General features: G+C 38.0%; 1 protein-coding gene across 1 annotated transcript; it reads right to left on the reverse strand.

The window, feature by feature from the left end:
- Positions 1-333: 333 nt before the first annotated feature.
- On the reverse strand, positions 334-38,787 carry LOC106072827 (glutamate decarboxylase 1-like). Its single transcript, XM_056005000.1, has 16 exons — positions 38,639-38,787; positions 33,973-34,223; positions 33,019-33,149; positions 28,689-28,794; positions 26,785-26,875; positions 21,328-21,434; positions 20,702-20,817; positions 18,923-19,002; positions 17,654-17,825; positions 13,846-13,910; positions 12,325-12,403; positions 8,139-8,288; positions 6,716-6,765; positions 5,094-5,148; positions 4,684-4,773; positions 334-3,729 (listed from the first exon to the last, which is right to left on the reverse strand). Exons 2-16 carry the CDS (start codon positions 34,187-34,189, stop codon positions 3,523-3,525), a joined length of 1,716 nt encoding a protein of 571 aa, XP_055860975.1. The 5' UTR covers positions 34,190-34,223; positions 38,639-38,787; the 3' UTR covers positions 334-3,522.
- Positions 38,788-51,816: the final 13,029 nt, after the last annotated feature.

Genomic DNA, 51,816 nt, shown 5'->3' on the forward strand with positions numbered 1-51,816 from the left:
AACAATTTGTTTGTAGCATTTTGTTGTTGTTGTATTGCCTGTTTGTCCCAGCAAATGGGTAATGAGTTCCAAACCTCGCTTCATGCTCTGAAAAGGCCCTCATTCCGTAACGTTTGAGCAAAAAAACATGGTACAATTAGAGTCCATGAAGCACAGTGCTCCCTGAAGGACATAGGGCGTGATTAATTTACTAAACCACCCTTACGACACAGGCACCACTTAAAGGAAAGATGATGATGACAATTTTGGAATATTTTTTAAAAAATGCTGCCAAAAACAAAATAAAGAAATACGGACAAAATTATATATTTTTAAAATCCAGTTTATCTTAATACAGTTATGGATTTAAAAGAAAGAAAAAATCTCTCTATCTCTGAGATTCATTTCCTTACCTTTGTTTTAAAATCCAATGTGTTAGTACTGAGCTACAAGCAACATACAGTTTAATGAATGTCGAGGTCTACCATAGATAAACTATTTTACAACCAATCGCTGGGCTCCCATAGTGAATTACATCTACGAGAGATCAAGCAAAACGTAGGGAAAAACTAAAGCAAATTACAATTACCAAATTTCAGGTTTCAAGGACGAGGTTCAGTGTAGCCAAGGGGGCTGTTTTTAGGTTACAAACCCCCTTCCAATAAAAAAATACAGCAAAACTGCTGTCCCCAAATTCAATGACCGTAGCTAAAAAGGACGGGAGGGGGTGAGGTTCAATATGAAATATGCCCCGATTTAAATCCGCCCAAATTAATTACGTATGGAAAATGACTAGAGAAATACCAAAACTTAGAAACAAAAAGTTTTAATAACTCTTATTATTTTTTTTTAGTTAACAACAAAACTAGTATCGAAATGTTCAATTATGTATTCAAACGTAATTAGAATGTCATGAAAAAGTATTATCAACAAAAATATTTCACATAATCAGTAAGGAAGCTGAAATCTTTCTACACTACACTCACTCAAGGGAGAGAATAATAAATGAAACAGAGTGCCATTTTGTCATAAAACATATGTAAATTTTGTTTGAATCAATCCCAACTTTAAAATAACAGCTCTCGTCTAACACACTGTGTTACTGTTGAAGTAAGTATTAATATATACATGCATGTTCCTAACATTTGATGTTATGCTTAGTTTGTAAACTTTTTTGTTTAAAAAATGTTGTGCTTGTAAAATAGATTCACATGTTTCGGGGGATGGCAGAGAATACTATTCGAACCCAGGAGAATCGAGACTACCGAACGACAGTCCAGAGCGCATACCACTCGTCGACCAGGCAGCCAAATAGTCTCATAGTTTTTAGTTGTCTGTGATGTAAAACAACGAAATGTCAGCTGTTGAACACAGTTATGGTGATGTCTTGAGAACGACGCAATTAAAGGTCACATTCTCAATAGTAACAGCATTTTCATTGCAACTGGAGAGCTCTCTGACAGTCACAGAGCAGAAAGGGAAGCACTAGTTGCTACCATGCTAGCAAATCATCCAAGTTCCCACACAGTCAGATTGTCTTTCTAACCGATGCGAAAACAACCCTCCAAAGCTTGCAAAACTCTGATTCCTCTTATATTAAAAACCTCAGAACAGCACTTACAAAGCTCAACAACAACAGCAAAAAAAAAACAAAAAAAATGTTATTCAATGGCTACCAGCTCATATACAACTAGAAGGAAATGAAAAGGCTGACACACTCACCAAGAATGGGAGAACAAACTCACAAGTAGATGGTAGAACCCCTAAAGAAATCATATACGCTAAGCTTGCAGAGGGAGCCAGACCCAAGGGCCGCCCAAGACTAGCCTACTACTAGTTGAAAAAAGGCTGAGAAGAAAGCACTATGCGCCTAATATCGCGGAAGGATCTAAGTCTGCAAGCGAGACATGAGAACCACGGGCATCAACCAAAGTATGTAGGAGGAGATAGCCCAAGACCGGACAGCATGGAGACAGACTGTACTTGCTGGTACGAACTACGTCAAGGTCAAAAGAAGCCAAGATGCATCAGTCAAGAGCAAGAAAAAAAAAGCTGCAATGCTGCAATGTCAGCCAGCCCTAGGATAAATGCATAAATAAGCATGAACTGTGTCAAACTCTGCCATTCCAGAATTGGCTTGATCAGTCACACCAGATTCTGCCCCGTCTCAAGACGAAAGCAAAGCCGTTGACTCACCTGGGTTCACCAATTGTCTTCCGAGACAGAAGGAGCCATATATATATCATGAAAGTCTTCCATAAAGAATAGTCTCTGAAATATTTTCATTTTAACTCTTCACATATGTTTGGATCTTATCTTATAAAATGCAGACGTTACTTAAAAAAAAGAAGAGGATGACGTCCTACGCGTCATGCATTTAGTCATGCATATTAACCAATGACTTAAATTCTGCCAAGTCACTGGTTTTCCTGGCTAGCTCTAGCATGCTCTAATGGCACTAGGGAAGAAGGAGCATTTGTACAAATTTGTCCTAGAGTTGGAACGAGGAATGTGCTTTTATCTTTGTGTCTTTCTGAGTATTTTATTAGATTTTGTATTTATTAGAATTTGTATTTGAAGATTATGGTTCAGTGTTTTATGTATAATTGTTACTATACTTTTGAGTCTTGTATCCTGTAGGCTTTCTAAATTTAGTGATTTTAATAAAGATGTTACTCTAGTCAAATGCGAATATTCCTTTGTTATCAATCTCACTGCTCTTTTTTCTGTCTGCATCTCATGATCTAAACATAAACAATGGACCAGCATCTTATGATCTAAACAATGGAACCGCAACTCATGATCTAAACAATGGAACCGAATCTCATGATCGAGTTTTTTCTGCTGCCTAAATTTCTCAAATTACCTACGTTCTTAAGATCTTCTCCCACAGTTTACTATAGATCATGCTGCCAAAGTTCCATTTTTTAAAAAAAAACGTAAATTGCGATCACACTTTTGGACTGAACAATAATGCGAATAAACTTAAATAAAGTATTAAATATTGCTAGGTTTTCGTTTAGGCTGCCGCCTCCTGGCGTCCTTCTTTCTTTAGGGAACACAAAGTAATTTGTATTAATAATCAAATTATTTTCATTACATTTAAATTCTTACAATAAATGTATGTTATGTTTTTTTTTTCATGGATCTCTTGGAATCATAAGCCCCGGCGCAATGAACCTCTTTATTACACACTGCCTAGGGCTTAAAGCTAACCATTAAAAATTAACATTAAAATTGTTTCCAAATATGCCACCATACTACAAGATAGATGTGCATGTGTGTGTTTTTTACTTTTGAAGTTGGCACATATTTCAACATTTAACGTTGGCAATTACCCAACATCCCCAGTTTTCATTGCATTAGCGTCAAGGGCTAAGTCTAGAAGACTTGACTCTAAGGTGATTTATGACCGTTCACTAGTTCCTCTAGAATCTAGCACATAACAGATAAAATACTCTCACAGTTTCTATGTGTACATTTTAAATAGGCTACACTCTAATGTAACTTGAAAAGTATATACAGATACTTATAAAATACAGATTATTTCGCATCTAGAGTCCAGTTTTCAGGGACATTGATCTCTTGACCCAGGTGATCTATTTCATCCAGAAGAAAGTCTATGTCCCGTCTGGTTAGTACTGGGTTAGAGATAGCGACTCGGAAAAGGTTTGGCCAATCCCCAAGTGGCTGATACTGGACCATTAAGCTGCCTGCTTCCATCATTTTAGATTTAATGAGCGGAGCAATCTGGAATTCAAACAAATGTTTAAAACACAGTCATGGTATCAGATATGGCATAGTATCATTTTATAGAAAGAATCAAACCATCTTAGCATAGCACAAAAAAAAGTGTAATTTATTGAGAGCTCTGCCGATGTGGCGACCGAGTGGTAAAGCGCTTGGCTTCCGAATGGGAGGGTCCGGAGTTCGAATCCCAGTGAAGACTGGGATTTTAAATTTCAGGATCTTAAGGGCACCTCTGAGTCCACCCAGCTCTAATGGGTAGCCTACCTTACATAAGTTGGGGGAAATTAAAGGATGTTGGTCATTTTGCTGGCCATATGACACCCTTGATAACCGTGGGCCACAGAAACAGGTGACCTTTACATCATCTGCACTACAGACCGGATAGTCTGAAAGGGAAACTTTACTTTTACTACCAGCATACTTCATTTTTGGTACACTTCTTTTTTTCTTCGTTCTCTTTTTTATGAAGGGTTTAGACAGGTAATCTGTGTCTGAGATGAACTGCGCGGTGGTTTGTAGATTAGGCAGTTATCCGTATAGTTTTACTTCTATAGGAGGGTGTCGGTGCCAGAGTCTTGTCCGGGCCTCTTGAAAGAGTATGCAGCTTTGAAGTACATTGGTACACTGATAGAGATGGTTTTGTAGGTACTAGTTGAAAAAAGGCTGAGAAGAAAGCACTATGCGCCTAATATCGCGGAAGGATCTAAGTCAAAGTAAGTAAGATTGAGGTGATGAGTAGGACTATTTAACAAATCAGTTGAAAGTGCCGAATTGCACAAACAAGAATTTAGATCTATGTATCTCCAGGCAAAAGCTGGATGGATGTAGGAGCCTTATTATGTCCAGATTCAGCTTTGGCATTAGATTTGCAACGCCTCTCTCAAAATGGCAAAATATAAGAAGCTAATAAAAAAACATTAAATTTAGTTTAAAAATAAATACTTGTTTCGTTACCTTTGCTACTTGCTCTTTTGGAATGACCTGAAAAGAACATGTTCTCCAATATGGCGGGAGGTACCAGAAGCAGACGTTTGGAGCTTCTATCTGTTTGTAGCAAAAAAAGAGTCCCATTTAAAATTTACTGGGGAAAAAATCAACTATAAAAACAAGGATGCAACATAAGACTAAAAAAAACTGGACACTAGTAGGCCCAATTATCCTTCAAAAAGAAGACAGCCAACCTAGTCTTAGTGATTAGTCTTTGTATTGTCCACGCAACATAAAAATAAAAATTGTGTAAACTTATTTTTGAAAAAGCATTGTCAGATAGATTCTCTTAACACACTTAGTGTAACATAAGGAACAAACTCAAGTGGTAAAATAATCGATTGAAAACAAAGCCACAATGAGATCTAGGTACTCACCTGTTCAACTACCAGGTAAAATCCTTCCCGTTTTTTAATTTGATCTCGAAGATACCTTGAAGTGAAAACATAAATTAGATTTGTTACAAAGCTTTTATCAACTCTGTCGTCTGCCTGTATTGTAAAAAGTTTCACACGTTATTTCTCCGATACGCAATCTTGGGTCAAGCTGAAATTTTGTCACAATTATTTTATTGTGCACAAGTAGCAGTTTAAATAAATTAACCAATTCGTTAATTAACTATTGGTAATTAATTATTTTGTTTGGTATCTCGAACAAGGGAAAGAAATTGTACTTGACTGAAGTGGTGGTATAAACTAAATTAGTCTCGTTTATAAGTCACCGCTTTGAATTAAAACAAACAACATGCAACTATACTAATACAATCTTCTCTAGACATAAAGTACCTTACTAGCAGAGTCGTTAGCTCGTCGGGCCCAGGAGGAGTGAGCCACGAGTTCGAATCTAGGACATTCCCCCTTTTGGACTCACTAGTAATAATCTTCATTTCTGAACGAACGTATGAAAAGTATACAACTAAAATATATATATAAACTACGCACACACACACATACACACTTACAAACGTAGAAAACAAAAATAAGTAAAGCAAACACACACACACACACATATGTGACAGAACGTCACCAGCTCACATTCTAGATGTCATACAAGTTATCAGCATGGATCTACTACATCTCTTGTTTCCCTCTTTACATTGGCAAAAAACTTTCTAATCCTTTTGAATGAGCCCCTCTGCTTTACCTACATGTATATCTTAGTGCACACTACAAAAAGCTCCGCTGTAGAGCCCGTTGTAGTGCCCTCTACTGACTGTCAAGGTGCAGTGTCTGGTTTCTACTGCCCAGTGCTCAGGGCCTACTGGGTGGCTGCCTGGTCGCGCTGTGTGCGCGCTGGACTATTGTTCAGTCGTCTGGATGGTCCCGGGTTCAAACCCTGCCCACTGCCATTTCCCGAGTATGGACTAGGAAGTAGATTATCTGAAGCAACATCCGAAACAGGTCAAACTTTTTTACTGCCCAGTCTCCTTCTTAAGATGCCCGCTGCCCAGAGTCTACTGCCCACTGTCGACTGCCAGAACTTATCCTTCTGAATCTAGAGCCAGCCTCATCCCTTTACTCGCTAGAGACTCCCAGCTGAGAGCCCGTCAACTACGACGAAGACAATCCCATCAACCAACCTACCGGAAGTGATAAAATAAGCAATAGAGACAATAGGGATATCTCCCCAAAGTAGCACAAACCAATCGATGATAATCAATACTTTTGCTAGTTCAATCATGATTCAATATAATTCACGGTCTATTATTACAAAACAACAACAACACACCTTTTCGTTGGATTTTATTTTTGTAAATAAATACAATTTCAATCTGTAAACTATAAGCGCAATATTTGTCAGTTGCCTGCATCCTAGCATTGTGCCTGTATGTGTTTATCTCCAATTGTGCATGTGTAAATGTACACTTAGACTTCATACAGCAACTAACACACATTAAAACACAACATTTGTCATAATATACAAATATACACACATAAACACATACGTAGAAAACAAAATACAACTGCACACACACACACATACAGACGTAAACACTTACGTTGCTAGAAGAAAATTTCTGTTAATCTGTTCCTCAAAGCCTAAATCTCCCTGACAAGAAAACAGTACGAAACAATTAAATTCAAACAATGGTAAGCTAACAGTAGTAGTAGGTCCTGTTTGTGAGGCGAATGTTTATAGATAGTACTAGTAGGTCCTGTTTGTGAGGCGAATGTTTGTAGACAGTAGTAGCAGGTCCTGTTTGTGAGGCAAATGTTTGTAGACAGTAGTAGTAGGTCCTGTTTGTGAGGCAAATATTTGTAGATATTTCTGCTCTTAGAAGTCACAGGATGAGAAATGTCTTGAAACAATGTGACCATTTGGAGATTTTCATGTTAACCTAAACAATATCAAGGACGCTCAATTGAACGTCATTGTTTAGTTGTTGCCAACTAAAAAACAAAACAAAACAATTTTAACACTATCTCCAAGCTTGGCAGCTGATCGTCGTATCAAATCTCCTTTATTGCTGCTAGTTAATTACCCATTTGGTTTGAAAGTCCTAGAGTAAAAGTGTAAAGCTTCCTCCATAATTAAACTAGTTGGTGCCACAAACAGAAGCGCCTACAAAATTTGATTCTGCTAGGGGCTAGAAGTGAACACAATCTCCATAAATAAATGTTTAAAAAAAGCCCTAGCTTGTCAACATCTTATTTACCTTGCACACCGGAGACACCAAAAAATGTGCTATTTTAAGATTTTTTTTCACCTTGTGTGTAAACTTCCCCTTTCAGACCTTGCGATCTATAGGGCAGATGATGTTAAGGCGCGGTGGTTGAGCGGTAAAGCGCTGGAGGTCTCAGGTTCGATTCCTCGCGAAGATTGTGATTTTTAATCTCGAGATCTTTGGTCGCATCTGAGTCCACCAAGCTCTAATAAGTACCTGACATTAGTAAAGGCGGATGGTAGTTGTGGTGGTCACATAACACCCTCGTTAACCTTGGGCCACAGAAACAGATGACCTTCGCCATGTATGAAAGTCACCAATACAGAGATATTGCTGAGAATGTCTCAATGTTGTTAGATCGAATGATAGTCTGTCACGGTCCTAGGTACTATTACCAAACTTGCTTCGGGTTTACTTACAATGATACGATTGTACTCAATCATAATGCTGAAATCTCGGTTGAGGCATTCTAAATTCAACATTTCTACACTTTTTGCGAAAACTGGCTGCTTTTAATATTTCATTTTCTTGCAGCGTCATAGCCATATTTGGAGTAAATCACTTTCTCTGCGTTTTCTCCGCCAATATATATCTTCTATCTTACTGTCTACTAAGATTACAACGAAATCAAGATTGCGACAATCTCAAGATTACGACAATCTCAAGATTGCGACAATCTCAAGATTACGACAATCTCAAGATTACGACAGTCTCGAGATTACGACAAGAAAGAAGTATACATAAATTTGAATCTGACCTTTGACCTCCACATGAGCCAGAGTTTGAAGATGTCGTTATGTCTGCCACATTGGATGCTCATGTCGCCTGTGTCATAAGATATGTCGTAGTGTTTGTCCTTTTGGAACAAATAGCTGGCCCCCATTCCGTTACAACTTTTGAGTAAACCCTGTGGAGGTCGACAACATTGTCAATATTTGATAAATATTTAAATTACGGGGTCATGAGCTTCTAATGTAAATATCTTAAAATCCTCCTCTTTCCAATTTGACTGAATGGGAAACAACCGAGAACATCAGTACAATAAAGAAATTATTCCTTCTGATCGGTAAAAATACGAATACTGAATTTATTTTACTTTTAAGAGTTATAAAAATCTGAAGCGTAAAGGGCTATTTTTTTTACCAGGAATTTTCGCTGACACATGAGCATAAATGTTTTAATCATATTTTAATGTTTCTTACAATACTTTAATGACACGGGCTTGTAATATATATTGCTAATGTATATATATGGCTCCTTTTGTCTCGAAAGGCAATGGATGCGCCCAAATGAGTCACTGGTTTTGGCTTAATCTTGAGACGGGGCAGAATCTGGTGTGGCTAATCAAGCCAATTCTAGAACGGCAGACTTTGCCACAATTCGTACATGTGTATGCCTCTGATTTAGGGCTAGCAGACAGGGCAGCTTTCTTTTTATCCCTCTTGATTAAAGCCGCTTCAATTCTTTTGTTCTCAGCAAGGGTTGTCCCAGCACGCACAGTCTGTCTCCATGCACTCCGGTCTTTGGCTATGTTTTCCCACATACTTTCGCTGATGCCTGAGGCTCTCATGTCTCGCTTGCAGACATCTCTATATGTTAGTCTTGGGCGGCCCTTGGGTCTGACTCCTTCCACAAGCTCAGCATATAAGATATCTTTCGGGATTCTGCCATCTGGCATGCGGGTGACATGTCCGAGCCAGCGTAATCTTCTTTGTGTCAGGAGAGCATACATGCTGTTCATATTGGCCAATCTTAAAACTTCCTGATTGGAGACATGGTCCCTCCAAGAGATGCCCATTATGCGTCTCAGGCAGCGCAAGTGGAAACTTTTCAATCTGTGCTCTTGGTACATGTATGTTGACCAGCTCTCATTGCCATAAAGGAGAGTGCTCACAACACAGGCGTTGTAGACTAGGATTTTGGTCGCTGTGGTCAATTTACCATTTTCCCAGACGCGCTTGGAGAGTTTTGCCAATGCTGTGGTAGCTTTTCCTATCCTTTTTGTCAGCTCGATGTCTTAGTCTAGGTTACTGACAATTGTTGAACCCAAGTAGGTAAATTCCTGCACCACTGAAAGGGTGTGGTTCCCAATTTGTATTATAGGTATTTCTGCGACGTCTTGTGCCAGGATTTCGGTCTTGGAGAGACTTATAGTAAGGCTAAACTCTTGACAAGCAGCTGCTAAGGCGTTCACTAGCTTCTGTAGACCTCCTTGTGAGTGAGATACGAGTGCCGCGTCATCGGCAAACAGCAGCTCCCTTATCAAGATACGACGCCTTTTCGTTTTGGCTTTAAGACGTGCCAGGTTAAAGAGCCTTCCATCGGATCTGCTATGGATGTATATTCCGTCTTCCAGGGATTTAAAAGCACTGGATAGTACGACTGAGAAGAAGATGCCAAATAGTGTAGGGGCCAGTACACATCCTTGTTTGACACCGCTCTTAATGGAGAATGGCCTGGAGGAAGAACTTTCAAACTGAACGGTGCCCTGCATATTTTCGTGAAAAGCTGACACTAGTTTTCTTAACTTATTTGGGCAGCCGATTCTCTCTAGTACAGCAAACAGACCGCTTCTGCTAACAAGGTCAAAGGCCTTGGTCAAATCAATAAATGCTATGAAGAGGGGCTGCTTTTGTTCTCTGCTCTTCTCCTGTAGCTGCCGAAGAGAGAAAATCATATCTGTTGTAGATATACCTGCCCTAAAGCCACACTGCGACTCTGGATAAACACGATCTGCCAGGATCTGTAATCGCTTTAGTAATACTCTAGCAAAAGCCTTTCCGACTATGCTAAGCAGTGAGATGCCTCTGTAATTGTTACAATCAGAGCGGTCGCCTTTATTTTTATAAATTGTAACAATGTTGGAGTCTTTCAATTCCTGGGGGACCATTCCTTGTTCACAGCACAAGCTTAGCAGTTCATGGAGTGGTTTGATTAGGGCATGTTTTCCAGCCTGAATTACTTCAGCAGGAATGCCATCTCCTCCGGGTGTTTTCCCATGTGCAAGCATGTCAATGGCAATGCTCAGCTCCTTTACTGAGGGCATTTCGTCTAATTCCGTCAAAACTGGAAGTGATGGGAAGTTGGAAACAGCATTTGGTGAGATGGCGTTTTCAATCTGGTAGAGTTCTGCATAGTGTTCAACCCATCGTTCCATTTGCAGCGCACGATCGCTGATGATTGAGCCATCTTTTGACTTGAGCGGAGCACACTTGCTGGTGTGAGGTCCAAAGGCTTTTCTCATGCCCTCATATAGTCCTCTTATGTTACCACAGTCGGCACAAGATTGAATATCTTCGCATAGCTCCTGCCAGTATTTGTTAGCACATTGTCTCGCTACTCTTTGGGCATTGTTACGTGCAGCTCTGAGCCTTTTTAAGTTGCATGGGGTGGGATCCTTCTTGTAGATTAGCATGGCTGCTCTCTTGTTCGTAGTGGCAGTTTCCATTTCTGGTAGACTAGCTTCAAACCAGTCTTCGCTTTTCTTGGTTTTGTTTCCAAAGACCAGTGATGATGTTTGGTAGATTGTATCACGCATAAACGTCCAACTTTTTTCTACCTCAGTCACAGAGAAGTTTTTAAAAGCTTCCTCTAATTTGTTCTCAAATTCGGTGCAAAGATCAGGATTTTTTGTGCTAGTAGTATTCAGGCGTGATTTTCTTTTTCCCTGTGATGTGTGGATCTTAGTTGGCAGCAGTCTTGTCCGGCAGGACACTAAAGTATGATCAGTATCACAATCCGCGCTTTGGTAGCTACGTGTCAGCAGTATATTTCCAATGTCCTTTTTTCGTGTCAGTATCATATCCAGCTGGTGCCAGTGCCCAGACCTAGGGTGCCTCTATGAGACACAGTGCTGTGGTTTTGTTCTGAAGTATGTGTAGGTAATGCAGAGCTTATGGTATGTGCAGAATTCAAGCAGTCTTTGTCCGTTCTCATTCATCTTTCCAATTCCAAAAAGCCCAAGACAGTCTGGCCAGGTAGTGTGATCTGATCCTACTCTGGCATTGAAGTCACCTAGAAGGATCATATGTTCTTTTTGAGGAATGTTTGCAATGGCTTCTTTGAGGTCTTCATAGAACTTGTCTTTGTCCTCCTGAAGCGAGCTTAGTGTGGGGGCATAGGCACTAATTAGAGTGACTTTTCCAGATGCTGTCATCATACTTATGCTTAGTAGCCGTTCCGAGCCACCAACTGGAGGGACTATCATGGGAAGAAGACTGTTCTTGACAGCAAAGCCCACACCATGTATTCGAGTCTCATCCTGTGCTTTCCCTTTCCAAAAGAAAGTGTAGTCAGTCTCGCGGAGCATGCCGTTTTCGGCCAGTCGGGTTTCTTGCAGGGCTGCAATGTCGATATGTAGCCTTTTTAGCTCGTTGTTTATAACTGCCGTCTTCCTTGCATCGTCGATCGGCCTTAGATCATCAGTGAGACCAGGACACATTGTCCTGACATTCCAAGTGGCTAGTCGCATGACAGGGATTTTCTTTTTCAGTTTAATTTTTCTCTATTGCTAATGTGAATATATACAAAATGGGTAGCCACTAGTCGATGTTTAGACCTCACACTTTTAAACGTGCTTAATATTGAGAATATTGTGTAGAAATATAGTTCTTATGAAGACGGCTACTATTTTTACAAAGCCTATATCAACTCAGTCTGTCTGGTACACTCTTTTAATTCGTTATTTCTCCCACTCCCTAACAAGACATGAATCTAAAAAAAAAAAAAAGATTAAATAATAAGTTAATAAAATAGTGGTAATAAATTAATTTTGTTTGACATCGAATAGGGGAATAGATCATAAAGTATTGAGATCTATGGTTGATCTATGAGTTCTTCCTCTAAGATAAACTTTTTTTGAGTATTTGTTTTAATTCGATTGTTTATACCAATTAAAACATATCGCAAAAAAAGTAAATTAAAAAAACAAAACAAAACTAAACCATGTGCTTGGTAAGGAATGCGGAGCATTGTAGTGGCACTCCCATCATTTTGTGAGGATTCCAGGTCACGGAGTCAGCTCTGGTAGTAAGGGGAGAGAAAAAAAAAAGATATTCAGCTGGTGAGAAAAAAACATTAGAGTTCTCTACCTTAATGTATTCCACATTGAATCAAGTTAATAAATGACATTATTAGTTCACTAGTATGCCAATGTATCTGATATTGCCAATTTTATACAGATGTCATTATATTTTGGTGTCATTACGTTGTACGTTTTTTTTTTATAACGGACATCTGAAGTTTGATTTGAGCAAGGATTGGGTTGCCTGAGCCAGCCAGGAAAACCAGTGACTTGGCAGAATGTACGTCATTGGTTAACATGCATGACTAGATGCATGACGCGTAGGACGTTATCAGCTTCTTTTTTTGAAGTAACGTCTGTATTTTACAAAATAAGATAAAATAAGACACATTTTATTCTAATTATAGTGCTAACATTTCACACCTGCAAATGGGAATTAGGATTAGGCAAAATTTGCCGAAAGGGTGTCAGCACTGGCCTGATCATGGTCATGATATGATGGTCATGTATCTTCCATGAGTCCTGAATATTTTCTGACCATAAAGAATTTGATATTACAGCTTTAAAAAAAAGAGAGGCTAACAGTAGGGCCGGCCATAGGTAATTGACTGATCCCAAATAAAATAGAAAAATTTAAAAAATTAAGATAGAGAAATACGTAATGAAATAAAAACCTTACTGTATCTACCTCTATATCAACAAATAAGTTAAATTGATATAGCGCTATTTCCATAACCTTCAATAAGCGTTCCTTAAGCTTCATATTCGTACATATGTCACAAACCGATTTTTCAGCTTAATCCAAGCGCCGATTGTACGAATGTGTTTCATGGAAAATTTATGATCACCAGACTAGATATAAGTTTCAACAAGAAATAAAATAATGGACATATGTATTATAACTATTAGAGTTGCACTCTCTTAAATAAACCTTCAATCATAGTAGAGACTTTGAGCTAGGCTAGTAGACATAGAATTCTGCTAGTAGACATAGAGTTCTGCTAGTAGACATAGAGTTCTGCTAGTAGACATAGAGTTCTGCTAGTAGACTTAGAGTTCTGCTAGTAGACCTGTTCCATGTTTTGCTACCTTATTCTCTAACAAAATTCTTTGAGTCCAATACGAGGCGACCACTAATCAATCGGAGGCCCTAGTTTACCTATGCCTAAGTCAGGCACTGAATAGCCAGTGAAGGATAATGTTGCAACAAAATTTAGGGAAAGAGATCAATGAGACAGATAAAGATTAAAAAGAAAGAAAAAAAATTAAAGAGATACAGCAATGTTCCAGCGACATTTTTACTTTCAATATTGCAGCAGAGTTATCTTTCCTTGCGTGTCGTCTGAAGAATCAGCAGACGACACGAAAATGAGCGCAACATATTTATTTACCATCGCTGTTAAAGGATACATGAACAGTTCTAATGTAGAATACACATTACCTCTCTATTCCTTCCAACAAATACTTGTGGTCTCGACTCAACAAGGCGCCTCCTCCCCAGGCTGCCTGTAATACACACAACAGATCAACACCAGACAATATCTAATCACGTCCGAGAAGTAATGCTGCTATATTCTCGCTAGAATCGGTAAAATTGTCGATGTATAACAGTTCTATAACATGTACTACAACTTTTTTGTTTACTTTTAAACTTCGGTGGGTTAGGGTTCAAATCATTCTAACTATTATTATTTTAGTAAAGTTCCCCCATTTTCAGACCATAAGGTCTATAGGTCAGTTGATGTTAAGGTCATCAGGTTCTTTTGCTAATGGTTAACGAGGGTGTCATGTGGCCAGCACAACTAAAGACAGGTACCATTAGAGTTGGGTGGACTCAGGGGCGCCCTAAAACCCCGAAATTCAAAATCCCCAGTCTACACCGAGATTCGAACTCAGGACCCCAGGTTCGGAAGCCAAGCGCTATTATTATAACTTTTGTATAAATGCCTTGCATGCGCGTATGCTATTCTTAGTGTCCTTTGGTCCTATGTCTGTTGTGTCTGTATGGTTTCTGGGAGCAGTGGCGTAGCATGATACACGTGGGCTCGGGTTCAAGAATATATTGGTGGGCCCCCTCCCCCAATAAGACGAATACAATGTAGGCTATGACAAAACAATTGAGCAATCTGACTGTATCGGTACATTGGCCAAAAAACATTCCAATGCAAGTAGAGAAGCTTGTAATAATCTGATTACGTTTGACTCTGTTAGAACTCCAACACGAATTAAAAGTCAATGTTTGTACAATTTTTGAACAGAATGAAACGAGTTAACGAAGTTTCAGATAAATAAAGAAATGTTTTATGAGTCCAAGTTCCCATTATACATATTTACATTCCTAAAACACTTCTAGGTGTCACGGTTTGAAACATTGATACAAACTAGTATCTATTTCTACGTCCATTATTTAACAGTAAATAGATGGAATATTTATTTACTGAACATTTCTCTGGCCTTCTAAGTAGTAAAGTAAGAAACCAGTGCATCTATTTTTAAAAGCGCGAGCGGCTTCTTCTGATGAAACATTACCCAAAGGCAATTCTAGTATCCAGTCATATTGGAAGCACCTTCATAGCTTTAGTCTCGTAGTTTATTTAAGGATAAATGTTGTTTCATTACTTGAAGCATTGGTGCAGCTAATTCTGCTGACGTCTGATTCTCACATATATATATATATATATAAAACAACCTATAAATAACTCTCTAATTTCTATTTCTTTGGATGTCCGTCATGGGAGATCACTGAACAGTATCAAAAGAAAAATACGAATTTGATATCAACTTTTTATTTGTCTTGAGCGCTGCCACCAATGAAATAGACGAATGGTGTAGAACGGATGTCCTAAAGTACCTTTTTTTTTTCCAGAACTGCATTGCCCAACAGATCTATTATCTCGTTTTGAATCTGTTGGGCTTTGTTTGGTGTCCTGTCAGATTTGATTATTCATAGCAATTTTCTGAGTTTTTTTGTATAAATATGTGGCGTTAAATTTCTTTAAGAGCAATGAACCAAATTTCAACCAAATACTAGGCATTTGTCAGAGAATGGCACTAATCCATGATCAATTTAGTTAGCTGTCTATCTTCTAGATCTTGTTATACACCAGCTCCCCAATTCGATTACCTCCTTAATTGCAATAGCACAAGCATGTTCAACTTGAACTATTCCTATGTTAACACTCGGATGTTTCTTTGGCTTGCTAAATATTTAATGATTTTTTTTTGTTAGATTTCATCCCCTTTTTATTCTGATATAATGATTACATTAACATTGTGTATACTATACAGAAGACAACAAAAAAATGCAATTAAGACTTTCCAGGATGCATCGTCTTGATTAAATATCTTACACTATTTCACAATGTAAACTTCTTCGGATTCGATAGTTTTTTTTTCATGATTTATTCAGATTATACCTTCATGTACACTAACACACAAGGAGGATCCTAGCAATGGAATTGAGATGCTACAGAAAGATCGTAGATATCACATTCAAAGACCGCATCACAAACCAAGAGAATAGAGACAGGGTTACTGCGATCGGGCCCCATGATGGCCTTCTAACTATATTTAAAAAAACGCAAGGTCAAAATCTATGGCCATATTACAAGATCTTCGGGGCACGCAAGGACCTTCCTTCAGGGAACAGTACCAGGAATAAGAAGAAGAGGCAGACATAGAAAGCGATGGGAGGACCACATTAAAGAATGGACGGCATGCCATTGAGAGAGGGAGAGGGAGGAATGGAGAAAGATGGTCGACAAGTCTTGCTTGGTGCCCCAACGGTCCAACAGACTAAAAGATAGGTCAAGGTAAAAAACACACAAGACAAACAGGTTAACGCGTCCACGTCCAGACCATAGAATACTGTGGTTTTTTTTTTCCTTTTTTTTAAAGGAAACCTCAGCATTTGCGCTATTCAATTTTAGCTTTGTCATCATAGGAATCCTTGGGCCTCTTTTCTGGGCTTTTTATTATTATTTCGATTTATAAGTTCTCACATTTCGTAAATAGTTTAGTATAAAGAAATGAACAGAAATTATGAAATGTGATTAACCTGTACTTAAAATATTGTTTAAAGTATTGAATCTACATCTTAGGTGGATAGAAAGCACAAACTTCTACAGATGAGCAACAGACAGGTTAATATTACATATTTTAAATACAAAACAAAATAAAAACATATCAAGCTTTGAGAAAATTGAATAATTTGCAGCTGCATCGAAATTTTAATTAGTGACAATCAGGACTATCCCTATTTCTTAACCAAACTCTCCCCCCCCCTCCTTTTTCCCATTTCTGTACTGAACAGACAAGGAAAAAAAGAATGGGACGATATGGAAACGATTGTCACCCTAAACGCACTGTTAGGGTTAGCTTACCATTACAATTTGCAAAAACCTGATGCAAAGCAAATTCCTACATTAAAGCTTAAAACATTGGTTTGAAATTGATATTAACTTCGGTACAACGATCAGGACATTTTGACGGAGCTTTTTACATTCTATTTTTTATCGGTTTTTACAAAAGTGAATTTATGTTTTCACTTTGGTGTCACTCCCAAGTTCTCAACAAATCAAGAGTCATGGGTCCAAGTGCAGTGGGCCCCTAATGATCGTGGGTCCGGGTTCATTGAACCCCCATTCACGCCATGGATGCTACGCCACTGCCTGGGAGAAGTTTTAATTGCTGGCTTTGGGCGCTGTGCAAACACAAGTCATCGCGAGTCAAACTTAAACTTAAAGTTCCTTGTCTACATGGGGACTTGATCTCGAGCCCCTCCAGGTACGTAGCCAGGTGGTTAAGGCCACTCAGCCCCACAACCCATCTTGCATTTCTTCTATTTTTAATGTCGATTCTTGTCCTCTGTGATAAAGTAACGTAGCCCTATCTGACCCAACGATCTGTAGGGCAGACAATGTAAACGTGATCTGTTTCTGTGGCCAACGGTTAACGAGAGTGTCATGTGGCCAGCACAACGACCAACTGCCTTTACTTCCCACAACTAATGTCAGGTACCCATTAGAGTTGGGTAGACTCAGGGCGTCTTAAAAATCCCGAAATTCAAAATTTAGATCTTCACCGAGATTCGAACCCAACACTCCTTGGTTCGGAAGTGATTCTCCAATTTTTAATACAAAAGTCTTTTATTTTCTCCCAGTGCAACGAATTTAGCCATGGGAATGTATGGGGGCATCTACCACCCAATCATCACTTCATATGACTAAGAGGAAACGCCTATGACTTACATCCACATGCAGCCAGACGTGATGGTCCTCACAGAGGTCAGCTATCTCAGCCACAGGGTCAAAGGCTCCCAGGACCGTCGTGCCACAGGTCGCGTTGACCATGATTATTTTCCTGCCCTCCCTCAGTGACTGCGACATTCTCTCTCTCAAATCTTCCACGTCCATTTTACCGCTACACGAATAAAGGAAAGAACATCAACATCACTGCAATGATATTTGGAGAACATGACGGTAGTTAAACTAGTGTTTATACTAGGAGTGCACCGGTTAGTACTTTTTGATATTCGGCCGGAGCTAGAGCCGGAGCTACTATCCGGTGCACCCCTAGTTTATATATGTCATTATCATTGCAATGATATTTGGAGAACATGACGGTAGTTAAACTAGTGTTTATACTAGGAGTGCACCGGTTAGTACTTTTTGATATTCGGCCGGAGCTAGAGCCGGAGCTACTATCCGGTGCACCCCTAGTTTATATATGTCATTATCATTGCAATGATATTTGGAGAACATGACGGTAGTTAAACTAGTGTTTATACTAGGAGTGCACCGGTTAGTACTTTTTGATATTCGGCCGGAGCTAGAGCCGGAGCTACTATCCGGTGCACCCCTAGTTTATATATGTCATTATCATTGCAATGATATTTGGAGAACATGACGGTAGTTAAACTAGTGTTTATACTAGGAGTGCACCGGTTAGTACTTTTTGATATTCGGCCGGAGCTAGAGCCGGAGCTACTATCCGGTGCACCCCTAGTTTATATATGTCATTATCATTGCAATGATGTTACTGTAGAAGTCATCTATTACAAAAGAACAGAATACAAGAAAAGTAAGCATGCAAAATAAAAATCCTCCTTTCAGACTTAGCGATACATGAGGCAGATGATGTTAATGTCATCTGTTTCTATGACCGACGTTAACGAGGGTGTCATCATGTCAGGTGGTAAGCACAACGACCAACCGAATTTACTTTCCCAAACTAATGTCAACTAACCATTACCCAGAGGCATGGCGTCCTAAAAATCCGCAAATTCAAAATCTTAATCTTCAGCGGGCTTTGAACGGATGCATGGAAAAAATAACACATCAGTCTTAGAAATCCAGTCTTGTAATTGAAAAAACATAGGTTAATGTATGTCTAACATAACAAACACCGACTTAATTTTCACCACAGTGCACTTACTTGGCTAGACACCGTACAAATAACCGCAATGTATGTATTACATAACAGACACAGACTACAAGTTTATGCCACAGTGCACTTACTTGGCTAGACACCGTACAAAAATGACGTTGTTAGTTCCTATACCTAGTATAGCAGCTGCCCGTTTGATGGAGAAATGACTCTGAAGAGAATGAGGTATAACTAGTGAGTGTTATAGGACTAACAAGAGACAACATTGATAATCACCTTGACAAATAGTAGATCTATTGAATGGAAGACATGGGGAATTTAGATTTACAACTAATAATAACGCTTGTCTTCGAGTCCTCCGAAGATTAGTGAGGAGTACAGTATTTCCAGTGGCTGCGCAGTCCAGCTGTGACCTAGAAATGTGAAGTGGTCTACCACGCTAAGGGGTTGTCCGTTTACGGTGATCCTTGGGGATGAATATGTTTTATTGGGTGACTTCTGGAACATGGCTTCTGTTTTACTGAGGTTTATAGATAGACCCAAAGAGGCGGCAGCGTATGCAAATTCGTTTACCGCGTTCTGGAGATCATGCTCATTGTGAGCTACAACTAAATTATGTCATTAATGCCAAAGACACGAATCTTTTTAGAATCTTGTTGTGTCGTACATATTTCTTTAAATATTGAAAGTTCAAAATAGTTTGTATGCAGGGCATTGTTATATTAAGAAAGAAAAATTGAAAGAGGAAAATACAAACATTGTTAAATATTTCTTCTTGACTAATGAATAGGAGGATAAACCTGTCTCAGTGTATTGGCAACTCTTTAGTAACGAATGAGGTGTTCAGAATGAACTCCGTAGAGATCATTTGAGTCCCTGAACATTCCTAATAAGATTCTTGTTGCCAGTTAGAGGTAGCGACTGCTACAGACATTCCGCAGTGCTACATGGTGTACACTATTAAGTGAACCAAAACTGAATTGTGTCCCTTTTAAGAATTTCGATCATGACACTGCCTGAGAATGACCGTTAACTCGTGTTTCAGAGGATATATTGAGAAAGCAGGCTAGATCTAAACTACAGACATCAAGGCCACTCTTCCTAGTAGGGAAACTCGTACTCTTGTAACTGAGGCTTGCTGGTATATCAATTCTAACAGACGACTAGAGGAACTTGAACACCTCGCCCTATCCTGCCAGAAAGTTAAAATCAGTGTTATTTGTTGAACAGTTGAAGTGATGTTTCGCAGATGTCTCTTAATTTTATCCAGGCACAAAATTCATCAATGTAGGTAATAAATTTATCCTTGTACTCCAATTGACTTCCTTTATAACTGTAACTTATTGTGTGAACTGCGCTCTGGACTGTCGTCTCGATGGTTCAAAGTTCGAAACAAACCATGCCCGATCGGGTTAGGATTTGTTAAATTCTGAAGGCACATCCGAAACTTGTAAAACAAACGAAACAAACAACCAATTATATAGTTACAGTTGTACATGACTTTTTAGTCAGGCCAGAAGTTTTACATGACGTTTTAGTCAGGTCAGAAGTTGTACATGACTTTTTAGTCAGGCCAGAAGTTGTACATGACTTTTTAGTCATGTAAGAAGTCATACATGACTTTTTAGTCAGGTCAGAAGTTATACATGACTTTTTAGTCAGGTCAGAAGTTATACATGACTTTTTAGTCAGGACAGAAGTTATACATGACTTTTTAGTCAGGTCAGAAGTTATACATGACTTTTTAGTCAGGCCAGAAGTTGTACATGAGTTTTTAGTCAGGTCAGAAGTTATACATGAGTTTTTTGTCAGGACAGAAGTTATACCTGAGTTTTTAGTCAGATCAGATTCATTTCCGCACTAACAATATCGTAACTTCTAGACACGAAAAATTCACATTTTTAACTTACCTGTTCAGATGTAAATATCACAGGATTGGCACCGTGACCTATTCCTTCAGTTTTGACCTCTGGCATGGCGTAATGTCTGGCAGACAAAACACCGTAAAGATTTGATATAGCGCCACCTGGTGGTAACGATTGTCAGCATGAAACAAACCCGTTAATTATTGTATGCTTGTTTTTTTTTTAACTCTATTCCTCTATAAACAATCATTTAAATTTAATAAAACTTTGATAATTAACAAAATTTAAACGAAAAAACAACAACAACAAAGCATTTATTGAATTGTGTATAGAAATTAAATCCAACAAAAGTAAAATTTATATTCGTAGTTACATTTTAATTTTTAATTTAACTCTTTCTCTCCTAATTGACGATGCCAACACTTATCTGACCCCCCATAAAACTAAATTGATTTGGATTAATAAACTTTAATTTGTGTTGTGTAAAAAGTTACTAAAAAAGAGCATACATTCTCATACAATTTGATACCAAATGTAACGTGTTCTGATAACAAACAAACAAAAAAGTTATTAAAGTTTAATCAGAACAAGATAGTGAAATACAATTAAGCAAAATGAGTACCACTATCGGAAAGAGGAAAATAATTACGGAAAGTGTTTAAAAAATTCACCGGGTGCAAATATAGCTTCTCCATCTTTCCATCCAATAAAATGCTTCATTCTTGTCAATATGACTTCCTCCATTAGAGTGAACACAGGGGCAGCTTCATAGGTGAAACTAAATCACGAAAGAAAATAAAAAACAAGAAAAACATTTTAAAAAAATACTTTGAAAAAAAAAAGACAATTCCACCTTATAATAAAAGAAAAATTATTTTGCCCTTAGTAACCAATGAATGTTTGATTTTAACAATAGCAAACATTTTAAAAATGCAAAATGCTTTTTTTAAAAGACTATATCTCCTTTAAGCAACTTATAGAGCGATTGTTTTTCTCTTAACAATGAATGAATGTTAGATTGAAAAACAAAACAATGGAACATTTTTAACCCCTTCCCCCTGCTCCCCGAGAAATAATCATGGTAAAGTGATTGTATAGATCTAGTGAACTTTTAAATATTCCAATTATAAGCATTTAGATCTATAGACATATATATATATATATATATATATATATATATATATATATATATATATATATATATATATATATATATATATATATATATATATTATAGACTAGAGGTCATAGTCATTTCAAAACCGATGTTGGACCTAGACCCTGGACCTATATCTAAATCTCTAGCCAAATTCAAATTAATTATATTTTTTAACTTGAAAAATGATAATGGTCAGACTAGAGTTATCCCCGTGTGGCCAACGAGCTAGTTATTCTTTTCTCAGCGATATACATCAAATGTTAAATGTTAAGAAAATCGTTAGAGCCGTTTTTGAGATCAGCTGTCCAAGCAGGTTCCTGGCTGGTTCCAGGTTCCATGAAGTTCTGACTTGAATAGATGTATTGTAAAAAAAGAGAATTTAATATCGAACTAGTTAATATAGCCTACTCTATGCTGCCCTACTGACGACCCTTTTTTTTTGCATCCTTCAATCAGAAGGCAACGGTAATACTTTGTTAATGATAGACGCCACACATCACCAATTTCAGTGCAAAAGGGGGAAAAATGCATTTTCTGAAAGCCTCAATTGAATGCCCCCCCCCCCAGTCACCCATACTACATTTATTTTGTAGTGTGTTCTAAAGAAAAAACAAATCAAAACAGTAGGCCTACTACAGAGTCTAGTAGTCTTGTCTACACACGAACACATACGTTGCTCTTTCTCTCGAAACAAAAGACAAAAATAAAAGGAAATATTCTATCTTTCTAATGCTATTAGGTTACGTTTTAGGTTATGTTTTAGGTTATGTTTTAGGTTATGTTTTAGGTTATGTTTTAGGTTATGTTTTAGGTTATGTTTTAGGTTACGTTTTAGGTTATGTTTTAGGTTATGTTTTAGGTTACGTTTTAGGTTATGTTTTAGGTTATGTTTTAGGTTATGTTTTAGGTTATGTTTTAGGTTATGTTTTAGGTTACGTTTTAGGTTATGTTTTAGGTTACGTTTTAGGTTATGTTTTAGGTTATGTTTTAGGTTATGTTTTAGGTTATGTTTTAGGTTATGTTCTTTACACAAAGAAAATATGACTTGAGGCAAATTAAAAATAAGTTGACTTAGGGAAAAAGAAAGAAAATATGCTTTAAAAATACACTATGTCCTATTTTTTTTGGTGCTATTTCAGTTAATGCTTTATATATAGTCTGAGGCAGTGGCGTAGCAAGGTACCTGTGGGCCCGGGTTCAGGAATGCGAAGTGTGGCCCCCTCTTATAGTGTGGCTGAACCCAAACTGGGCTCTACTGTATCAAATGAGAGAGTACAAGGCAATGAAAACCAACTTCTACGCCAGACAGTACACAAGGTACACCTGTTCCTAAATGAGAACAATTTCCTCAAACTTTGGCCTGTCTTGGCCTGTCTTGTATTATGTGTGCTGTCTTACACTACTTCACTTATACTAAACACGAGTCTGAACACATCCAAGGGACACAACAATTTAACTCTAACATACTTCATAAGACTTGTGAAGACTTCAGCTGATGTTTATTTACAGACGGGGATGTTTTAGATTATGTTTTAGGTTACGTTTTAGGTTATGTTTTATCGTTTTAATAAGCAGTCTGTTCAATATCCATCTTTCTACAAGCCCTAGACATATTCTTCTCCAATCATGTACCCGTACAACGTCATTCGTCAGTCTGACTACGTCACTACTTTTACCGTCTCTAAAAACGATGCACAATAGATTTATTTACAAAACTAACATAATCTCTAAACTAAACTGGGTCACTGCAGATCATTTGAAGGATCAGTGTCATTGGTCAACCATGTTACATGTCGGGACTCCGAGTCAGGTGCTGAATCTTCAGATATTCTGAATGTGTATTGGTCGTCAGGAGTATAGGAACCTGAGGACTTCCCACAGCACTATTGTCCTGTTTTACATCAGGAGACGATGGTTTTTAAAGCCCCTTTATAAGGAAATGTATGTTCGACCTAATGAGCAGAAACTAAAAAGTCGATTGTGATCGCTTTCCATGCACAAATGTTTGTTACTTCTAATAATTGGAGACATATCGTCTATATGTGGGAGATTTGTGCATTACTAGATTAACTCTTTCTCTCCGTAATTATTTTCCTCATGTCTATAGAATTATTCATTTTGCTAAAATGTGTATTCTCACTACCCTGTTATGATTAAACTTCAATAACTTTTTTTTTTGTTTATCAGAAAATGATATATTTGTATCGAATTTTAGGAGAATGCATGCTCTTTTTACACAACACAACTTAAAGTTTATAAATTCAAAATTCAATTTGGTTTAATGGGGTCAAATCATCGTTGACATCGTCAATTAGGAGAGAAAGAGTTACGATAAGATATATATCATGTCATTTTAACGTTATGTGCATACACATTGCTTAAAAAATTACGACAACAAAAATGATTTTAATCTATTGTTTACTCATACAATTAATTCAAGTATTTAAACTAGTCAAAATGCATTGTAATATTAAAGAATTTAATAACACTCGGACCAAAACAAAAGCAAATATTATACATCATATAGAACACTTTTACAATAAGTTGACTTACAAGTAGTTATTGTTGTTATTATTATTAAATAAAAAAAAAACGAACACGTTAGATTTAAATGAAACGCTGTACTAACAATTTAAGAGTTACGTTCCTTTAATAGATTGGTTGTTACGCCACTGGTCTGAGGCCTTTTGGGGGAAATACCGAAAATAAAACAAAATTTTGATAGAAAGCTTGCGGCTTTTCGCGAACATCGGTACGGAATACAAATTCTCAAAAACCGACTCTTAGTAAGCCCCTGAGAGAGAAAAAAAACGTGAACGAAATTTCATGCGAATCTGTTTGATACTTTTTAGAGATATCTTGATAGATATGTAGGTACATAAATCATTCACTGAGTGGTATTATGTGCTTTTAAAATACATTCACCCTGACCTATTCCTTCGTTTTTGACCCTTGACATGGAGTAAGATTTGGCAGACAACACACATTAAAGATTTGATATAGCGCCACCATTTGTAAGCCTCCATGCACTAAGGCTCTGAGCGCCACCATTTGTAAGCCTCCATGCACTAAGGCTCTGTTATAGAACGGTCCAGGTATCTGGCAGTAGGGCTTGCCTTTCTCCGTACAGGACAAGACCACCAGTTCTATCTGTTTCAAGACTTGTTGCATCTTCGAATGTGTTTCTGAGCACCCTGGAGTCGTCTTCCGTGTGACAGTGTCGACATCTGGGATCGTGATTCTCTCAAGTCCTAGTGAAGTAGGCTCCTATCGGACAGTGTTCCGCGCGAAACCGTGCCAAAATTGTCTGATCCTTATAGTCTAGCCGCCACCATTCGCCCTTCCTGTTTGGTAGTTTTAGAACCTTCCAGTCTTCCCGTCCCGTGCTACAATGATCCCAGCTGTCGTACCACTTGGACTTGATCCATTTGCACTCTCGTATGTTAGCGGCTCCTCTGGTGGGTCTAGAAGCCTTCCTAGCTTCGTCAAACTGTCTGCCTTCTCATTTCCTCTGATTCCACAGTGTGAGAGAATCCATTGCATCACCTGGTTTTAACGATTGTCAGCATTAAGCAAATCTGATAATTATTGTGTGTTTGTTTAGTTTAAATTTTAAAACTATCATTTAAATTTTAATAATAATAAATTAATAATAATAAGGCGTGTCTTTAAGAATTTAAGTCGCCCAAGCCCGTCTAGTTGTACTAGCTGACTGGAGCTACAAACAACGACCGTATATGTTCACCATCATTCACATTTAATACACGAGGTATTGCTTGTCGCCTGCCTGAATACGACCAACATGAACATGAGTAACAATATGTAGACTTAAAATAAACACTTGAATGGACCTCATTCACCAATCGTAAACAAACAACATTTAGCCACGTACGATCTTTTAAGAAACAGTCTACAGTGCAAGCCTGCTGAGAGCCAGACTCGTGGACCGGTAATTAATAGTTTTAAATACGGAAGACCCAGAAGTCCAGTAAAACTATATCTCATAATCAAAGCAATGAGATAGATCTAGTAGGTTAGGTAAAGATGGACTGCTAATTACTTAGCTTACTTTCATTGCAATGAAACTTTAATAAATAACATCCCTAACACATTTCACACATCAGTAAAATTTACGTGTGAGCAAATGAAATTTAAAGACAAAAGGAGTCACTATTATCTAAAAACTAATTACTATTTAATACGTATAAATAACTTGAATTAAATGTTGTTTATTTGGTGAAAAAATGTTAGCATTTTTACGTACCGTAATTGGAATATTTACAATGTCTTGCTGTATGGGACTTTCTCTCTCTCTCTCTCTCTCTCTCTCTGAGATTTTAATTTTATTATCCCGAATGTAAAAAATATTTACAAGAATCATTTAATTTTTTTTCCCACTGAGGGTCATTGTGATCTAAAAACGGCTGACAGTATAAAGTCATGGAAATAATGACACACATCACGGAAAAAATGTATTGCTTTAACTTTTGGAAGCCCCTGCGTTCAAACGCTTCTCGTAGTTGTATGGCTTTTGAAGTGTCATAACGTAGACTTCGTTTTAGGTATCTTATAAGACAATAATCTGATCTTGTGAGCTTGGGTGAACGGAGAGGATATTCAGCGAAACCCAAACTAAAAACTATTTAAACTGTGCATACATTTTTGTTTGGAGGGGGGGGGGGGTCAAATGGTATATAGGTCAGTGCCCTAGCAGTCTAGCTGGCCAGGACCAGTCGTTATTGTAGGCCTAAACACTGGCTGCTACGTCACAACCTGTGGGCAGTGGAGACCAATAGCTTGATGCCAAGCCGTACAGAACTGTAGAATATTTGTGTTACACTAATAACAAACTAGTATTTTAGAATTACTTATAGATTTTTTTATTGGCTGTGGAGGCTGTCCTTGCTCCGGCCACGCCTACAGCATTCTATCTCAGTAGTTATTTATCCATAATTTTAAAGTTACTTACAGGTTTGTATTGGCTGCAGAGGCGGTCCAGGCTCCGGCCACTCCTACAACATCTATCCCAGTAGACAACTGGTTGAGGAAATGAGGGTGACCTGATAGAACAGAAACCAAGAAGCTAATTAAATATGTGGAATGTGTTTGCTGAGCTGCTAAAGGCAGCACGGAAACCTTCTCCCTGATACCCCCATCCCCATACATGTTTACAAAAAGAGATTGGATCATATGGCACTGAGCATGCTATAAGCTATACCAGTGATGGGCAAACTACAGCACGTGTGCCAACACCGACCCTCAACATGTTTTCAAATAATAATTTTTAAAGTACAAAGTTCATTCACAGTGTACGAATTTAAGTTTACAATAGCACCTGAACCATGGGAGTAATATTACAAATTTAATTTTTATTCTTCAATCAAAGTTGATGTTCCATCATTAGAATTTCAGGTGTTGTCAAAACTAAATTATAGTGTACGATTTAGGACGCCATTAAGTCCACCCAACATTAGTTAGGAAAAGTAAAGGCAGTTGGTCATTGTGTTGAACACATGACACCCTCGTTATTATCGAATCAATCATAGCTTCTTACAGCGTTAGTTTTAATTCAATAGTGATATCCTTAATTCTGATACTACATATCTGTATATGTTCTCTAATAAAATAATCATGGCCCGCCAAATTTATTCCTTTCATTTTTTTTGGCCCGCTCTTCGATATATTTGCCCATCACTGCGGTATTGAAAAGTAATTTTTTTTAAATTTCACACTGTTGTAAGAATACTTTTAAACGGCGTGCATTAATATAATTTACTTGTATCTGCTCTAACTCAAAAACAAGTCAATATTGCAATTGTACATACATTCACACGTAAGCCTAGGATAGATTTTAACACAGTGGCAGTATGCAGTGGCGTCGCTAGCGGTGACAATGATAAGAGGGGTGCGGACCGGACAAAATACCAAAGTGCTACAATGTCAGAAACAACATTTTCTAAAAGAATGACCGGCACCCGTTCGTTAAGCACCAATAAATCAATTGAAGAAAGTCTCGTTTAAGTTTCTTGTCATCAAAAAGAATAAAAACAACAATAGTTAAGAGCGAAAGTTTGTATTTGCAAAGGGATGATGGGGGGGGGGGAGGGGTTGTAACCATTAACTAATCGCACCAGGTGACTACATTCCTGGCGACTATCTCATGCCGCAATACAAAATATTTAAAGCCGTATTTGAGCTACAGTCGCTATTGCCAACAAATATTCACGCACACATATAGAAGATTGTTAGCACCTATAAATTAGTATAAATTTTTTCCCCCAGAGATACCCATTTGGTTATAGACGTAATACAACTGCTCTGTAAAAAACAAGACACCTTCATCAAGCCAGAATTGAGATTCCCCGGGCATGTCACCCCGCCTCATAGTGGCGCGCGGGTGGAAGCGATCGTAAAAGGAAACGATGAGGCCAAATGGAAAACGAGACAAGACTCCCGTAGGAGTGCCCAAAGGGGCGCGAGAGTATCTTCATTGCATCGCGCGGGGTTGTAAAAGAGCTTCCACAACTTTGTCAACAATCCAGGCGCCGTTCTTCAAGGAGCCGTTTTATAAATGACGTGTTCTGTACAGCCAGCTTGTTATAGAATAGGGAAATGGAAGTCGCTCGACACTCGACATTCGGCCTCTAGTCCGCGAGTCCGAAGTGACCGTATCACTGGAAATGACAGCCTCAAAATAGACACTCGTAAGACACTCTGCCAGACAGAACGTACTGTTCAATCAGGCCGTTGAGAGGGGGCTCTTGTTCGCTTTTACTGGCCTAGAGTTTCAAGAACCCATGGCTTAACTCTACAGTTTCAAAGAGAATTGAGATTACAACGCATAGAGCCCCCAGCGTGGTGCCCACTACCTACCTGTCTTCACACAGTATTTCAGAGTTTCTCTGACGTCACTGAGAACCTGTTCCAGGTCCCGTGGCTCCGAGTGGACGTCCAGACAGTGGGACATCATTTCTTTCAGCTGAGATTCAAACAGATTTCGTGCAGTCGCAGAAAAAAAAAATTAGAATGAACAATGAGTTTCAGGGGCGGATGTTTGTGACTAAAAAAAAACAAGCAAAATATTAAAAACGAACTTAAAAAAACAAAACAAAACAAACAAATCTTATGTAAGGAGAATAAATCTCATTACTGTTAGCTCTAACTCTGTTTTCTTTATAAACAAAATTAATTAATTATCACTAATTAATCATAATTATAGATTTTATATAGCTCCACTTTCATGCTTATAGCATGCTCAGAGCGATATGGTCCAATCTCATTTGTGGACGAGCAGACGTACTTATTTCCGAAAGAAGGTATTTTGTGCAGCCTTTAGGCGCTCAGTAAACACAGCTCTGCTCGAGTTGGGTGTCGAACCTCTAGCCACCCTCATAGATAGCCAAGCTCAAGCGTACTTAGCCTCTCGACCACTTATTGATTAAGTAATTGATTAATTTTTGTTTTTGGTTCATGTATTGTCATCGACTATCGATCTTCACCTTCACCTATCCCTTAGTCTGCGAACTGTTGGGGCATCACACAAGATTTGTCGACCGTCTTTCTCCTTTCCTCTGTCTTTTGACTTGAAGAGAACTTCCTTTAATAGTAGGCCTGTCCATTCTTTGATGTTGTCTTCCCATCGCTTCTTCTGTCTCCCTATTCTTCTTTTTCCTGGTACTGTTCCCTGAAGGAAGGTCTTTGCGACCTTGTGATGTGGCTATAGAGTTTGAGTTTACACTTTTAACTGTAGTTAACAGGTCATCGTGGAGTCCAATCGCTACATTAATCCTGTTTTTAATATCTTCATTCGTAATAAATAATTGTGCAAGGTTTCAGCTTGATCCGAGAATGAAAAGTGGGAGAAATGAGATTGTGTACAAATTGTGTACCAGACAGACAGACAGACAGACAGACATATGGAGAGAGTTGACTTCAGCTTTGTAAAAAGTGAATAAAATGCGTAGAGTACTAAAAATGTGCATTTGTGAAAAAAAAAAGGCAATGATCATCGAAAAGTTACAAGTTGATGTGACAGGTGGGGTAATGTAACGTGTGTTTGGCACGTTTTATGTCTAGGGGATGATTATTTTTAATGCTATCACACCCCCACTTATCAGCATATGAATCGGGAGCAGACACGCAACTAGACAAAGCAATGAAAGAAAGATACAAAAGTTAAAAATGAAGAATATTTATTTACATAAATATACATATAAGGATAAAAAGGGGGAGGGTTTGCATCTGTCTCTAGTATATTCTATGTTTAATCATCACTCTTGCACCTAATAAGAGAGCATGTCACTTTGTCCTCTGATTTAGCTGGTATTCCTATTGATGTCGCAGCTGGCTGTGTCCTGGTTTGAGGTTCTGCAGCTGGAGGTGGCGCTCTAGCGGATAGAGGGACGCCGGTGATATAGTTCTTGTGGAGTCTCAATCCCCAAAATCTAATATCTGTAGTGGGCACAGTAGGGCGGGTGGCCGGCTACCGTGGGCACAAGGTTACTGCGGGCAGAGCTGATCTGCCGTGGGCAGCGTAGTTGACAGGATATGTCCAGTGAGTTGCAGAGGGTTGGCGTAGCTATGACGTCTCACACAGATCTGAATCTATAGGGACGTCGCACCTAATAGCTTGACAGATGGGCTGTCGAATAGGCGGGCAATGCCGATAGCGCCAAGTGGTAGAGTTGAGTAGATCTCAGTAGGCAAGTGCAGCGCTGAATAGCACTAAGCACAGATGCAGGTAAATAGATCGTTGATCCAATGAATAAATAGGCAAGTCAGTGAGCTAGTGCTGTGCTGAATAGCACTAAGCACAACTGCAGGTAAATAGATCGTTGATCCAATAACTAGGCAATAGGCAGACACCTGAGGGAGGCTGCGGATAAATAAAGACAAGTTAGGACATGTCTCTCATACATCTTATCGATGCCCTCGACTGAGGTGCATTCGTCAGATTAGTAAAATTGCTTTAGAGCACAAGGGGGAGGTGATGACAAATGGGATTTGGAAAATAGATGGATGATAGTAGCAATATCAAAATGTACATAAAAGGGGAAATAATAACATAAAATGTACATAGAAGGGGAAATAATAATCTCAAATTAACAACACAGGTGGATAGAGAAGGAAAAGGGGGGGGGGTTGAATTGGGCGGTGGTCAGCGACCCAGATGATTGTTTACATATGACCGTGGGTCGAGAACAATGGAGCGCGCTTGAATGGTGTGTCCGTTCAAGCGGCGCAACTCTCATTAGGGTAAAATGAGTATAGGGGAGATAATTCAATACAGGGGAGATAACTCATATCTCCTTTCTAAGCGCAGTATTAGTGCGATAGTAAAATCATCAAGGCGATCAACCGAGATAAAGGAAATAAAATAAGGTGTACAAATATATACATGGTTGCATCAATGATCGATTGAGCAACGTAGCATTAATAGATTAATGCAATACTAAAATATATACATAGCACATGTTTAAGTTTTCTACTTACGCCAGTGAGAAATACACAATGCACTAATTAAATATAAATGAACTAAGCAAAATACACATGATGATATCCAATGGAATTAGCACAAAAGTAATTAAGATGGAACTTGTGATTAAGTTCGGCTTACCACCAGGTATTCCTCTAGGAGGGAGAATAAATGATATAGTCCAGACTCGATCGACAGCGATAGAGGAGTGAAAGGGTCTGGCTTGATTTGAATCTACTTATATACAGGCCTGGAGAATGTGGGCGGACACAGGAAATGTCCTAGGCTAAGATTTATCTTACACGTGGGTGGATTTGACTCGAGGTGGGAGCCGCACCTTGGAATATCACGCGGTGTGTTGACCAGGGTAATCTCTTAGATCAAAGAGAGACGTGAGAGAAGGTGGGGGGAATGATTAGCTTGCATTCAAACCAAGGTGGTGTCAACCGCGACCGTCAGTCAGACATCCGGCGGATAAGACAAAGGAGATAGTGTGATTATCTTTCCCCGATCAAGGGCAGATAAATGAAAGGACTGGCCTAGTTTTCTCCAAGGTGGTGGACTAAGTCTAGCCTGGAGAGAAAAAGGTGGGGCGGGTGGAGAATTTAGGGGTAGGATGGGGAAATAATTAAAATAAAATAAATAAATAATGAAAAATAATAATTAATGCTGTGATAAATTTGAGTGACTCTGACAGCGAGTTTTTGACTTGTCACAGTTGACAAACGTAAGTGGACATTTCATAATTAAATGCATATCAGTTTCACAATGGCGAATTGTGGATATAACTAGATACATAAATGTTTATACAGAGAGAATAGGGAAACAAACTGAAGATTTAGATATAATTTAGAGATATACGTCACATTAAAAGAGAAATAATTTTACTAGTTATTAATGCAAGGTATTGTTTTAGAGATTATGTTATTATGTTCTAGAGAATATTTTCTAGAGATAATGTTTGAGATAATGTTTCCAATGAGTAAATGAAGTAGAGGCAGATCTACAGCAGCTAAAGGTCTGGGCATGGAGACGCAAAGCACTGGATAGATCAGACTGGAAGGATGTGCTAAGGCAGGCCAGGGCCCTCCATGGGCTGTAGAGACAATGGGATGGATGGATGGATGGAATGTTTAGTGATAATGTTTTAGAGGTACTGTTCTAGACTCTAAAGATTATGTTAAACTAGTGTTCCACTAGGGATTGTGGTGTAGATATTATCTTTTAGATTTTAGAGATTACGTTTAGAGATTGTATTCTAGTGACCTCTAGTCTTCTTTTTTGAAGTAACGTCTGTATTATGTAAGATAAGATAAGATAAGACTATTTTTAGAGATTTTATTCTAGAGATTATATTTTAGATATTGTATTCTAGAGATTGCATTCAATATTTTAGATATTGTATTCTAGAGATTATGTTCTAGATTTTAGTGATGTAGTTCATTCTAGAGATTATATTCTAGATTTTAGATATGCATTCTAGAGATAATGTTTTTGATTTTAGCGATTGTGTTCTAGAGATTTTATTCTAGATTTTAGAGATTGTTTTCTAATGATAATGATGAAGAGATAGTCATGTAGAGACTTTTAAATGATACATGCTAGTTAAAGGGTTGCAGTTATTAGGTTGTTAAGATAGTGTTACAGATCGAGCCAGCCAGAGTTTGAGTGTTAGATATTGTGTTTTCACTGTTTCGTACTAGAGGTGGTGCTCTATTTATAACTCACCTGATGTGGGTGATGGAAGTCCAGAACTTTGGCTGATCGATCACTTTCCGATATGATGTATGACGTCAGCATTTCGCTTAGACACTGAAGAAAGTGGTACATTTTCTCGGGACCATTCTCACCACTGAAATCTGTTCAAAGTTGGCAACCCGTTACATGCAGTTTTGTATGCAATTACACAACTAAACATTCATAATAAGAGTCTGTCCCAGATCGTCAATTTAGTTGTTTTTTCACAGAGAAGAGATGAGAACTTGTAGGGTTAATATTTTCAAGCGGAGAGCTAAAAATGAAGGGGGATCGGGGGAAATAAATATTTCTTTTTTAAACGGTTATTAATGTTTACGTAGAGAGGTGAAAGGAAAGGGCAGCTTTCCAAAGATAGTTTCTTACCACAGACACACACACAATGAACGTAAAGTTTTTAGGGTTAGGGTTAATGAAGGTGTTATTTGTTGATCTGAGAGGGAGAAAGAGAAGTAGCTCGATAGATAGGGAGAGAGAGACGCAAGAGATAGGGAGCGATAAAGAGAAATTGAGAACTAATTATTATTTATTTACATTTCGAATACAGAATTTTCATATGCTTACTTAACTACAGCAAAGCGTTTTCATATGTATAATTTATCACGCTAATGAGAATATTTCCACGTCGAGGCAGGAGGCTGAGCGCCACAAGGGTGTCTTTCGTATTACAATGCTGTGCTGCCAATAAACAATGAATCACAGCATACGATCTTCAAGGGGTTACACAATGTGCAAGTCCATAGGAGGTTATAGTGTTATTCCAAATTTGCCTATCAATCTCAGCTTATACACGTTTCTACCATGGTACGACGCCGAAGTCTGGAATACACTGCAGTGATTAAAATACTCATGCGTCATATTGCTCTCACTAATAGCAACTGGCTTCCAAAAGCGAATTTTAAACAAATTTAAGAAAGACAGAATTACCTTTGTAAAAGACGCCTTCAAGCTGGGCCCAGTTGTTAGTGCACAAGTGTGATTTCTTCTCTATCAGACATTCTTGACTAGACATCTCTTTCATGGAGCCATCTTTACTGTTGAGGAGGGATCTCTTTTGTGAGGTGGGGGACATGGTGACACTGCCTTCACTTTTGTTATCTCGCCCACTTTTAGTTTTTTGAAACACTCCACAATTAAAAAACATTTTTTTCTATATAATGGAACAACAAGAACAGTCTCTGTAAGATAAAGAACAATATCTATCAGATATTGATCAATGCAAGATAGAATAATATTAATAATAATACGGTCATAACCCTGCCATGCACATCGCAGTCCAAGCGAGTGCAGTAGGTGCGCACTGTTAGAGACTAGACTGAGAAGGATGTTGACAGGAGAAAGAAGATAAAGAAGTTCCGCCTAAGTCTAAAGCTTGTGAAGAGGCTACACTCAGGCAGGCGCTGTTCTATGTAATTGTGATGTCCCCATGTAAATAAACAACTATATCTTATTAACTATATCTAATAACAATAATAATAACTAAGAATATTTTCGTTGTCTGTCAGAGGGCGGTAGGCCTACTGCTACAGACCTGCCACATCATCACAAAATTCCTCAGTGGAAACTGATAAAGGGAGACTACAATAGAATTTGTTTTTCGTTAACAAAACTCGACCCTGGCTCGTTCGTTTCTAGAATAATAATAATACTACTAATAATAATGACAGGATGCTCAGCCCTATCAGAATCTGCCTACCTAGGTTTTTATAACCAAGTTGCTAAGTTACTACACCAACACTTGGCTTTGACGCACAATTTGATCGGTAATGATACTCCTCCTTATTACAAATACTCACCACAAGAGGTTCTCGAGTCTACGGATCATCTGCTGTACTGGGATAGGCCTATTTTGACCGACAAAAACGGTAGATTTCAATTGCCCTGATCTGCTGCGCATTGATAAAAAGACATTCTCGTTGCCTATTAGAAGGCGGTACCGCTGCAGACCTGCCACATCACCAGAAAATTCCTCAGTGGAAACTGTTAAAGGAACTACGATGAATTTTGTTTCTCTTTAACGAAACTCGACCCTGGCAGCGCCAGAGAATGAATACTCGTTCATTTCTAACATAATAATAATAATAATAATAATAATTGTAATATTTTAACTGGCAATCGCCCAGGTTTACTTCTTGAAAAAAAAATCCGCAACCATCATTGACATAACCTTACCACCATGCCACAATATGAGGACAACTGAATTTGGAAAATGTAGAAGATAGAAAAATCAGAGCCTAAAGATTAAGCGACAATGGAAGCTATCTATAGTAACAATATACACTGTTCTATCAACCGAAGGGATAATGACAACTGACATCGCGGACACAACCGAAGCCCTAAGCATTCCTTAGAGGATCCACATTACCTGTCAGAGGGCAGTATTGCTGCAGACCTGCCACATCATCAGAAAATTTATGTGGATACTGTTTCCCTTTAACAAATGCTCGACCCTGGCAGCGCCAGAGAATGAAAATTATTTAATTTCCAAATAATAATAGAAATAATAGTAATAATAATAATCTTTATTATTTGTGAGATATATGACATAGAACAGTTACTATATGATATAGAACAATATTTATAAGAGGTTTTAAATACCGAAAAGCAAACAAATATACTGAAATACAATGTGACCACAAGTTGTATGCATGTAAAAAAGTCAGATCTTTAATATCACAAATGTTGGCTGAAATAAAACAAGCTGATTTAATGTGGCTCAAGTCTTTCAATTCTCTTATAGAATCTCTCCGCTTAGATTGCGTTGGTTGGCATACTATTTACTTAGATCTATGATTATCAAATCTAGGTATACAGTTCCCCGCTCTTCAGCTTGTTAAAAATACAAAATGTATTCACTCGACGATCACAGAGAGCAGAACTTGAATATAGAAATGGACATAGAATTGTAATTTTGTCACGCAATATTTAAACCATGAGGTGAAGCTCATGACATGGGCTGGCTTCGACACACCTGAGGTCAAACACCTTCATAAAGAACACCCAAACTCTGCTATATAGAAATTCACGTGACGGCCTGATTAGGTGTACATAATTTACTGGACATTTTATTGAAGCATGCACCTCAATGTTTTAACCACAGAGTCTTAACTTTTCTAACTCTTGTACTTTAAAAAAAAGCACGACACTTTGGTAAGAATATGTTAGTTATAAAAAATTGTGTGAGACTATAATGGCCCAGAAGCGAACGCGACATTTTAGCGCAGGTCGTTTTGGCGTGAGACGCCTTAGCGCGGGTCGTTTTGGCGTGAGACGTTTTAGCGCAGGTCGTTTAGGTGTGAGACGTTTTAGCGCGGGTCGTTTTGGCGTGAGACGTTTTAGCGCGGATCGTTTTGGCATGGGACGTTTTAGCGCGGGTCGTTTTGGCGTGAGAGGTTCCAACGATAATTTATAAAACACAAAACTTTAAATAAACATTTTAATTTCACTCTGTCATACTATGCTACACTATATATAGTATACATCAGGGTTGGTCTACACTATATATAGTATACATCAGGGTTGGCCTACACTATATATAGTATACATCAGGGTTGGCCTACACTATATATAGTATACATCAGGGTTGGCCTACACTATGCTTCATGTACCAATTTGTTTCCCTTCTAATTTAAGGCACGTTTAGCTTCCGAACCGGGTTTGAATCTATGTGAGGTCTAGGATTTTCAATTTCGGGATCACTGGGCACTTCTGAGTCCACCCAGCTCTAATGGGTACCTGACATTAGTTGAGGAAAAGTAAAGGCGGTTGGTATTTAAGCTGACCATATCACACCCTCGTTAACCGTTGGCCACAGAAACAAATGACCGTTACATCACCCGCCCATTGCTAGCTTCGCCTCTGTTCTGTGTAGCATATAAAACATAGTGTATTTTGCAAAGTAATATCTTATTCTTTCGAAGTGATAATTTTCCAAAATAACAAGGTTATTAAGACAGTTTGTGTGGAAACACAAACTCAAAAATCGGTCCCCGAAGTGATTCACCCAGGCAGGTAAAAAGGCAGGTTTCAATATTTTCAGAAATAATATCATAATGAAATTCTAACAAGGCAAATGACAGAGAAGAATGGAGAAAGAATGTTGACAGATCTTGTGTGGTGCACCAGCGGTCCAGCAGACCAAGGGATAGGTGAAAGTGAAGAAGTTCTATGTGAACCTGGCCTAACTAATGTCAAATAATGATTATCTAATTGATATAATTGTTCTCTTATTCAAAGCCTCAAGAAAAAACATTTTCGTTTAAAAAAAATTCCTTTTTCCTATAGTACAGTGTCTCATGCAGCTGCAGAGTGTTGCAATTTACGCGATAATATGAAAAACTACTTATTAATTGTTGATTTAAATTATGTTCCACCTATATGTATACTAAATAGATTCTTTAAAATAAAAGCAATTTTTTTTTATAAATATGTCGACAGTATGACAGAACTTATTTAATTTAGCAATACAACAGTAGAAAAAAAATTAATAGACAAAGATCCAAATATGGTAAATGGTCATCCCCCTTACTAAATAGCCTCCAGTGTTTGTTACTATTAATAGTGAATTGTTGTAAAAAATGCTTTATTTTTATAAGAAAAACTGCTTGCATAGTTGATTTTTAAAATTAAAACGAACTGACGGACGGACAGAAAAGCCACACAAAACTAATAGCGTCTATTCCCCTTTCGGGGGCCGCTAAAAATGTGTATTACTGTTTTAAAGAAATGTATCCCAACTATACGCCCAAATAGTATTGTACTAACAGTAACACCTAGTAGCCTAATACTCTACCGTGTTAAATAAATACCTGGTAGCCTAATACTCTACTTTGTTAAATAAATTATTCATCTTAATTTATCTGGATCCAGATGGAAAGCAAGCATAAAGAAGAGTTCCTGATTGCAGACGGCATACACACCAGAAGTAGAAAGAAGGGTGAAAGTGCAACAGTGCCTGGTGATTACAGATACCCAACCTGGGACACAAGGGTAATGGCACATTTCTTATTCCATATACCAGGACTAATCCTTACAAGCGCTTCATCTTTGTTCCTAATGCCATTAGAGCATGGAATGGGTTGCCTGAATCAACCACGAAAACCAATGACTAAGCAAATTTTAAGTCACTGATTAACAAGCACGATAAGATTAACACTCGAATACACCTATGACGTAGTTGTCTTCTCTTTTGAAAGATCGTCTGTTATTTATAAGATAAGACAGTGTTTCCCAGGAGGAACCGTGGTGTTCAGCAAGGCCTGAATATGTGTTCCACAGCTACTGGAATAATTAACTAGTAGGCCACCACGTGAATTAACCTCTCTTAAAATAAGCCAAGTGTTCCTATAAACACTCAAAATATGCGAAATGTTCCGTTCAGGAAAACGTTTAGGAAACATTGAAATAAGATAAATATACAATATACAATAAGATAATATACACAGTAGCCTATTATAGATATTTGAGCTAGATTAAGAGACTTACAGGTGAATGAACGGACATTCATGCGGAAAGAAAAACAGACAGACAGCCTAAGTTACAGATCTATGAATGGACAGAAAGACAATCAGAAACAGATAAAACAAATACTTACATTCAAAAGATCAAGTGTCAATCAAAATCAAGAAATCAACACACGATAAAAAAAAAAGCAATTAATAGTTCGCAGTGTCGTCTGTCAACAGAACTAATCAAACACTAAAGAACGCGCTTGACTGTCGCGCGCGCATTTGTTTTGACAGATCCCAGAGGGCAAGGGGCAACACATTCGGCCAGGTCTTAGACTTCTGACCAGTAGAGACGCAAGTGCGGCCAAAAGATCAGGTATTAAGGGATTTTTTTCTTTGATGGGCGGGGCTTACCAGACACTTTCACAATATGCTTTTTGGCCAGTAGGTTTCTTAAAATAAACTGGTGCTAGAAATCGGTATAAAAATATGGGGGGGGGGGGGGGGGGGTATGAGAGCAGAGGGGGAAGGAGTGGCGGTAGATTTACTTACTGAATCGTTCAAACTAACTGATTACAGACCTAATCAAAAGTTTGAATTTTTTTTTTTAAATTGGTATTTAAGTCGTGAATTTAATCAAATGTCGTTAAACGTAGCCAAGCATTTCCACTTCTATACATTGTCTTATTTTACAATAGTGTCACTAGAGTAAGAAAATGGGCAATTCAACATACACAATTAGGATAAACAGTAAGAGATTGTGCATACATAAATACCAAGGCGCACCCCCCCCCCCCCCATTTTTTTTTTCGGTCCGCAGTTTGTTAGGCAAGGTAATTCAAAAGCTGGTGGTTCTTTTTTTAAACTTATTTCTGGCTTATTGAATTTATTTAAAAAAAATAATAAAAAGACATTTCAACAACAACCAAAAGAAGAAAAAGAGACAAGATTACAAGCATATGTTATCAGTACCTTTGTCAATAATACATATCAAATAATGGCCTGCCCTACAATGGATTATTAAATTTTTAAACAAGGTCAATAATATATATAAGTGAGTTTGTGATGTGTTGCAATTTTAACTTAGGCAACAGTAGATTGTTGAAAGATGACAACAACACTAAAATGTACAAAAAATACAACATGGCACAAAAATTTTGTTTAAAAAATAAAATATTTTGATCTAAAATTCTCTTTGATATAACGTCCCTGCCTCTATGTTTTTGTTTATTAAAATCAGCACGATTGAGTGTTCAGGAAATATTCACTCTTTCTCTCCTAATCGACGATACCATCGTTGAATTGACCTCATTAAATTAAATTAATGTTTAATTTTTTAAACTTGACTTTGTGTTATATAAAAAGAGCATTCATCCTTCTTTAATTCCTCCTCTACTCTCTAGCCTCTATTTTCTTGCTCTATTATAATTTCTTTCAATTTGACTATCATATATTTTCCTACTTTTTTTCTTTGCTGTCATACTAGCCTCTCAATTTAAGGCTTCAGTCATTTCTTTCTGATTTTATTGTTGCCAATTTTTGCTATAAAAGCAAGAGTCTTCTAACTTCCTATCTGAATCTAATAATCTGATCATTATTTCAATTTGTATTTTTCTGTCTTGATCATTTACTTGCCTAGTTAGTCTTTCTAATCTATTGTATAACTAAAAATATTCTGCAAAATTAGGATTGATTTTATTTTCTTATTGTATGTATAATAGAACACTATAACTATTCTTAAGGTAGTAATTTAAGGTAAAAGAAATACTAGGACTGTTATTTTAAAATTTTCTGTAAAACTTAGTGTAGCAAACGTACTGAGTGCTGTGTAGTATAAGGAATAGAAAGTAAAACATGGAAAAGGAGAGTGAGGCAGATTGTTTCAAGATGTCAGCGCCCATCGCTTCCATGTAATAACAATGTCAATGATTAGATGAATACTATTTAAATGAAATAACATTTAAACGTATTAACTGCCCAAGATGGCTTATACAGAGCATGACTTTAGTCTAGATCGGAACAATGTCGTAAAGTGTGTGACGAAGGTCAAGGAAGAGACAGATTCGCTAACACAACCATGCTAAGAACAAGACTTCAAAATGCCAGAGATAAAAAGTGAAAAAGATATTTTGCCAGAGAAATGCTCCTTGTGCTTAGCAGACGGACAAGTATTTATATACAAAACCGCAAAGGCAATGCTTGACACACCTTACCTGAAAGGAGAATTCATCGTTGTGCTATTTCCTGAGCCGGTCGCTGATGTGTTAATAGGCAATGTGAAAGGTCTGTTTGTGTCAGCCGTAGAGACGAGAGGAATGAAGGACAGAGAAAGGGAAGAAACTCAAGTAAAGTCTCCGGTCATAGGAACAATTATAGAAGGGAGTCTAGAGAAGGAACAAGAAGAAGATGAAACTCTGGCACCACTATGGAGAAAATGTACCGAGCAAACAACACAAGTGACTAAAGAAGCATGTATTACGTTTGTCAATAAGAAGAGTTTGCTTTACAAGAGAGTTACGTCCCTTACAGAACCTCAAGTTGTTAAAGATCTTTTAGTTGTTCCTAAGGGCAGGCGTAAGTTAATACTGTAAAACGCCCACAGCTCACCACTGGCAGGGCATATGTCTGTAAAGAAAACAAAACTTCGTATCTACTCTGAATTTTATTGGCCAGGGGTCGACAAAGATGTAAAGCAGTTAGTAAGGTGCTGTGACCCATGTCAGAGAGCAAAAGTTCCAGGGAGAGCTGGTAAAACAGTACATTGTAATCTAACGTCACAAGGGAAGGAACTGGACAAGTGGAACAGATGAAGATTAGTTTAGTTATATTATTAGTTTAATTAGTTCATATGCATTATTATTGATGAACTTGTTTTTTTGGTAATGGAAAGATAATTCATGTATTTTATTAATGTTGATGCATAGCTGTATCGTATTCATTATTTCATACTTAAACTCATGGATGTAGTTTGTTGAATTGAAACAAATTACTGGTGCAAACATAGTAAGAGGTACTGTGTAATTTTAAGTAGTATCTTTTTACCATGTTGTGATTCAACAATCAATATCATTAATTATTTTTTTTTAGTGTACATAATATAGACTTAGGGGAAGTAAGGGGGAGATGTCAAGAGCGTGGGCGTGTAAGATGTGAGATTTTGTGTGTGTTTGTTTATTTTATTAGTTGGTGTGTGAATTGTTTTTATCACGGGATTTTCAAGGGGGGACAATTAGGTTTCTAGCGGTCAGTCAAGCAGTTGGAGAGCTGACCTGGTCTGAGTAGGGTGCTGGTGTTTTGTGTATTTCATAAGAGTGATATAATTGTGTGCTTTATTAAGTATTAAAGTATTATCGATATTCATGAATATAAGGAGTTAGAGTTGATGTATACTAAGTGTTCGTATTTGAGTTAAGCAAGTATTGACAAGTGTAATTGAGAATCATACCCTAGATTATCGAGCCATATGTAAGTGTAGTAAAGGACTCACCCGAGTTCCCTTACATAGACCAAATCCAACATTTTATGATAACAAACAACAAAACAATTGAAGCTAATCATAACAGGGGAGTGAAATAGTAATAAAAATAATGAAGAATTTCTTCAAAACGTGGAAAAATAATTAAGGAGAGAAAGAGTTAAAACTAGCAGATGCACTATTTTTTTTTTTACTTTAATTCTAGTGACTTTTGACTTGTTCAGCATTGTGCAAGCCGGACAACGCAATGTATTCCATCTATAAAAAGGTGTGAAATGTTTAAAAACATGCAGTAAAAACACCGCGAAACAACTAATACAATACTCTGGCTGGCGAAAACACCGCGAAACAACTAATACAATACTGGCTGGCAAAAACACCGCGAAGCAACTAATACAATACTCTGGCTGGCAAAAACACCACTAAACAACTAATACTATACTCTGGCTGGCAAAAACGCAGGGAAACAACTAATACAATACTCTGGCTGGCAAAAACACCTCGAAACAATTAATACTATACTCTGGCTAGCAAAAACGCCTCGAAAAAGAAGTTTTAAAACTTTAATATTTTTCTTCTTCTTCTTCTTCGTTCTCATTGTTATGTTGGAGTGTTCAGATGACTAGACCAATACATGAGATGAACTGCGCAGTGGTTTCCAAATCAAGGAGCTCTCCATATAGTTTTCTTTCTATTGGGGTGTTTTGGGGCCAGTGTCTTGTACGGGCCTCTTGGTAAAGAGAGAAGTTTTGGAGGACGTGGTCGGCATTCTCTGGTGATACTCCACATGGGCAGATTTCACTGGTTCCAAATTTGAGCTTCCGGTACATGTGTTGTCGCATTCTGTTGTGTCCGGTCCTGAGTCGAAAGATTAGACGTTGATCTTGTCGGGATAGCTTATAGTAAGCGTCATCTTTCTTGTGATTTGGATGAGAGCTCGTCCATTTCTTTAATATAAAGTTGAACTTTTTAAATGAATGGGGGATACGACACAAGAGACTGCTTGGTTGAGTGGTATGCCCTCTGCATTATTGTCTCGATGGGATGGTCGTGGGTTCGAACCCTGCCCGCCGTCATCCCCGGCCGTCGTGATGGAGGATTGGGCTAAGGTGTAATAATCATCCATCTGAAGAAACACACGTAGCAAGTAAAATAAAGCAATTAAAGAATAACTTTGGGAAATGGACAATTAAAGGAAAGAAGACACATGGGAGATTGCTTGCAATATAACGAAGTAAAAAAACAACAAGCAATAGACAAAAGTAAACGTTTTAAAAACAAAGCTTATCTAAGGGAGAGAACCGCTAATTACTGTTATTATCTGAAAATTACAGAGTTTATCTCCCTTTCTGTTGTATAAAACAAAATTAATTAATTAGTACTAAATAATTAACTAATTGGTTAATTTTTTGGATTGATTCGTGCATTGTCATCGACTAACCATGCAAAGTTTCGACTTGATCCGAGAACGTAGTAAGGAGATAAAATCTATGTATACATTCACATCTCTCATTAAGTAGCATTTATTTCCCTTGTTTCAATATCAAACAAAATAATTAATTAAATAATTGTTTAATTGTTTTTAATGATTCACGTCTTGTCAGGTTCAATTAATAATTGTGCAAAGTTTTAATTTGATCTGAGAATGGGAAATAGGAGGAAAAAAAACATGTTGAAACTTTTTACCAGACAGACAGACATGCGGATATACAGATAGCTAGAAGAGAAAGTGAGCTGATATAAGCTTTGTAAAAACCTCTCTTAACATTAGCACTTGTTCGTACATTGATCTGATGTCCATACCGAGCGGTCTCCAGACTCCAGTCTTATCCCCCTCCTCCGATCTTGTCCCTCTTCTAACCCTGGGAGCCTCCAAATTTGCATTCCGGGACCTCTGAGTAGAACATACAATTCGATTTCTTATTGAATTGGGTAAATATGTCCGTAACGTGTAGGATTTTCATGAATTTGTCCGAAATGGGTGACGGTCTGATGAATATGTCCGCAATAGGTAACATTCTGAATATTACGTCCGCAATTGGTAACTTTCAAATGACTTATTTATTTATTTTCACATTGTATTAAATTCGGTAGGTTTAACTAAAGTTATATTTGGATTGGCCGAGAGTTAAGTAATGTAGACCAACAAGGCTTTCAGCTCTGTAGACTTAAGTTGACCGAATATTATATAGGGCTTTTATTATGTATAAGTCTGTGTTTCAATCGATGCCCAATTCATTTAAACAAAAAAATCTGAACAACTAAGTGGCAGTGGATTTCCAGTTCTTTGAATGGCTAATGGTTAACTAGAAAGTCACGTGGTCAGTACTTTCCACCTTTTTTTTTCTTTTTTTGCAAATATTAAAGCTATCTTTTCAATCTTACATAATAGAGATTTTAATTGTAAACCATAAGCTCGACAGCCACTCGGCTGTCTCAACACAGCATTGAAACACTCATGTAACAGAGTTTTAGCACGACTTTTAGGCATATATAAAGATGCAGAGTTAACTCATGAGTATTCATGTTTCCATATTGACTTTGGAAAATCAAGATAAGTAGGTCAGTATTTCTTGTTTATTTAGTACCGGTAAACGTACTAGCAGCCCCAGTATTTGTTTGTTCAGTGGAACCCTAAAATCCTTACGTGCGTCATTCATCAAGAATTTTGAATGAAAAAGTTGTATTCTAAATCTATATGTCTGTGGCATTTTACGTCTCGAGAGAAGATCTTTTCCCTTTTCAACTTCTTGTGTGGCTAAAGAAGCCAATCCTTGATACACAGCTGCGGTCACAGGTTGGGCATATGTAATCACCAGGCGTCGTTGCATTTTCACTCTTCCTTCTACAACTGTTGTGTATGGCATACATCTGGAACCCGAGACCCTTCCTTTATGCTCTCTCTCCATGTGGATCTATCCAGTCCCACTTTTTCACCAGCTTCTAGTGTCGATTTTGAAGAGCCGTATACCTTAGAAGTCGAACGACCTGATTTCGTACTCGTGGCTCAAGCCTCCTCAAGCCGACATACTAACCACTCTGCTAATGAGGAACATATGAAAATAGAAGACTAGATAGTTATCTTTTGTTTGTTTCAAGCTTATTTTTAAGACGCGACCTTTAAAGGGGACTAATTCAGCTTATAGCACCACTTCAGTCAAGTATAAAATGTTTCCCTAGTTTGAGATACCAAACAAATTAATTTATTACCAATAGATAATTGACTAATTGGTAAATTTTTTAAATTTTTTCTTGTGTTGTTTGGTAAAAGAAATAATTGCAAAATTTCAGTTTGATCCGAGATTTGGAGTCGGAGAAATAACGTATACAAACTTGTGGTCAGACAGACAGAGTGAGTTGATATAAGCATTGTAACAACGTACACCATTAGTATATAGCGAAAGTCTTAGTCATTAACCCGTCTTTTTTTTTCTTATACAAAAGATCATACGAAAGATCTCTATCAAGAGTATAACAAAAAATTACATAAGATGCCGAAAATTTTTTTTCATGTCAAACTGTTTGATTTTTTTTGTATTTTCGCTTTTTTTTCTGTTGAGTTAATCACACACGGAATAAGAAAGTGCCCCCCCCCCCCTTTTTTTTCTCCCCCTTCCCTCCCCCGCCCCCCTCAACATCATTTTGACCACCAGATGGCGTCTCTCAGATGTCAGATCTCGCTTGGGAATTATTGAATGGCGAAATTCTCCATTGGAAAGTAATCTCTTCTACTGCTTTTGTGAACCGCGTCATCGATTCTTGTGTTCAATTAAATCTTTGTTGCTCGGCTGTTTGAACCACGGGGTTTAATATCTTCAGTAAAACCTCCCCCCCCCCTCAAAGAACAAGACCCCCCAAAAATACAAAATTTCTCCATTTCTTCCTTATTTCTTTCTTTACAATAGGGGCTCCACTTCAAATATTTTTTTTAAAATTGTCATTTGCGCAATTTTGTAAATGTTTTATGATTGGTACTATGACAACTCATGAGTAGATATTTATACAGCAAGCATGAGTAGTCTGATCACATTAGCCAGTACCTGTTGGTATGGTAATACTTCACTGGCACAAACACGTAGATTAAAAAGACTAATTAATAAGAGAAATGTAAAAAAAAATACTCTTTAAAAAACAATGACATTACCTCCCTTATTCAATATATAGAGCTGTTATTTTCCCCTTAACTAATGAATGTTACATTTAAAAAAGAAAATGGAACATTTTTTTACCCCGATCTATTCTCACCCTCCCCCAACTCCGGAGAAAAATATCCTGGGACCCCTCAAAGAAAACATTAAGAAACTGGAGCAGACACAAAATAGAGCAATGAGACTCATAACAAACGAATATTCACATTTGATTAGAGTAACACCTTTAGTAAACTCACTAAATTTAGACAGCCTTCAGGATAGAAGACTCAAAAGTAGCAATTATACATTAAACACTGAACCATAATCTTCAAATACAAAAACAAAATTTAATAAAATACTCAGAAAGACACAAAGATAAAGGCACAGTCCTCGTCCCATATGCTAGGACAAATTTGTTCAAATGCTCTTTCTTCCCTAGCGCTATTAGAGCATGGAATTGGTTGCCTGAGCCAGCCAGGAAAACCAGTGACTTGGCAGAATTTAGGTCATTGGTTAATATGCATGACTAAATGCATGACGCGTAGGACGTAATCTTCTTCTTTTTTGAAGTAACGTCTGCATTATATAAGATAAGAATGTATGAATCTACTAGACCAACGATAGGCCTTTAGATCTAGACTTAGAAGACGTTGCGCCAAATGTCCCTGAACATTAATTTATGAAACTTATGAATAAATTGGACCTACATGCGGAAATACCCGAAGCCGTAGAGTCTGTTCAAGATAGATATTTTCTAGTTCTCTGGACAAATTTTAATTATTTTATTTTTATACTTTGAAAAACCAGAGTTTTCCCAATGTGGCCAACGAGCTAGTAATTCTTTTCCCAACGATATACATCAACTGACACATTTCTATGAAAATGCTAGAGCCGTTTACGAGAACTGTGTCCACCCAAGTTCAAGGTTTTGCCCACTTCGAGTGTGCGATCTGAATAGAGGTATTGCAAAAGAGATAACATATATCACTCGAACACGGCTACCACCATGAAAGATGCTTTTCCAAAAACACACACACAATTATTGAAGACAATCTGCTCCCATTAAACCACAGTTATATCAGATCTGGACGAAGTGGTCGACTGCTCTTTCTAAAGACTAGAACAGAAAGATTTCAGAACTCATTAAGTCCACTTTCAGTCAGGGTGGTGTTTCAGGGTCACTTGCCTCTCTATAAAGACTAAAACAGAAAGATTTCAGAACTCATGAAGTCCACTTTGGGTCAGGGTGTTTCAAGGTCACTTGTTTCACTGAGAATTATATTTAAGCCTGATTCATGTAGCGCTGGTCGAATGTGTGTGCGTGTGCTTTGGTTATATGTGTGTGAATGTTTGTTTCCTGTTTGCTTCTATATTGTTATTTTTATTGTAGAAATGATGAGGTGAAAAATTGTAGTCAAACTATATTTTCAATAAAATTATCTCAACTATATCATGCAGTCTGCAGGGCAGGTGATGTAGAGTTCACTCTGTTTTTGTGGCCCACTGTTAACAAAGATGCGATGCCAGCAAAACGATCAGCCGCCTTTACATTTTCCCCAACTAATGTCAGGTACAGCTGGGTGGACTCAGAGGCACCCTAAAGATCCCGAAATTAAAAATTTCAGTCTTCACCAGGATCCGAACTAGGGACCCTCCGGTTTGGAGGCCAAGCGCTTTACCATTCAGCCACCGCGCCTCCTATTTATCTATATACGTTAATGTCAATTATTTGTATCTATTATTACAGCCTCAATGTATATGAAAAGTCTGTAGGAGAAAGCTCCAAGAGTATTAAGAGACTTGTAAGTGCAATGAAGCCAATCACTTTTCTTAGGAACTTTTTTGTGTTGAAGTTCAAAACAGTGACACACAGAGCGCATAGTTTAATTTCAATATGCTTCATAAAGAAGCCCAGATTTAACTCAATTCACGCAAATATTAGTCTTCCAACATACAGTAACAGGGACTGATTTACAGGAGGGCCGGTGGGGCTACAACCCCGAGAACTACACAAGAAAGTGGAATCCACAAAAGGGATACAAATATATCTGAATTTCGGCGGGTCAGAAACTTGTAAGCTTGTTTTCTTGTTTTGTTTTTTTTTCCGCAATTTTTTTTACGGCTGGTAACATTGTCGTAATTTAGAATTGATCGCTTGTATCTTGCTCGTTATATGTAAATACATCTCCGAATTTACGACAATGTGTGTACCAAGAGCCTTACCCTCCACAGATTAAGAGTATACACTTTTTAAAACAAAAGCATTGAGATTCATAACAAACGAATATTCACATTTGACTAGAATAAAACCTTTAGTAAAATCACTGAATTTAGAAAGCCTTCAGGATAGAAGACTCAAAAGTAAAGTAGCAATGATACATAAAACACTGAGCCATAATCTTCAAATACAAAAACAAAATTTAATAAAATACTCAGAAAGACACAAAGATAAAGGCACATTCCTCGTTCCATATGCTAGGACAAATTTGTACAAATGCTCTTTCTTCCCTAGCGCTATTAGAGCATGGAATGGGTTGCCTGAGCTAGCCAGGAAAACCAGTGACTTGGCAGAATTTAGGTTATTGGTTAATATGCATGACTAAATGCATGACGCGTAGGGCGTAATCATCTTCTTGTTTGAAGTAACGTCTGATGACGTCTGTATCATGCAAGATAAGATATTAAATAATGTTTAAAAGGAAAGTGAGGTTAAATTTACAAGAGCTCTATGTCTTTCTTCAAAAATATAGTATACTTTTAGATATAAGCATTCTCATTCGTAAGTGTCTCTTTATTAACGCTTTTGAAGTTTCAAAAAAAATCCTACCCTAGGGCCTTCACATACCTGAATCCGGCCCAGTGTAGTACTAAATTAATGTCTTATATCGACCTCTGCACCACGTCTAAACTGTTATCAATTTTGTTGATCCGTGAAAACTTTGGAACTACTGATGGTGGTGAGAGTCAGGCGCATAACCATTGAGTCAATAGTTCGAAGCGCACACAACCAAAAATACATTCACCTATCATGTGACCTACGTATCATTTGGAATTGGTATCATTGATCATTGTGTGCGGGGGGGGGGGGTCCTCGATTTTAAAACAAAGTGCTGCAAGATAACTCCTACATCTACATTACGGTCTCTTCACTTCGGCGTGAGTCGCTTACCCCCTCTCCAACCACCCCCTCCCCTTTAACAAAAAGTAATCCTCTCATCAATTGATTCCACGAGGCCTCCCTTCTGTTAGGGACTGTTTTTTTTTTGGTTTTAAACATTCGACCATGAAATTCTGTTCCACACAATTTTAGTGCTCACCATATGCGAAGTCATGTGAGCAACAGAACTCGCGTCAATACTCACGTTCAATGTGCAAACATTGAAATCCTCAGAGAGAAAGATCTTACAAATTTCTCTCTCCCTCTTTCTCTCTCTTTCTCTCTCTCTCTCTCTTTCTCTCTCTGTCTCTCTCTCTCTTTCTTTCTCTCTCTCTCTTTCTCTCTCCCTCTTTCTCTCTCCCTTTTTCTCTCTGTCCCTCTTTCTGTGTCCCTCTTTCTTTCCCCGATTTCTCTCCCTACTTTTCACCCTCCCTGTTCCGCTTGCCGTTTTCTCTCGTCCCTACTGGCTCCGAGCTTATCATATGCAAACTAACAACGTGAAGAATGTTGACAAGACATAGACAAGAGATGGACAAGGCATGTACAAGGCATGTACAAGACATTGACAAGACATTGATAAGACATTGATAAGACATTGACAATATATTGACAAAGCATGGACAAAACATGGACAAGATATTGATAAAGCATGGACAAGATGGTCAAGACATTGACAAAACATGGACAGAGCATGGACAAGACATGGTTAAGAAATGAATACGACATGGACAAGACATTGACAAGATATTTTCCGAGACCAAACGCCATAGTAGGCCTAAACACTAGCTTGTGACGCGGCAACCTAAGTCAGTGGAGACCAATAGCTGCCACGTCATAGGCCAGTGTTAAGGGACTAGTTTGACGATTAGTCTCGATTATCTCTTTCTCTCTTTAGTTCACAGCTCAGCCTCCGTGTCGTCAATGTGTTAGAAACTGTTAATGTACATTTGTACTGCCTTATTATTATTATTATTATTATTATTAATAATAATAATATATGGAAAAATAGGCCCTCATGAGCTTCAAAACCAAAAGCTGAAAAAAACAACACACAATAGGCTTTACCTTCATATGTAGATGTTTACTGTATTTTCCATGGGCGTAGCCAGGATTTTTTTTCGGGGAGGGTTTTGGGGGGGGTGAATTTTTTCTCCAACCCCCCCCCCCCCCCCCGACCCCCGCCCGGGAAAAAAATTATATGTATTTATGTGTGTGTATGTATGTGTGTGTACATAATCTTTATTACATTCTGACCCTTCATTCTTTCGGAAGACGTTTATTGTGCCCTAGACCCTAGAATAGGTTCTTCCATGAGTTAGTGAAAAAATTGTAGATTCCCCGACATTACTAGCAAAGGGGTCTGGGGGAGCGCTAGGAGCTCCCCCATCGCAGGGCGCCCCCAAGCACTATTTCTGATATTGAAAACCAACAAAATGCATATTCTGAGGTATCAACAGTGCATTTTCCTGCTATTATAAAGTTCTATTTCAAAAACCTAATGTTTTATTCTTAGTGACTTAGACCCTCCCTCGTCGTTCGGCGCATTTGCCATCAAGCTGTTTCCATAAAATTGTGGACTCCCCGCCATTACTAGCAAGGGGGTCTGGGCGAGCGCCAGGAGCACCCCAGCGCGGGGCGAAGCCCCGCCGCCAAGCACTATTTCTGGTATTGAAAGCCAACAAAATGCATATTCTGAGGTATCTACAGTCCATTTTAATGCTATTAAAAAGTTTTATTTCAAAAACCTAATGTGCTATTCTTACTGACTTAGACCCTCCCATGCCGTTCGGAGCATTTGACGTCAAGCAGTTTCCATAAAAATCTGTCACTGGTAATGTCTGAAGCCTCTTCCCACCTACCATGAGGACCTCCATGAATGAGTGGCGTTAAGTTGTACTAGGATATCATTGCAACTTTTCTTATGCGTAATTCATTTTGTCGGAGAACATGTCCCGCAAACCTCATGCGTCGTTCTCTCACAATCTTACTAAGGGGTCGACTCCCAGTTCGGCATAGGATTTCCTTGATTTAGATCCGACCTCTATAACTGACTCCTGAAATCTGTCTTAGCCATCTTTGTTGAGCTATATTTAGTGTTTTTCGATTTTGGTAGATGACTATTCACTGCAGTTTATTAATGGAGCCCTGCCACTGGTTAAAATGTGTAACCTCTCTTGAATACGCTCTTGGAATTAAATGACTGTAGTTTGCTTTAGATTTTATATCGAAAAGAGAAGTTTTATCGTCAAAATCTTCTGTTGGGGGTTTTCCACCTCAAATGCTCTATAGGGGGATCTTAGACTCGAAACCATCTGGAGGGGTTTTAAACTTTAAAAAAAAAGCCATCTGTAGAAGAAACTCAAAACCCCCGATTGGCTTGGCTACGCTCAAATAATTTTAGTGTGTGATTTGCACCAAACCCCTCTGAATGGGGGTTTAAACTCAAAACCCCTTTCGGCAACGCTCATAGCATTTTGAGTGCGTAATTTGCTTTTTTTCTTACACTGAAGATGGCGGGGGGTTTAAACTCAAAACCCCTTTGACTACGCTCATAGATTTTAG

Source organism: Biomphalaria glabrata, chromosome 11, assembly GCF_947242115.1.
Source record: "Biomphalaria glabrata chromosome 11, xgBioGlab47.1, whole genome shotgun sequence".
Taxonomy (NCBI): Eukaryota; Metazoa; Mollusca; class Gastropoda; family Planorbidae; genus Biomphalaria; species Biomphalaria glabrata.

Excerpts from the sequence above, each read along its gene's own strand:
- LOC106072827 (XM_056005000.1), bottom strand. The coding sequence starts at position 34,189 with ATGTTTTTTAATTGTGGAGTGTTTCAAAAAACTAAAAGTGGGCGAGAT. Across the intron at positions 12,404-13,845 it reads TTGTTGGAAGGAATAGAGAG|AGCTGACTCCGTGACCTGGA; the intron begins GTAATGTGTATT and ends CCTTACTACCAG. Across the intron at positions 8,289-12,324 it reads CATTCCTTACCAAGCACATG|GGTTTACTCAAAAGTTGTAA; the intron begins GTTTAGTTTTGT and ends CGACCTCCACAG.